This window comes from Dermacentor albipictus, chromosome 1 (assembly GCF_038994185.2).
Source record: "Dermacentor albipictus isolate Rhodes 1998 colony chromosome 1, USDA_Dalb.pri_finalv2, whole genome shotgun sequence".
NCBI classification, from domain to species: Eukaryota; Metazoa; Arthropoda; class Arachnida; order Ixodida; family Ixodidae; genus Dermacentor; species Dermacentor albipictus.
The window spans coordinates 304058674-304130762 of NC_091821.1; the positions used below are offsets into that span (position 1 = coordinate 304058674).

The 72089-nt window shown below is 47.3% G+C and overlaps 1 long non-coding RNA gene across 1 annotated transcript; it reads right to left on the reverse strand.

Annotated features, from left to right (window-relative positions):
* Positions 1–8758: 8758 nt before the first annotated feature.
* Positions 8759–37741, reverse strand: LOC135907228 (uncharacterized). Its single transcript, XR_010565938.1, has 3 exons — positions 37662–37741; positions 29132–29209; positions 8759–8950 (listed from the first exon to the last, which is right to left on the reverse strand). It is a non-coding gene; the product is annotated as an uncharacterized lncRNA (long non-coding RNA).
* Between the last annotated feature and the right edge of the window lie 34348 nt (positions 37742–72089).

Genomic DNA, 72089 nt, shown 5'->3' on the forward strand with positions numbered 1-72089 from the left:
GCACAAGAAGCACGCCATATTGCTCGACGTCGACTTGTGGAGTCGCAGGACAATCAGCGGCGCTTATATGACGCCCGCCATCGTGACGTTCATTACACACCGGGCGCCCAGGTTCTCCTTTGGTCGCCGTCGCGACGCGTTGGCCTCTCGGAGAAGTTACTTTCAGCTACTCCGGCCCTTACCATGTCTTGCGTCAACTAACTGACGTCACGTACGAAATCGCCCTTCTTGAGCCAGCCGTGGCTCAGCATCGCTCCGACGTGGTCCACGTCGCGCGTCTTAAGTTCTATCACTCGCCCGCCTCCTATCCAGCACCGAGCCTGTGCTTCAGCCGCCGGGGGTCATGTGACACGCTGACGAAGAAGATGTTTTAATCATCGTCGGAAGAAGACGATGTTCTGGGCTTCGCGCGCTGGCTACCATCTTGTCAGCTGATATAATTGTTGTAAATATTCTGTAAATACACGTCTGACTGTTTTTAACCTCGTAACAATATGCTTGAATACAAACGCTGTGTCAGCAAAACAGGAGAGCCAGTCAACGTTATATTAAGCAAAAACTGTGCGGCCACTGCCAAGAAACTTCCGAAAGCAGCCGCACAGCATTTTAACCTGCCAGGTCACAATTTAATTACATTACACTTCATATTTCACAGTCACACTTTCGAGCGACAGAAAATGTAGGAACTCATATCTCGTCCACAAGCTTCATATATGACAACCAACACGTATAAAAAGGTGTTCTTGAATCCATGTGTTATACGAATGGCACAAACACAACTCGCCGCCCTTAACTTTTTTCGTTAGGGTGGGCTAATACCAAATAGAAGATTTAGAATTGAATATCCAATCAAACGAAGAAAAAATGAGCTGGATATCTCATAAAATATTGAATATAGCAGAGAATTCATTACAAAACATAATTCTTACAAATTTTGTGCAAGAGGGTGCTACACAAGCTCAGTATAAACAGTATGGTCTACTGCTAATAATGAAGGGCGCTCCAAATTTGTATTCCGGCAGGTGTCACACCTCTGTTTTAGTATATGAAGGTCTAGAATATACTTCTTTTATTAGCAGATTGTCTGTTGAATAGAATGAAGTGCTCCTTCCCCTCTGAAACTGAAGAATTAGTGACAGTGTGTTGTACTGCCTACACGGGTTAAACAGACGCCTGTTGAAACGGCGTAAAGTATCGTCACCGCGTATCCAATATATGATCTGCGTGCCTCCGGCGGCTAATCAGCCCGATCTTCGCCTATGCTTTCGCACTTTCCGGAGCACACCCTGCTCTCGTCGTTCCCTCCGTTTGCGTACGTAACGTTATCGTTTCGATCGGTGCTATCATCCTGAACGGACCTTGTACCGACGACGCGGTGACATTCTGTGAAATGTGGCGTTCGCGCGCTGGGAGTACGATCCCCGCATTACTATTTTAACCGTTTCACTTATGTCTCGTATTATGTGCGCACTTAAAAACGCTGATAAGCAATTGCTGTCTCGAAGAAGACAAGTCCCCATGTCCAAACACTGGCTCCTAGTTCTACCACTGTAGAGATCATCGAAAGGAAAGAAGTTATTCACAGCCGCAAAGTCCTCCTTCACGCTGTTTAAGGACGGGCCGGACCCACCAACGTCGCTGCAGACGCTTTCTGCGTTCCCACCGTCTTTGCAAGAGCAGCAGCAGCGAAAGCTTCTCTCTCATTCCAAAACGGCAGTTAGGGCTTTTCAGAAGGGTTGCATCGCCAAGCAAGCTGCTCGTCTTCTTAGCAACTCGAATCGATATGCTCTCACGCATCATTCAATCCACTGGTTTCCAGCTCACGTAGGGTCGGTCGAGGGTGCTCCCCAGAACCTGAATGAGTCTGCTCACGAGGCTGCGCGTGACCTCACCGACCGCGCTTCCACTGCAGGAAGCACCGACTCCCCTCCTCCCTACGGCCACAGGGACGCTCCCGCTACTCATAACGAGATTATTAAATTCTTCTACATGTCTAGAAGGGTCTTTCCACCCCCTCACCCCAGGTTGAATAGGGCGCAAGCCGTTTCTCTTAGGCTTCTGCAGACTAGTACGTATCCGTGTCTGTCCGTTCTCCACGAGGCTTACCCGGACGTGTATCGCGACGACGCCTGCCCCTCCTGCGGGCAGACCTCTACTCTAGCGCACATGCTGTGGGAGTGCGGGTCGACATACCCTAAGTTCATCAAGGAGGAGTGGGACTCGCTTCTGCGTAGCCCCGCTCTGGAAAAGCAAATCCTGGCTGTCCGGCGTGCCCGCGACCGGGCCGGTGGGCTAGACCTGCCGGTCCCGACGTGGGACTAGCCGGGTGCGCGACGAGTTCGCGTCCTCGCCGGACTTACAATAAATGTTTCTTCTTCACTCTCTCATGTGGTACATTGCGGGCAGAGAACGCTGAAGCCGGCGAAGCAAACGGCTAAGCAAAAGCTCGACCGTAGTGTCGTGCGAGGTCGCGCACAGTTGTCAACTGCAGTCGTGGGCAAGCAGACGCTATCGCCCGTGATGTTGGCCATTGATGTAGCTTTACTTACATAAGGATGTGTAGATACAAACGGCGCACATTTCCCAACCTAAAAGAATATACTAGCTCTAACATTGATAAACTAAATAGAAAAGGCTAGCCATAATGAAATTAAGAATAAACTTTTCTCAAAGCCAAAGAAGAACGTTTCCGCCATCGCTGGTCTGTCAGCCCTGTGCTACGCGCAGCGAAGCGCGCACGTGTGCGCGTATCGTGTGGCTGGCCCCCTTCCCTTCGTCACCCGCGTACGCGTTCGCAGACGCGTACGCTTACGTGTACGCGTAGCGAGACGCGTATCCTGTGCTGCGTGTGGTTGGGCCTTAACAAAACATCAAAGCACATCGTGAGGCTTATAGCGCATGAAAATACGAGGACGAACGGAAGACGTGACACACACATGCGCTAACTTGCAACAATCGCCTGTGTTTGTGACGTCTTCCTTTCGTCCTCGTCATTTCCCGCGCTATAAGCCTCACGATGTCATACCAACAAGTCCAAAATACTGCATTACAGCATCAAATCACGAATTAACTGTTAGGTATCCTATTACAGATGTGAACGCGCTTTGCATCTAGTCCGTCGTTTCGCTACGACAAAAGAGAAAGCATAGAAAACCACGAGTCACCTGCAAATGCACACACATATACGTACATCCATTTGTACGCACGCATGCCGTACAACACACATGTTGTACAAACAACCTCACATTGCACAGTAAATACAAAGGTGTTTGCAGCAGCACAGGCAATTCTCTGAAATACAACACCAATACTTAGCCTTTGCTTCGACAAACAGCCGTTCCGTAACGATAGGATAAGCGCTTACTCGTTCCAGGCGCTTGTCGTAGCCAATCCCTCGAAGAAAATGCAACTACAGTCACATATACAGACACACGAGCACACTCTTCGAGCACGTCGGCCGTTTCGCTGATATATTCAAGAAGAATCATAAAATACCAAAAATCGAGAGCGAAGCTGATGAACCCGTCAGTGCTAAACCATATCACGGCCGGGCTAGAGGGGCGACGAGATGCGCCCGACCGTGACCATATGTGGTGAACGGCGCGCGCTGCCACCCCAGATCGGAAGGAGGATCGCAATTTTGTACTTTCCCCCACGCCCGACGGCCCAGGCGGCATCTCGACGCTTCGAACTATCACGTGACCGAAAGCCTTGAGAGATAGGCGTTCGTTAAACTCGCCCTCGCTCCGCCTTTAAGTTTTCTCTCCCAACCTTCCCTTCGAATCTTTCTCCCTTTCATTCAGCCGGTTGACCGGTGGAGTCAGTTTATTCGGGTTTGCGCTTATGTGGGTAGGCGCCTTTGCTTGTTTATATTTAGAACACTCGCAGAGCAAGCGCCCCGTTTTGTGGTTTCGACGGGTTGACCAACGACCGTTGTTGACCCTTGGAGTACGCGGCATGCCTTGATTTGGAAAGCGTATCGCCGACAAAAAAAAAAGAAAAAGATAGTACAACATGAAAGCGCCTAATTCGTGATAATCGTCACCGCGAAATCGCCTTTGCATGGAGATGTCACGTTGGCGCGCTGCGCTCGAAGGGTATACTCTGAGCTTGCCGTGGTGTCCGAACTAACCTTAAGACATAATTTCACATAGAAATGAGTGCTTTTTTTCCACATTGTGATCGACTATTTCTCGCGTTTTCATGTTTTTCTCCGTGAGCCTGACACGGTTGCAAGATGTAGAGCTAGGAGACAAGCTTCAATTGCAGCCATCCATGGTCCGCGGAATGCGTGCTGGAGAGTTAGTACCCCTGTATATACAGGGACATTAGGGAGAGTTATTTATGATGGCCTTTTCATAGCGGGTGCTGTACGCATCCCGAAACTACAAGGATTCAACCAATGTCGGTCGTTTCGCAACATAAAACTGCGTTGCTGGCACTTCCACTGGTCCACCATTCGCGCATTTAGTATCACGTACGCGACCAGGCAAACTCGCATAGTCGAAATAATTTGTTTGGCACGTTTATTACTCATCACTATCTTGGTGGCGAAGCAGCGCCGTTCAGAAATATTACCACCTCTAATGTAATTCCCCTTTGTGTTCGCGCCAATTCGCACGCTTGCTGTTACGGCAACGTGTTTCGTTTCAACTTGTGCTGGTTGCGTGTGACACACCTGTGTTGTATTGCCTGTGTACTACGCATTCGGTCGACCTACAGTCACGCTTCGAATCGTATGACTGCTGGTCGGCATTACTGAAATATTTCAATCTTCGCGGCCGACTGCTTATGGTTGCATTCTCGGGAGCAAGATGGGAGCACGCCACTTTGCGCATGATTTTCTTTGGCGCCAGCTATTTGACCCACTAATTGTGGTTGGCGTCGGCGTTCGTACGGCAAGTCATGAATCTAAATCTGCTCAATCTCGCGGGCTCATGATAACGAAACTTTAGGCGAATTCATAGTTAATGAAAATCTGGGGTTTTACTCGCCAGGATCACGATATATGTTTTTAAGGTACGCATTAGTGGGGGACATTTTGACCACCTGGGGCGCAGTGCGCAGCACACGGGAGTCTTTGCACATAGCCCCCCAATAGAATGCGGTTGCCGTGGTCGGGATTGGTACCTGCGTCTTCTAGGCGACCTCGTAGTATAGATCAGTTGCAGGGCTGGTGTTCTGTACAGCGGCTTCTTCCGACGAAATGCGTGGTAATAGGGCCGTGCCAACGTTCGAGCTCTCGTACGTAATATGGGGCGTGCTGTTCTATTTTTTTAATCACTTGTGGAATGTAGCACAATTCTATTTCTTGACCTCACGCCATGTGTAAAGAGTCGAGATAGGCATCAATCGAAAGTTTATTCGGACTACATACACTGTAGCGGCCATTATGATAGCGGCCGTAGTTTTATCACAGGTGCCGTTTTTGTCTCGAAAATTGAGTATAAATTTTGGTCGTTTCCATAGGCTTCCATACAGAATCTTTAACCCCTCTAGGAATAAAATTGCAGCTTGCCACAGCGTGATCACCAAATTTGTCTCGTGTGGGTTGTCTTTTAGAACATGTGTGTCAGCTGCCTTTTTGAATAATCGACCTACAGCTTTAATTATTTGCCCCAGAACACTTATTCCATTGTAACCGCGCTAGCTTCGTTCCGCGGCCGCTTGGAGCGCTAGTTGGCACGTGTCCAAAAAAGCAGGATATGTGTGCGATAAGTGATGTACAGAAGTACCTAGTGAGAATTGCAGAAGTAGCTAATGCTACTTTTTGCCTTCCCTTGAGCAGCTGAAGTTTTTAAATGAGTTCGCCAAGGAAGTTCCCACTGAAGCTTCTCAACGATGCTTCTTGGGACTCGCACTCGTATTGGCAAGACCTGACAAGCACATTTAAGAGAGCCGCTCTTGCAATCACGCACTTCAGGCTTTTGGGGCCACCAAGATGAATGGCAGTAGTTTTTTGAGATTTCGGGGTATTGCTCCTTCAAAAACAGGACCTTTAAATCAAGAAAGTGCAGTTGCTGCTTCTCTGGAAAATTGTGTGTCAGCACCTTGTCCGACATGGCGGCTAGAACGGGTGCCTGAAATTCTCTGAATTTGAGTTGTCAGCCTGCGTCCCTTTGCTTGCACTTGAGAACTACCAAGTTGTTATCGAGTTATCCAAACACCTTGGCCATTCGCTAGTCATGAAGTGCATATTCCAACCACCCGTCGATGGTGACCAACACAAGATCACTGAAGGAGCCAAATATGAGCCACTGCCGAGTCCGCTCTTCTAGACAAGAGTTTGGTACTAAAAGTTAATTGTCGTGAAGCGTACTGAAAATCCAGGAGTTTAAGAAAGGCATCCGCAGTTAGTCCAAAATTGTTCTGAAAGTTCACACTGCGTGCTGCGTCAATGGAGTCGCTGACAGCTTCAAGCATTCGGCCATGAGGTGAGGAACGTCGACGAAAAAGGCCGATAGATTACCGATATCCTGTCTCTCGGAGAACTGTGACACTAGTGGTGCCCTGCGAACCAGAAAATGGTCATCAACTGCTGGCATAACAACTATTTCTTGAAGAAATGGCCGAGTGCCACTTGCCAGGTTCCCCGTTCAGATACGATCCGCCATAGCTGGCAACCCCACTTGTGTGTCCTTGCTGAGAAGAACGCACCCAGGCTGAGACTGCAGCTATTGTTTTTGTTCTTGAGATTCGGAAGGTTCAGCTTGTCAGGCAGCTATTCTGGAGGTTTCATTTTTTGTCCTCCCAGGTTGTGCCTCCTTCACGAGGCGAACGTTCTGAGCAATCGCATCTTGCTTTTTTGTGTCGCACACCTGTGGCGCAATGGCAACGAATATGCCTTTTTTGTTAGAAAGAAGCAGACGCTGATCACGCTACCACAGCTATGACATCTAACCATCCATCTTCTTCGCTCAGCCGTTCGTAGATAGCGGAAGAACATCTACACCTTCTGTGAAACGCAAGTCTTACCCTTCCTCCTTTGACCTGAACACCGGGGTCCTGAGCAGTTCCAACGTACCGCGTCGTTCGAGCTGCTGAGGAAGGCAGAATTTTCAATTTCAGTTCCAGCTGCAAGGTATTCATTGCTTACTCAGGAATGGTAGATCGCCTATGAAGCAAACTTTGTGCTTTTGAGGGCAGACTTTTTTTCCTCGGTATGGTAGCCACACTCTTAGGGCGAAGGAATCCTGCTACCTCTGTTGCGGCGCTGGTTGTTGGTTGAGGCGGTAGCTGTAGTTTGCCAAGCGGAACAACGGGAGTCGAAGCTATGGCAATGTAATTGCGGAAGAATCGAACTTGCCTCCAGGCATCACACCGTCAAACTCTGAAGATGCCTTGTCTGTGACCAGGTGACGGTACCAAAATATCAAGTACGCAAAAGATGTGCGTATGTATGTAGTTCTAAATGCCGAAGGCATGAAGACGAGTTGGCAAGTCGCTGAAACCGGAAGGTATACGCAAGGAGTGGAAGGAAGAAGAGAAAAAAGTTTGCTGTCAATGAAACATATTCCAAACAGGGTGATATTGATCTAATTGCTTTCTCTTAGCGTGGAATCAATGCAAGAAATGAAATTGACACAGAGTCAGTTCAGAAACTGAACATACCACACGAGCGCTGACTAACAAGTGGCTTTGTTCATTGCGTCGCACAATCAGTAAGTCACGTGGCAACGCATAGTTTGCCGCCCGCCGTCAGGTTATCGAGCACGCTCGGGAAAGAAAGGCCGATAACCTCACCCGTGACCACGTGCTCAGCTGGAGTTCTGATTAGCGAAAACGTGATTATGTTCGTTTTGTTTCATAGCCTCTGATATTGCCTTCAAGAGAAGTAACAAATATTACAAAAAAGTCTCTGAGCCACATTGTGCACTATACACTCCACTCGTGGTGGCTTTACCCATTTACTATTACTATTTTTATATTATGTTACTAGTTACATGTTTATTTAACCTTTCATATGTAGCGAGTCAAGCAGTATGTGTTATTCTACATTTTATAAGCGAGCACGCGCCTAGCGCTTCAGGCGATGTAAGCAACCTGTAAGCGAAACGATACCCGAAGAACGTAGCTGTTGATGCACGGTGTGAAGGCATGTGTAGGAACACAGATTGTCACATGCGGCCTTGCAGCGCATGGTTGAAGTCGTAGCGACAACCGCAGCTCACACCGAGCATCGGAGTGCGAGAGGCTTTGCCGCTTGCGATGTGGAAGCACTTCGCAACTTCCATCACCGAGAGCTGTTGACGACAGGCGCTCGCTCGTCAATTCGCGCTCTTCCGGTTCGTAAAAAAGTAAGCGCGTCCGAGAATAACACGTAAAATCTGAGCAAGCGTCACTGTGGCGCGGCGGCGGGAGTAAATGTCGTGGAGGCCCTCTAGCGTGTCACACCCTTCAATCACTCCGCCGGGTCTATAGCTCCTAGCTGACTTGTCAGAAGGGCTGGCTCATTTGCGAGCATGTTCCTGGCATACTAAAGCAGAAGAAAGAAGGCAATAAGGTGAATAGCAGAACAGTGCACTTGGCGTGTTCTGGATTTGTAGCTGAAGGACAGCGGATCGTATGTGCATCCTATCGTGCCATACTTTCTGTATAAGCTAGGTGAAACATTGCGGGAGGAACACTGAAATGCACCGTCATTCCGTAAACATCCTGAAATAAACTCGGAATGCTAGGAGACACAGAGCTTGGCAGTACATGCGTGGGGTTGATGATGATGATATAAGCTTTATTAAAAAGAAGGAGATGGCGATTTTGCATATGACAGCCTCAGATGGGTAGCTTCCTTAGTACGGGATGCTATGGCCCTCGGCTGTCCGCCTCGTTCGGTCCGCCAGTCGTCACTGGTCAGCTGGCACCTCAGTGACACCATTGCACTCCCAAGCCATATGACAGAGCATATTGGGTATTCCGCAGAACTGATCGTTGTATTCGTATAGTGCACCTTCTGCAAGGTGTAAAAAATATAATTGTGGTGTTGACATTCACCGCCCGCCGCGGCGGAGAGCGCACGCAGACGTTGTTCGTTGCAGCACATGCGCCAGCCGCAGCTGCGTGGAAGGCGCTGCTTCTCAGGGGCCGATAGGGCCGAGCGCGGCGAGGCACATGTTAGATCGCAGGTATTAAAGGGACATTAAAGTGAAAAATGATTTCTTCTGCATCAGTACGTTACCTTTCTACAACACCAAAAACACCACGCTTACAACGATAAGACGTTTGGTAAGCCAGAAAAAGCGCAAGAACGAAATGCGGGTGGCGACGCGTAGTTGAAGTTCCCGCGCCTGGTGCTGTGACGTCTTGGATTTTGATGGCATCTTCTAGGGCCTACTAATTATACACAGCGCTACTGATCGACTACATTGTGTTCTAAAGGAACCAAATATTAAACATGGCAAGTTTCGAGAACCTTTACTCAGCCAACGTGGCCCAAATGCGAAAACATACTTTAGAGTCCCTGACGTCACGCTGACGTACTGGCGCTGCGGTTTCCGCGCGAAATGCAAATACCGATACTCGAACCTTCATTTTCTCATCAAATAATCGAACTATTTTTCTGAAATGTCTGCCTGCAGGGTTCTTAAACAATGCTTCATTAGTCTAAACTGATTTATTGTTTCGCTTTAGTGTCCCTATAAGCGCCCGTTCCCGCGTCGAGCTACGGCGTCGTAACCAAGCGAAGGATGGAAGAGCGAAAGCGTAGTGCAGCCGGCGATGAAAAGCGAATAGAGCGCGAGGAGGAAAGTGGAGGAGGATGGCGCGGCGAACGCGTGACAAGAAAAGCGTAGTGCCGCTCTGCGGCGACGATGGTTAAAAACTAGAGCAGCGCGCGTCGTCTGTTCGCCGATGGCGTGCAGCGAGCGTGTCCAACGATGCCATATATGAAAACAAAGCTCTGCATTAGCGGAGGTCTGTCTGCAGTGGCGGCTCTGAATCGCGCCCGCGCGTCACCCACGCGCTGCGTGTCGCGATCTCCTGATTAACGAGGCAGTCACGTCACACTTTGCTCCGTTTCCAACGTGCCGCGCGAAACAGATTGTCCGCGGCAACCATATATCACAAAATAGTAAAAAAAAGACGCATTGGGCTGCGCTTTCGCATTAGGGAGTATGGTAATTGTCGGTGAATTTTTTTCAGCGCCCGCGTCTCTCAGAGCGCGCGTCCCAGTCGTAACTTCTTAGTGCTGGCTCGTGACATCTAGTTGCATTATTCTCCTGCCAAAAGAAAAGCATCGACCGGATGCTTACTAAGCTAGAAAGAACATAACAACAGAAGAGTGCGCGCGCAGTAAGCTCCGGACAACACAGGACGTTCCGCAAAGTGAAAGTATGTTCACTAGATGGTGGCGGTGAAATTATCCGAAAATGTATAGCTTAGTATGGTGGCAGAAAGGTCGGAAGGAATTGGAACACCAGAAGAGTCGGTTAAAAAATACTGTTGTCAGTCGAAGGAATACTTGCACGCCAAAATTTTTCAACATTGGTGGTACGCATTGAAGGCAGAACATGTCAATGGAAGTGCTTTTTGGCGTCTTTGACCGCTTGCACACATATGCGTTTGACGTTTGACGCCGCTGTATGCGGTTCCTAGCGTTCGCTTGTGGATGAAAGCTTTGCAGTGCGGTAGAGCCGCTTATTTTTATTTGATAAGCGCCTAATGTTATTATTGTACCAGGGAGGGTTTGTGTGAGTCGTAATGGTAATTTGCAAGGCCGTGGGAGGCGGGACTCACTCGGCAGGACCTGGGAATTCATTGTAAGGTTCGTTACATCGCAGTACGAGGCACGGACAAAGGAAAAGTATGAAACGACAACATGGCGCTGTGCCGTCGTTTTATACCTTCGTTTTGTACGTGTCTTGCGTTGCGCTGTAGCGAACGTTACAATGAATCCTAACCAACCCGCCTAACTTGCCGTCTTGAGAACCTGGGAAGCCAGCAAGCAACCTTCGACCAGGCCGAACGAGCCGCTAGAGCCAGTGGGGCCCTGGAATAGGGGCTTCACCCGCACGAACCTCAGTCCGCTATGTAAATAAAATGTTCATTCATCCTTCTCGGCAGCACGACGCCGCTCATCAACAGGATGCCGCGCACGAAGAAAACCTGTAACGCAGTCGCTGACCCGCGAATCTTGCGCCTACTGCTACAGCGGACCGTGAGCGAACATGCAATAGCTTCTGTGAAGACACATTTCACTTTCGTATTCTACCAAATCCTAGAAAGAAGGATCAACCATATTTGTTTTTATTTTTGATTCCTCTCTTTTCGAATGTAAATGTTCGAAGCAAGAAGCAATAAACTAGTACGATAGTTAGTCTAGAACTGCACCACCCAGCCCAGGTTTCTGCCCTACGGAAGCACGATTTATGTGAACGTATACTTATGCACGCACTGGTAAGAAGAAAGCGACCATGCTGTATTGCGCAGATTTAAAAAAGACATCATTATGCATAGGAAATGGTTCTTTCACTAGAGAAAAATTCTAGCGCAGAGAACCGAATTCGTGGGTGCTGGTGCCAAGCGCATCGCACGTCGAGGAGAGGCAACAGAGAGTGGCGCACCAACGCCGGCCACCGGCGCGGAAAGCGTAACGAGGAGGGCACGGCGCCGGCTGCCGCGACAACGGCGACGGTCGCGCTCGCACCGCGACACAGGCCGCTGCAGGCTGGCGCATTTGCACACGCGCCTCGTGCGTGTGTGTACGCCCACGGGAAGCACAATCGTCTTCGCTCACGGGAGGCAGCCAACCGCACGATTCGAGCCAAAGCTGCCCTGACGCGCGCCTCTCCCTCTTTGCGCGAAAAACGTATGCACGGCACACGTAAAGCAGCCCTTTCTCCTCATTTTCCCTGGTCGTGGTGGCATGGAAGCAACGTTCTGCCCAGGCTGGGCCAACTAGCAAGAGAGGAACGATAAAGTCTGGTGTGTGCGTCCTTGTTTGTGCTTGCACGTGGGTCTTTTGTAGTGAGGATGGACGGCAAAAAGGAAAGGAATAGGAAAGGGTGTGGGGAATATATCGAGCCGGCGAAAGGAGCAGCCCGCAGGTTCTCGCGTTCACTTCTGAAGGGGAAACAGGCTCTTCTTCCTTTGCGCTGCTACACGCGCTAGACGGGGGCTCGTTGTGCGAAATCTGTGGCGCGATTAGCGCTAATTCCCGTCCCCGAGAGACGACGCGCGAGCACAAAGAGCTCTGGAAAGGGCGCTCCTGCGAGAGAGATGACAAGAGAAACAAAAAGCGAGACGGAAACAAAATACCAAGATGTGGGTCCGCAAAAAGTATATGTAATGAGCGACAGGCAAGGGTTCCCAGGAGAAGAAGGGAAATGAGCGCTCCTGGTCGATTGTTTGTTCCTTCCGGCCATCCTAATTTAGGCCATGGAAACAACGACCTTTCATCTACGCGAAGAGGAAAAGTGAAGGAAGAGCCCTCATTTCCAGAGAAAGAGCTGAAGGCGCCTGCGACGGCACCTTTATCTCCGCGATCACACCACGGCTCTGGTGAAATTTTATAAGAATAGAAACCGGTTGGGGTGCTAAAAAAGGCAAGGAGAGGCATCGGGAAGACTGTGTGCGGTGGTGGGAGAAGGAGGGGAGTGTGTCATAACGAATACGATAATATGATAGATAGATAGATAGATAGATAGATAGATAGATAGATAGATAGATAGATAGATAGATAGATAGATAGATAGATAGATAGATAGATAGATAGATAGATAGATAGATAGATAGATAGATAGATAGATAGATAGATAGATAGATAGATAGATAGATAGATTCAAAACGACTGAAGTAGGCAAAGAAGGCTACTCGCATTAATATTTCCTCTATGCTTTCCTAAATTTCGTTACATGTTGGCTTCATATGTTTGTTACTAAAAAAAATAGGGCTTCTCGGTTCCTCTTCTTCGTCCCCAGAAAAGGTTAGTGTACCTTCTGGTATGTTGATGAGGGTACTACACTCGCGTAAGAAAGTGCATACCTATCATTACACCTTTGCAGCAGTCGGGGAGAATAACAAAGTTTGCGACGAATGACGAATCTTCTATGTTGACCCTTGCAGTGCACTTGCCAGTCGGTGTCAGTAGCTCGCTTCCAGCACCTCTAATGTGCGGCCCTGACCATTCCGTTTTCACTTTGCCAAGCCTGTCCGCCAATTTTCCAGTTACGATCGAAAAGTCCGCGCCAGTGTCTGCTAGCGCCGTCACGTCGCGGCCGTCAGTTGATACAGTAACATCGACGCTAACAATGTCGTCTGTCGTCAAATCATCTGGCTATATCGGGTGCTCGTTTGACGGCAAAGTGGGATTTTCGGGACTTCCACGTGTGACAAGCTTCCCACTTGAGGTTGCGGCCTTCAGTTTCCCTGGCGTGGGCTGGGAGATCGGGCCAAGTCGGTGGAACAGTCTTGCAGGTGGAAAATGAGGTCCCGGAGAGGGGGAGCGCGACCGGTAACCGGGAGAATCGGCTCGCCAGCCCGTCGAATTCGCGTTGATGTTCGCTCCGCTGCCATTGAAAGCACGACGAGAAGCAGTGGATGGGACTGCTTGGTACCTTGCGACGCGATAAGTGCAGTGACGGCAGATGTGGCCTGCTTCCCTACAGTGGAAGCGCAAAGGCCTATATATAGTCAGCTGTGCGCCTAATGTCGGTTTTGCGAAGTGGTGGTCGCGTCGCTTGTTCCCTACGGCACTAAGGCGATGCCGGTGCGCGCTGGTGATACTGCGGCGTCGGCATCGGAGGTGGCGGTCGACGGACGACGTCTGCGTAGCTGGACTGCCACGTCTGGGGATGTGGCTCGGGAGCCGAAAACGCTTGCCTTATTTCTTGGCGCACAGTTTCAGCCATTGACACAGCTGTGCATTCACTTGGCGTGGCAGTGAGCTTTTTGATCTCTTCCTGAACTATTTCGCGCATCGGCCGGCGCAAGGAACCCTAGTCCGTAACCGTCACTGCTGCGGTGCTTGCCGGTTCACTGCTGGTCAGGTGATCATACTGGCGGCGGCGTAAATGTAAGGCGTGCTCTATGGCTGTCGATTCTTTAATAAATTCATCGACACTTTCGGCGGGTTCTGCACAAGACCATCAAGCAGCTGCTCCTTTACGCCGCTCATGAGGTGGCTGAGTTTTTTTGCTTCAGGGATATCGGGGTCTGCACGACAACAAAGACGAGGCATGTCCTCAGCGAACATTGCCACAGTTTCATTCGGCTTTTGAATCTACGATTCGAGAAGACGCTGACCACGATAGCGGCAAGGGTAACCGCGATTACTACGGTACAAGGATGAGGGCGAGTATCGATTAGGTGCAAGAACACATTTTGGTGCAAGTAGTTTATGTATCGGTGAGAAAAGATTACGAAAATAACGAAGAAGCTGTAGCGACCTCTATAGAAAAAGTGCCCGACATCGAGGAAGTAGCCGAGGAACTCGAGGCATTATCAAAACTCACGCTCTCGAAGCACAGCGTCCTGCATTGCAGACAAACTGCGCAGCGACCCCTGACGTTCATTTTAGTTGCGAATAAGAACGTCAGTACTGCTGTAATCGTCCTTTTGGACGACACTCCTAGAGTTTCTTCGGGCAGGAATAGCATGCTGACGGCTACTAATGCGTCGTCTTCCTCAAGGAGCAAAACAGTGAAGTAGACCTCCTACGGCAATGAGGTTAATTTCACGCTTCGCCTAACTCTACAAAATAACTATCTAGCTATAGAATAATAATATAGTAACTATATAATAAGCCTCGGACAAAATGATGTATTACACTTTTACGAAGATATTCCTTAGGCTCGAAGCATCTAGGAAACCAGTTAGCGGCAGACGAGGTGCTAAAGGCTTTGAATTAAACGGCAATTGAAGCTACCACGTTCGGTACAGGCGCTTGCCAGGCAAAGTGTATGCAAATACAATGTTTCCAAGTAGACTTGTGAAGTTTAGAACTATTATTTCGCTTCCTTTCTGCTTTGCCCATAGAAAGATTATCCTTACTGATATTTCGCGTTTGCCTCGTGGTATGGCGGAATCGTCAGCACTCGCTTAATTTATATTCGCTTCGGGAAGCAACACTACTCGCATTATATCGATTGAGGCATCACTTTTTACGAAGGCCCCATTTCACCCCTATAAGAATTGCGCACGTTTTCTGCATAGCAAACATCCTCGATTCGCGATAGTCGAGATGAATAATCGTTAAACTTTTTAATTTCGCACGCATACTATACTTTTTATTCTCACAAGAACGTCCGTGGAGGAGTCTGCAGAGACAATGGCAAAACAGGCGAAAGAGTACAGGCGCTGGTTGTTTGTGTACGGGTACTAAGACGCAGTTATTTTTTCTGAGTATTCTGGAATGGTTTCAAAAGTTGTTTGTGTAGTTTTTAATGTTTGTGTGTATTCAAGTGAGCTCTTGTATGTAGTCAGCCAGCCGCCTTTTCTACTGCCTGCACAATCGAAAAGACTGAAAAACAAAGAAACAAGAACTTTAAGCTTCGGGAGGCCACCGCATTGCGGGAGTATACTACATGCAGGCATCATAATCTCAGCAGTCATGGAGGCATTAAGGAATCAGGGTGTAGACGAGCCGTATGTAAAAATACTGAAAGCTATCTATAGCGGTTCCATAGCCACCGTTGTCCTACATTAAGAAAGCAACAAAATCCCAATAAAGAAAGACATCAGGCAGGGAGATATGATCTCTTCAATGCTATTCACAGCGTGTTTACAGGAGGTATTCAGAGACCTGGAGTGGGAAGAAGTGGATATAAGAATTAATGGAGAATACCTTAGTAACTTGCGATTCGCTGATGATATTGCCTTGCCTAGTAACTCAGGGGACCAACTGCAATGCATGCTCACTGACTGAGAGACAAAGCCGAAGGGTGGGTCTAAAAATTAATCTGCAGAAAACTAATGTGTAACAGTCTCGGAAGAGAACAGCAGTTTACGATAGGTACCGAGGCGCTGGAAGTGGTAAGGGAATACATCTACTTAGGGCAGGCAGTGACCGCGGATCCGGTTCATGAGACTGAAATATTCAGAAAAATAAGAATGGGCTGGGGTGCGTTTGGCAGTCATTCCCAGATCATGAACAGCCAGTTGCCATTATCATTCAAGAGAAAAGTGTATAACAGCTGTGCCTTACCAGTACTCACGTACGTTGCAGAAACCTGGAGGCCTACGAAAAGGGTTCTACTTGATGATGATGATGATGATAGGAACTTTATTGTACCGCCGGATAAGGAGGCCCCTACTCCCCGTCCCCGGCACACAGGCCTTGGGGACGGGGGCCGGAACCTCCGCGATTAGAAGCAAGCAAAGAGGTCTTGACTCTTCGCGGCTTCTTCCGCCAGGCGGATGGCGTGTTGCTGTGGAGTAGGGTCCTCGCTCCGCAGCAGGGCTTCCCAGGCCTCTCTACAATTTATGTTTGCTTTAGCCCCTGGTGAGCTAGCGCATTCCCAGATTATGTGATCGAGGGTCCCTCTCGCCCCACAGTGTTTGCACTTATCGGTTTCTCTGTCATGCATAACATGGTATGCCCAGACCGGGTTTACGAAGTTCCCAGCTTGCAGGCGCCGCCATGCGACTGCCTCTCTATTGTTTAGACTTTTATCCGGTGGTGGCACCAGTCTCCTGCGTAGCCGATAATTTTCGACAATCTCCGTATAATTTTGCACACGCTCGTCCATGTTCCGGCAGTCGGGCGGTTCCACAGCCACCCGGAAGTAGAGAGCTCGGGCTAACTCGTGGGCCGCCTCGTTGCCAGGAACGGACGTGTGTGCAGGGGTCCAAATTAGGCTAATTTTTCTGTTCAGCCGTCTACTGGCCAGAACCCTTGCCGCTTCGGGCGAAATCCTGCCCTTTCCAAAATTCCAGATGGCCGTTTTGCTATCGCTAATTATGAAATTTGCTTCCGTTCCCACGCAAGCGAGCGCTATCGCAACTTCTTCAGCCGTTTCCGAGTTGCGGCTTCTAATGGTGGCGGCCGATACGGGGGCACCTCGGCCGTCGACCACCGAGGCGACCGCTGCACCCGACATGCCACTTGCCGCGTCCACGTACGCAACTGACTTGCTGTTCATTGAATCAAAGCGTTTGATTAGTGCTTCTGCTCTTTTTTCCCTCTTCTCCGTGTGGAATATGGGATGCATGTTACGAGGGAGGGGAGGAATGATTATATTTTCTCGGCAGTCCAGCGGGATGTTTGTCTTGCCTCGTAGTCCCCTGTCTGTTTGCAGGCCTACCATATCGAGAATAGCTCTGCCCGTCGTCGTTCGGCTTAATCTTTCAAGCTGCGAAATTCTGACAGCCTCCGCTATTTCGTCCCAGGTATTGTGCACTCCCATAGAGAGGAGCTTTTCTGTGGAGGTGGTAATTGGTAAGCCTAAGGCCCTCTTTATGCACCGTCGAATGAGCGAGTCGAGTTTCCTCCTCTCCTCTGACCTGATGTTTAAGAAAGGCGTGGCATAGCACACGCGGCTTATTACGTATGCTTGGGTTAGTTTAAGCAAGCTTCTTTCCTTCAGGCCTCGTCCTTTCAGCGCGACCCTTCTAAATATGCCAAGTGCTTGCGTGGCAAAGCCCTCTAGATTTTTGATTGTCCCATCATTATATCCGTTTTCCTGTATGAAAAGTCCTAGGATTCTGATTTGGTTAACCTTTGGGACTGGTTTCCCCTCTATTTTAATGTCAAATTCCCAGCTACGCTTGCACCGGAGCGACTTTGGGTTGTAGACGAATAACTCCGATTTTTGCGGTGAGCACGACAGACCCCTACCGGCAGCATAGTGCACGACAGTATCCGCCGCCGCCTGCAGGCGCTCCTCGATGCTAGCATCGCTCCCCTGATTGGTCCAGAGGGTGATGTCATCCGCATAAATACTGAAATTTAGTCCCTGTATGTTTCTCAGAGCTTCGGGGAGGCCCCTCATCGCCACATTGAAGAGGAACGGGGAAAGAACTGAGCCTTGCGGCGTGCCCCTGCTTCCTAATTTCAGTGTTGGAGATTCAATATCTTGGAACTTCATGCAGGCAGTTCTGTCTGACAGAAAGTCCTTTACATAGTCGAATGTTCGCGCGCCTACCCCGATTTCTTGGAGACCGCGGAGTATCGCTTCGTGTTTAACATTATCAAAAGCCTTTGTCAAGTCCAGGCCGAGGATTACCTTGGCGTCTCTAGAACGTGAGTCAATGATGTCATGTTTTAGTCGGAGCATCACGTCCTGCGTACACAAGCCCGGTCGGAAGCCGATGATCTCGTGCGGCCACAGATCGTTCTGCTCCATAAAGTGCGTCAGTCTGGTCTGGATTACGCGCTCCATCAATTTCCCCATGCATGAGGTTAGGGAAATGGGTCTTAGATTTTCTAGTTTAGGGGGTTTGCCCGGCTTTGGAATTAGGATCACGTTTGCCATCTTCCATTGGCGTGGCAAGTGGCCTTTAGTCCAAATTTCTTGCATGTACTCCGTCAGAGCGCTGATGGAGGCATCGTCCAGATTTCTTAGAATTTTGTTTGTTATCCCGTCAGGGCCCGGGGCTGATTTGGTTTTTAGTCCCAATATTACTGCCCTGACCTCCGCCTCCGTGATGGGTGCGTCGAGCTCCTCATTGGGGGCTCCGTCATATTCCGGGAGGGGGGTGCTAAGCGTATCGCCAATGTACATGGTGATCAGTTTGTCCATAAATTCCGCGTCTGTACCCTCATACGCGTGCCTGGCTTTTGATAATCTAATTCCCGATAGGGTTTTCGAATTGGTCGGATCTAATAGGTGTCTCAGCAGACCCCACGTTTTGGAAAGGCTCATGCCCCTCTCCATCTCGTCGCATCTGCTGCACCAATTCTGTTCGCATAATTTAATCGCGTAATTTTCAATTTCTTTGTTATGTCTAGCAATCCGCCTTCTAAGATTACGGTTCCATTTTTGCTTCTTTAGTCTGCGCTCCATACCGCGTTTTGCCTCCCACATGTGAAGCAGTTTGCTATCCATTATTTCCGGGGCATCGTCCCCTTCAATCGTCTTGGTTGCCTCTTCAACGTGACGCGCGATGACCTCCGTCCATTTCTCTATGTTTGTGATTTTCCCTATGGCAGCTTTCTCTCGTTTCTCCCTAAATAATCCCCATTCGGTGATCCTCGGTTGACGCACACGACGCGTCTTCACCCCTTTTTTAAGGATCGAGGCCAGAATGAAATGATCACTTCCGAAATTGAGCTCCGAGTTTTTCCAATTCAGATCTGTCATATTTTTTGAGAAGGTCAGGTCAGGGGAGGTGTCTGCGCACACGCTGTTACCCACCCTGGTCGGACAGCTAGGGTCCGTGTGTAGGGTGAGTCCTAGCTCGTGCGCATCCTCCCATAGCTGCCTGCCTTTTGGATCTTGTTTAGCGTAACCCCATTCCGGATGCGCTGCATTAAAGTCACCTACTATTAGTAAGGGATTTATCCCGGCTGCCTGAATAGCTTTGCGGAAGAGGGCCCTGAATCGCACCTTTCTCTGCTGTGGAGTGCTGTACAAGTTTAATAGGAACACGCTCGGTTCCTCTTTTCGTCCCGTAATAATTTCTAGGAGCACTGCCTCAATGTCTCTCGAGCTGATTTCGTGCACGATTGCCGCAATATTCCTCTTAATGAACGTAGTGACGCGAGATTTCTCACCCCTGTCACTTGAAAAAGCTTGGTATCCCGAAAGTTGTGCTGCTTTGCCCGTCTCCTGCAGGGCTATAGCTAGCGGTTTCTCATCTAATAGCGTCAAGTACTGTTGCACTAACGCTCGCTTGCGTTGGAAGCCGCGACAGTTACACTGCCAGATTAAAGACTCATTTTGTGCGCCTCTGGCCATGTTGGAGGTGGTCGAGTTGTTCCTCTGCTTTTAGTTGCCATTCTCCGATGGTTACTAATTCTGCCCTTTGCTTTTGTACTTCACCCGTAAGGGCTTGGATCTGGCTTTGAGTCTGCTGTATTGCTCCCATAATTTGGGCCATGAAAGAATCAAATTTAGCTTCGATTTTAGCTTCTAATCTTTTCTCTAGTGCCACCAACGGATCAACGTCTTCCCCTTTGCGTTTCATTGGGGGTGGTCTAGCCGATTCAATAATCATATTTTCCTCCTCCGGTGCCGCAGGCTGCATGGGAGTCGCGGCCATAGGAACCGGGCGGGTTGGTTTCGATACCAATTTTGGCTGCGTGTTGTGGGTAGAGGGGGACCCCGTACACGGTTGTGATTTTGGTCTATGCAACTCTTGAGTGAGCTTATTAATGATCTCTTTAAGCTCCCCAACCTCTTTCCGTAATTTATCGATCTCCTCATCTTTTTTATCTTTTGCCTGGGAAACCCCACTGCCAAAGCTTACATTGTTTCGGTCCCTGCTCTGCTTCCGCTTCTTAGTCCATGGGTTCGCCGGGTCCCTGGAGCTCGATCTCCCCCTTTGTCTGGATCCGGAGCGGCCCCTGGTGCGGGACCGCGAACGGCCACGCTGCTGGTGCCCTCCGGTGGTCTCCTCCAGCCTCGGAAAGGAGTCGGTTCTGGCACGAAAGTCCTCGTTTCCGCGCCTGACCTTGGAACGATCCCTGGGATTCACCTCTGCAGTCGCTTCGGCTTGCTGCTGCTTTTGAAGTTGCCGCTGCTGTAGCATGTTGGTCTTCCGTTCCCACTGCCTCTTCTTCACCTCGTAAGGAACACGGTAGAGTTCTCTACATTTTCTGTCACCGAGCGGGTGTCCTTTCCCACACAGTTGGCACTTGGGCTCACATAAATGGTCTTGTGGTGGTTGCTCCATGCCACAGCCACGACACTTCACATTCGCGGGGTCCGGGCAGACGTCCTCGCGGTGTCCGAGCCGTCCGCAGGCGTTACAAACTTCGTACTTCTTGCGGTAGATTACGCAGCGTTGCGCCACGGGCGTAAGTCTCACCCACCGCGGCACCTCTTTGTCTTCGAACAGTATTAGAACTGTCCTCGACGTTCTTCCGAGTCGTCGTACTCCCAAGACCGGGGGATTCCCGTAGATTTGCAGCCTTTTCAAGATCTCTGCGTCGGAGAAGGACAAAGGGACTTCATGCACGACGCCTTTTCCGCAGTCCTCCGGCATAGCGACGTACGTGGTCATTTCAATTTTTTCCCCTTCGAACACGAGGAGCTTCAAGTCCGCGTATTTTCGCTTCCTTTCCGCGCTGACGGTGGCAACGAGAATGGAATGTTGCTTCACATTCATCAAGATGACGTCCTCTCCGGCGGCGTCCGGACTGACGCCAGCCGCCTTAAGTATTACGTCTGCCAAATACGCACTTCCGTATTTCATTAGACGTACGAGACCACCGTGCGGCCTCATGACTACTTTCTCGGCGCCGTCCGGAAGTCGGGCAAATTGCCTTTCAACCGACTTAGCCGCCATCTTCCTTCCTGCGAGCTTCTCGGCGGCTCGCTGCCGTTCCATATGGAGTGCCTCGTTGTTCACTAGGGGGGCCGCTTTTCCTTTCTTCTTTCTAATGTACCATTGCCCCGGCACGTTCAATTCTTCCGGATCGATCTCCGTACCTTCTACGGTCTCCATCATAGTCTTCGAGCTGCGCCTCCACCGCCGCCGCCGCCGCCGCCGCCGCCAGTGGCTTCTCGTCGCTATGTCGAGCCTTAGGCTTAGCTCGCCATGCAGCGCGTAGAACGCTTCAGTCTCGATATCGTGGGAAAACGAGGGCCCACCTTGGAAAAATTGATATCCTCGGTGTCCGTTCGTCGAGTGCTGTTGATTCCAGCTAGAAACCAAGACCGTCGAATCCAACTTGTGCTCGAGCGGCCGTTGTCGACGGAGCCCATCGAACGCACCAGGGTTCTACTTAAATCGAGGATGACGAAACGAGCTATGGAAAGAAGAATGATAGGTGTAACGTTAAGGGAAAAGCAAAGAGCAGATTGGGTGAGGGAACAAACGCGAGAGAATGAAATCTTAGTTGAAATCAAGAAAAAGAAATGGTATGGGCAGGACATGTAATGAGGAATGATAACCGATGGTCATTAAGGGTTACGGAATGGATTCCAAGGGAAGGGAAGCGTAGCAGGGGACGGCAGAAAGTTAGGTGGGCGGAAGAGATTAGGAAGTTTGCAGGGAGAACACGGCCACAATTAGTACATGACCGTTGTAGTTGGAGAACTATGGGAGAGGCCTTTGCCCTGCAGTGGGCGTAACCAGGCTGATGATGATGATGATCTCACTGGTCAATTGTATCATGATCTACTCATACTGAAAGCCGCAATTATTGTTAAAGAATAAGAGTTATTTGTCATTGCATACTCTTTATGTCGCGAATAGCTTCTACTCAAAGTCAGTTTTGGCTTTACATCAGGTCACGCTGTATTATGTGTATCAGAACTACTGATACGCCAGTATCGGCACGATGTAGAAGCAAAATATTTGGTAGAATTACTTGTATGTAGTAGTGATTGCTTTTTTACTGAATGCGCATATAAATATCTTTTTTTGGAGGGTGATCTGCAAGAGTTACGAAATGTGTAAGCGTGTGCCGCGTCTTCAAGGGAGCATTCAGGATGATTAACCGCTAAGCACAAGCTGCAAGTGTTCCAATAAATGTTAAGACTCAACACTAACTGCTTCGGCTGCATAATGTTCACTGAACCGGCTGGTTCTTTGCGATATGCGATGGCAACCAGAAAGATGCATACAAACTATGACCAGCTTCAATCCCATCTGTATGTAAACGTTTACCTGCGGTTCCGGCTGGCCTTGGCTCACTATCCCTATTGCACAATCGATACCAGTTGCAATAGGACCTAGGGTGGTTGCTTGGGCTAGTTGGTAATTCATGATCAAAAATAACGTACAGCGCAAAGGACAAGGACAGTGATAGACGACATACACAGCGCTGACTTCCAACAAGATTTTATTGCGTCGTCACATCGTGTGTATATATACAAGAAGAGGCATGCGCAGAAAATATACGACAATCACAGGGGGTGTCCTAACAGCAAGTCATTGAACTAAGAACATGGTCACCAAAAAAATTAAGCATTACGATTACTATCTGTTTAGAAACGCGATTTCACCAGGGGTCAGCGCAATTAAGGGCGCACTAACGCACATACTGCCAAGTTTTCTGATGAAATCTGCTTCCACAATTTCCCTGGTGAGCTGTGAGCAGTGTCTCGCTAAAACTTGCGTATCTTCAAAGAATGGCACGCAGCCGCAGTCCCGGCAATGAATGCCCAAGTGGCCTTGTACAGTGTTGCGGACGTTGTTACAATGCTCTCTTAGTAGGTCGTTTAAGCACCTGCCCGTCTGTCCTACATATTTACTGCCGCAAGACAGGGGAATTTGGTAGACTACATTAGTTGTGCACGTCACAAACCGTTTTCTGTGCCCGACAGAACAACAACTCTGATGCGATTTAGGCGCGTTTACACGCTTACAGAGCTTTGCCAATTTTTCCGGGGCTGAGAAAACGACTGTGATCCCTGCACGCTGCCCTATTTTCTTCAGCCTATGGGATACATCATGCACATATGGCAGCACTGCAAACCTGCGTCTTTCAGCCCGCTGGTTCCCTGATTGAGCGGGATCATCACGTTTTGTGCGCCTCAGAAGCTCTTCCGCTATGGCTGAAATTAAGGCCATTGGATAACCAGCCCAAGAAAGACGATCAACCTGAGCAGCAAGACTATGTTGCATCTGGTGCGGGCACGATTTATTGAGGCTGTTAATGAGACATAGCTTTATAATACCTCGTTTAGCGAGTTTTGAGTGTGCGGAGTTAAAGGGCAAGAGTGGCTTCTTACTTCTCGGTTCGAAGCACCAGCACACATGTTTGTTAGCAAGGCTCATCCTGAGATCTAGAAAGCGCAAGGTATCATCGATGGGGACCTCATGCGTAAGTTCTAGAGGCTCCAGCTCTTTCTTAAAGATATCCAAGACTTCAGAAACAGCAGGCTCAAAAGCGGGATTAGTGCAATCAATAAATATCAGGTAGTCGTCCACAAACCTGCACACCTTGACAACAGAGGACGCGGCTAGGTGACCATGAATATTGCGATCATGATGAGCTCATGATGTGCCATTACTCCTAAGAAGAAACCCCTGCCGAGGAACCATGTGCACCGTATTGGAGATGTGACGCTTCCAGAAAAGGTGCAGCATGTGTTAGCCCTTGGGCCGAAGTTTGCCGTGGAACCTCGAAAATCGCCACATGAACTTCTCACCCTTGTTAGGCAAGTTGCTGGACGTGCCCCGGACACCGAATCTGAAAGGTGTGTTGCGGAAGGCGTTGATGTTTTAACGCGCTGCAATCCTTCCACAAAGGTTCTCCCGATCGGATATGTTACATCGTTTCTGAAAGCGAACTCGTTATCACTTTTACCCTCTGACAAAGAAGGTGGTTTCGCTGTCCTGCCGTTGGGTGACTTCAATGCGAAGGCTACCGTTGCCATTGATTCAGTTTTTAAACGTGATGACAGTGTTTCCCTTGCTAACGTGAAATTGAAAGCAAAAAAAACTATGCAAATCCCTTAGCCTTGACAAGCTAGCAAAAGTGATAGAAAAAACTAAAAAGCTAAGCCTAGACATTTTCTTCTCAGCTAAGGCGCATAAGAATGACTGCCCTCTGCGGGTTATCGTAACTGAAGCAGCGACTTGGCAGAAATCTGTTGGCTTGTTTTTGCAAGATAAACTAAACCTTCTAACCATTCACGATCCTTTTCTCATTAGACATTCTGGTGAAGTTATTAGTTTTTTAAAAGAGAATGAAAAGGGACTCAAGATGTTCTCGATCGACGTTAAAGATCTTTACTATTCACTTCCGCATGACAAGTTGCTTCTGGTTGTTGAAGAATGCATTGATGACTTTGGAGCAGTTGGCTTTCAGAATGCCACAGGTGTTTCTGTTAGCGGCTTTCTTGAATTGCTCGCCTTCTACTTGACATCAACTTACATCTCATGGAATGAACAAAATTACATACAAAAGAAAGGCGTTTGTATAGGATCATGTCTTGCGCCCGTACTAAGTGATATTTACCTAGCTCATCATGATAGCAATATTCATGGTCACCTAGCCGCGTCCTCTGTTGTCAAGGTGTGCAGGTTTGTGGACGACTACCTGATATTTATTGATTGCACTAATCCCGCTTTTGAGCCTGCTGTTTCTGAAGTCTTGGATATCTTTAAGAAAGAGCTGGAGCCTCTAGAACTTACGCATGAGGTCCCCATCGATGATACCTTGCGCTTTCTAGATCTCAGGATGAGCCTTGCTAACAAACATGTGTGCTGGTGCTTCGAACCGAGAAGTAAGAAGCCACTCTTGCCCTTTAACTCCGCACACTCAAAACTCGTTAAACGAGGTATTATAAAGCTATGTCTCATTAACAGCCTCAATAAATCGTGCCCGCACCAGATGCAACATAGTCTTGCTGCTCAGGTTGATCGTCTTTCTTGGGCTGGTTACCCAATGGCCTTAATTTCAGCCATAGCGGAAGAGCTTCTGAGGTGCACAAAACGTGATGATCCCGCTCAATCAGGGAACCAGCGGGCTGAAAGACGCAGGTTTGCAGTGCTGCCATATGTGCATGATGTATCCCATAGGCTGAAGAAAATAGGGCAGCGTGCAGGGATCACAGTCGTTTTCTCAGCCCCGGAAAAATTGGCAAAACTCTGTAAGCGTGTAAACGCGCCTAAATCGCATCAGAGTTGTTCTGTCGGGCACAGAAAACGGTTTGTGACGTGCACAACTAATGTATTCTACCAAATTCCCCTGTCTTGCGGCAGTAAATATGTAGGACAGACGGGCAGGTGCTTAAACGACCGACTAAGAGGGCATTGTAACAACGTCCGCAACACTGTACAAGGCCACTTGGGCATTCATTGCCGGGACTGCGGCTGCGTGCCATTCTTTGAAGATACGCAAGTTTTAGCGAGACACTGCTCACAGCTCACCAGGGAAATTGTGGAAGCTGATTTCATCAGAAAACTTGGCAGTATGTGCGTTAGTGCGCCCTCAATTGCGCTGACCCCTGGTGAAATCGCGTTTCTAAACAGATAGTAATCGTAATGCTTAATTTTTTTGGTGACCATGTTCTTAGTTCAATGACTTGCTGTTAGGACACCCCCTGTGACTGTCGTATATTTTCTGCGCATGCCTCTGCTTTTATATATACACACGATGTGGTGACGCAATAAAATCTTGTTGGAAGTCAGCGCTGTGTATGTCGTCTATCACTGTCCTTGTCCTTTGCGCTGTACGTTATTTTTGAGCAATAGGACCATTCCGGTGGGGACCAACTGGAACCAGTTGCGATGGGGACCTTAGAACGACAGAAAGCTGAGCTAGTTGGTGAGGATTCATAATGCAAAATAGAAGTGAGGCGTGCAGAGAGGACACAAGAGTAGAGAAGTGGACAACACGAACGCCGACTATCAACTGAAAGGAGCACTGAGGCTAAAAATTAAAGACACAAAACTCATCTGCGCATGCTCAGGAATGGTAACACCACGTGTCAATCGGGTACACGTGCTGGTCTACGTGAGAGAAATGTTAAGGCACTTAATCTCTTCCTTATGTAAAGTAATCGAAGGCTGACTCACGCACGCACTTCCACCATTATAGATATGCCATGCCTCTACCATAAGACGCGTATCTTCATTCTTATGCCTGTACAGTATCGCGCATTCATCTAACTCTGGCTTGCAGTTACAATCTCGGCAATGTAGCGAAAGATTAGAAGGCGCTACATTGCCGAGATTGTAACTGCAAGCCAGAGTTAGATGAATGCGCGATACTGTACAGGCATAAGAATGAAGATATGCGTCTTATGGTAGAGGCATGGCATATCTATAATGGTGGAAGTGCATGCGTGAGTCAGCCTTTGATTACTTTACATAAGGAAGAGATTAAGTGCCTTAACAGTTATCTCTCACGTAGACCAGCACGTGTACCCGATTGACACGTGGTGTTACCATTCCTGAGCATGCGCAGATGAGTTTTGTGTCTCATTTTTCGCCTCTGCGCTCCCTTCAGTTGATAGTCGACGTTCGTGTTGTCCACTTCTCTACTCCTGTGTCCTGTCTGCACGCCTCACTTCTATTTTGCGATGGGGACCAACTGGGACCAGTTACAATGGGGACTAACTGGGAATTGTCCCATAAACCGGTTTAACTGGAACCAGTTGCCAATTTCACCTGGGTTGCCTCTGAAGGTTACAAGGTACATCGCCGTAAGGCGCGAGAAAAGTTTGTTCGGGCATGACTGGCTTAGCACGAGCGCTGCAAATGCGAGACAGTCTGTCCGATACAACGGTCGCCTAATGGGGTGTCAGTGCTCGCCGCTTCACCTATCTTACCGCACCGGCAGCCAGCGTCCGAGCGTAAACAAACTCGCTCCGCAATGCCGGAACGCCTAGGGACAAATGCCTACAACACGTGCTCAGAAACGTCCTCCGTAGTGCCTAGGCAGAGTCATATATTCAAGGAGAAAAAGCACCCAGATTTTCTCTCTCGCGCCGGCTCATACTCGCGCCTGCGCAAACGGCTGGCGATCCCTCAAATGAACGTCTCGTGTAAACCATTCTGAAGTCGAATACGATCTGAATGGCAAATACCATTTGATTATACTATATGTTTCTACTTCATTTCGCATGCTGGCCCGTTGAAGGCGATCGCCAGAGAAGCCAGGGAGGTTACTTTGGTAAAGACTTCCCAGTCTTCGCGATCCAGTCTGAGTACACAGGCAATATCTTGTCCCTAACACTGTTGTTCATATTAAAGTCCCACGAATTGCCTTCATTCATTTTCTCGGAAAGTCGATTGGTTCACGAATTGGTTCAAAAGAAACACGCTTACATCGGTCAGGATTTCTCACTTTTTCAATCAGTTAGTTAGAATATTCGGTAATTGTTCTCTTAAATATATGTCGTAGATATGTACGTCTACGTATCCTTACGTTTACCCAGAATGCATTAGATGCATTGGTCACCTGCATCTCTTCGCGCCACGTAGTTAATGAACCTGGTTTATTTCACTATAATATTGTTATCTTTGAGCATTGTCCCTGATCAATATTCCATCAACAAGCGCGCGTAAAATGACGCGATGTCAATAAAATTTCTTACGTAGCTTCATGTTGCAGATAGGCGCCATTACAAAACGTTTTATAGAAAGTCCATAGACAGTCTATAGACATTTGTCTATAAAGTCTATAGACTGTCTATAGACATTTCTTTAGACTAGTCTATAGACAATGTATAGAATTATGGCCATACACTTTATATAGACTAGTCTATAAAAAGTCAGTCTGTAGACTGTCTATAGACAGTCTATAGACTTATGACCATACTTCTTATAGAGTAGTCTATAAACGTCTGAGTCTATTGATTGTCTATAGACTGTCTATAGACTTATGGCCATACACTTTATATAGACTAGTCTATAAAAAGTGTGAGTCTATAGAGTGTCCATGGATTAATTAAAATTCATGTTTGTAGACAGTTGTCTGCAGAACGTCTATGGACAAGTGTACAGGCTTACCGTTCTACTTTTGCAGACTGAAGTCGATAGCATGTCTATAGATGATATTTGTCTGTAGAGATTTTATACAATTCTGTCTACAAAAGTAGAACTATATATACAGCTCAACTTTTGTAGACTATGGAATGTCTATAGACAAATGTATATACATAGTCTATAGACATTCTATAGACTTCAGTCTACAAAAACAAAACTTTATAATCCGATACATTTTTTTCTATGACATTCTGCAGACATTTCTCAAGAAACATGAATTTTCATTAAACTATAGACACAGACATTCTATAGACAAGTCTACAAAGAGTGTATAAGGGCATAACTCCATAGCGGCTATCTACAAGTTAGTCTACATTTTTATTTACATGCGGTAGCAAAACGTTTTGAATGTATTTATGCATGTGCACCTGTTCCTTTTCATCTGCACTTATGCATTGCTCCTGAACCAGCTGTATTTTCATATATGTTGCATAAACACGAAGAATTTACGTGGTGCTGAATCATGCAGTGCAAAAAATAAAACAAATGCACCGGCAATGCATTAACCGTTCTTATTGCTGGATATAATAGATGAATTCCTTAAATTCATGTCTTATGCTCTCATGCAAACAGATTAAATATTTACACTACTCCTTGGCAAGCATGGTCGCCAGGCTGGCCTTGACCTTTGTGTCATTAGTTCCAAAGGTGCTGCAGGTGTATGCTGCAAATAAGTAGATGCAGCAATATGAGGCAAAAATAACAAGTGTGTATTCTTTGTATGTTCATTAAGCAGCTTAATATATTTGTTCAACCCATCTAAGTCAATACTTAATGCGGTTTAACTATGGCTAATGGCAGCTTGTCAATACAAATCAGTACCTTTATACAATGTTTTATTGCATGGTATGGTGAACAATTAAACTGTCACAACTGCTGGTCGTGCCAGCAACAGTATGCTCCCTTTTATGACAAGTTCATATATGATGCATTAATGTACTACTTATCCCAAATGGTCTCTATATTTATTGCTGAAATGTTACCCAGTTGGGCTGTCTGTACATTTTTTTTGGCTGGTAATTAAGTATGCCCGTGCAGAGGGATATTTTCAGAAGACGTGACTGGAACATTCACAGTATCATGCCTAAGATTGTAATTTATTTTGCCTAATACACATTTAAATGTCTTTCTCATACTTTTAAACGAATGGGTCATTGACCATCACTTCAATAGAAAGCAGATGGGTTGTTGTATTGATATGGTCACTTAATTTCTTACAGGTAATGAGGCCTCTTGGGCATGCTAACAGGTTTCCAAGTTAGGTATACCACATAAGCACCCGAAATACTACACGAGCACTTTCTGTCATGGCACGACAGATATGCACCTCCTAGGAAACTGAACAGATAGTATAGTTCGAATGAATTCTATCAAAGTAAATTATTTAAGGTGCTTTGAAAGATGAAAATTTTTTCTAGGCTATCGATTTTTCGTCAGAAGGAAGACGAAGAAGGAAGACGAAGTGCTTCTCTTGCGGAACACATCTCGCCCGTCTCTGTGTTTTTCTGGACTTCTTACTGCACCTGTGGGGTCTACCGCCCCCTCCATCGCGGTGATGGATGTACAACACCCCGAGGATCCTCCCGGTTCCCGTTCACCCGCGGACATCGGTTCGAGGAAGCGAGGAAGTACGTCAAGTGGTAGCGAGGACACAGAGCTGTACTGCGCATCAGGTGACGAGTCCTCGGAGGACAGCTTTCGACTTGCCAGTACCGCAAGGCCAAACGAAAAATTATCAACTCATCTTCGGCGTCCAGCTCGAACACTGTGAAAACAGCTCCTCAGCGATGGCCTCACTCCATCCTGTTTGTGCCACAGAACGCTACCGACAACCTGCGCGTCCTCAACAGGCAAGCACTCTCCGTGTATCTAGAGAACACCGTGCCAAATGAGATCAAGGATGTTAGGATAAATACTAGACGAAACATCCTGGCAATCGATGTCATGAACCCGAGTGCACTGACCATACTACAACATGTAACGCAGCTGGGAAACATCAAGGTCCGATCCATCGTGCCAACGAATGGTGCCACAATAACTGGAGTCATCTATGACATTGACAATGAAATATCCAATGCAGACCTCCCAATTCTCATAAAACCAGCAAGCGAACACAACGTGATTGTGCATGTTGGTCGCCTCGGCAACACACGTTGTGTGAAGATAACCTTCAAAGGCGACTGCCTTCCACCCTACGTGAAGGTCGGCCACTTTCGCCACCAGGTTCGACCATTTATTCCAAGACCAATGCAATGCTTCAATTGTCAGAAGATCGGACATGTGAAGGGTGTTTGCAGAAATTCGGCCGTGTGCCCTCGCTGTGCCGAACCCCACTCAGAAGACAACTGCAGCGCAACCACATTGAAGTGTCCTAACTGTCAGGGTGGTCACTGCGCCTCTTCCAAAGACTGTTCCCAGATCAAGAAAGAGATCACCATTCTTAAACAAATTGTGAGAGACAATTCTACCCACAAAGAGGCCGCTGTGAAAGTACGGCGAAGACGACGTCACCGTCGAAGGTCTTCACGACGGAAAACGTCAAGCTTCCAGGAAAAGTCAATGCGTCAAGCATCATCATCAGCGGACGTTTCCAGCACTCCGATCACCAATGTTGGAAGGGAGCAAACTGCCAGATCTCTCTCCACAAAGGAATGGCCGCCACTTCCGCGTACACGACCGCCAGAAGAGCCGCAGAAGAAGCCGCCCCCAGTACAGCAAGGTGCTGTATCCGAGGAGTCGCGGAAAACAGATGAGCAAGTGATAGCACTTATTAGGCCTTTAATGAATGCCATTCGCGTGCTGCTAAGCAACATGCACACACCGTCTGCCAGAAGTGCGCTTCAAGTACTGGACGCTCTGAGTCCGGTGCTTGCAACCCTTGAGTAGATCATGGCTCCACAGCCACGGTCTTTTAGGGAAGAGGTCCGACAAGCAGCTATTTTTCAGTGGAATGCCCGCGGACTCAGAGCGCGCCTTTCGGATTTCCGTCGCTTCGTGTTCGCCAATATGTTTCCCATTATCGTCATTTGCGAGCCGAACTTATTGAACAAAATCAGGCTTTCTGGATATGAATCATTTATGTCGTCAGCTGTTTATGAAGACAGTAAGGTTTTGGTGTTCATTCGCCGTGACCTCACCTACACTCATCAGCCTGTACCACCTAATGACAGTAATCAATATATATGCCTAAACGTAAGGAAAAAGAATCTGGCCTTCACTTTTGTAGGCGCCTACCTATCTCCGTCAAGTCGATTTGATTACAAAAGACTACAAGACATCCTTTCCTCAACTTCCAATCCCTGGGTCATCACTGGAGATTTCAACGCCCATCATACACTCTGGGGAAGTCCGATTATCAACGCAAGAGGCAGAGCTCTGGTATCTTTCGCCTCCAGTAATGAACTTTGGCTGCTGAATGATGGAAGTCCTACGTTCTTACGTGGCTCCACGTACAGCAGCTGTCTTGACTTGGCTTTCGTATCACGAAGCCTAGTCAGACATGCAGGGTGGTTTGCGGACATAGAGACGCACGGAAGCGACCATATCCCCACGTACATCAAGATCAGAGGATTGACCGCTTCCAAAATACGGGATACGATCCAAAGAGTGGACTGGCCTAAATTTCAGTCTATTATGGAAGAACACTGCGACGCCAATCCATCTTTCGACTTGGAAGAGGCAATCAAGAGCGTGGTGCAAGACACTATGCGTACTCTAACATGCTCCTCGAAACTTAATGATTATGATGTGGAACTAGAACGACTTCGAGCAATCCGACGACGTGCTGAACGAAGATACCGACGTACGAAAACAATGGACGACCTACGCACCGCCAGGCGCACGCAAAAGAAGATACAGCGCCGGTTAGACAAGCTCGAATCGCAACGTTGGGCTGCCTTCTGTGAGTCGCTAGATCCACGCAAGCCTTTATCGCAACTATGGAGAACGGTGCGCGGACTGCGGACACTTCCCGTACAGCGATTCCCATTCAAGGCACTTGCCCTCTCTCAAAAGAGATCGGAGATTGACGTGGCAGAGGATTTCTGCGCCAGATTATCCGGCCAACTCACAGCTACCAACATTCCATCGCCTTCGAGCAGCTGTCCGCCAGCACGTGATCACCGGTTGGATCTACCATTCTCGATCCACGAACTTAAGGCAGCATTAGCTTTGTGTAGCCGCACATCAGCGCCAGGACCTGACGGAATTTCCTACCGAGCTTTGTGTCACCTGGGGGAGCGAGCGAGAGGGGTTCTTCTTGAGGTGTACAATGAATCTTGGAGAAATGGCACGCTACCAACAACCTGGAAGACAAGTCGCCTTGTTCCACTGCTGAAGCCTGGCAAGTCGCCGTTGGAGCTCTCCTCATATCGCCCGATCGCTTTGGCGAGCTGTGTGGGCAAAGTAATGGAGAGGATGATCCTAGGACGCCTGGAGTGGTACTTGGAGTACCACAACACCTACCCAGATACCATGGCGGGCTTCCGACGCGGTCGATCATCGATCGATAACGTCGTCGACCTGGTCACCTACATTCAACATGAGAAACGCCGTAAGCGTCTCTGCGCATCCTTATTCCTCGACGTTAAAGGGGCGTATGACAACGTTACGCATGAAGCCATCCTCTCTGCTCTCACAGAGGTAGGAGTGGGTGGTCGGATGTTTCAATGGATACGGAGCTATCTATCCATGCGATCCTTCTTTGTAAGCACCGAGGAAGGCCATACTTCTCTACATTATAGCTACCGCGGCGTCCCCCAGGGCGGTGTACTTAGCCCCGTGTTATTTAATTTAACACTAATTGCTCTCCTTGAGCACGTACCAACCACAGTCAGGCTATCAATGTACGCGGATGACATCTGCATATGGACATCTGCAGTAACACGCCTACAGCTGCGAGCGAGAATTCAGAAAGCCGCGACACAAACTGCTGTCTACCTCCGTAATCGAGGCCTCGAAATTTCCTCCGAGAAATGCGCACTAGTACCATTTACGCGCAAACCCATGGCAAACTACAGTGTAACGATAAATGGCCAAGTAATACGACGGGTCCGATCGTACAAGTTTCTAGGTGTCATAATCGACAGGGACTTGTCATGGAGCCCACACATATCTTGCGTGAAAAAACGGTTGACAGGCATATGCCACCTGTTAAAATTTTTCGTTGGCAAGACCTGGGGAATGTCGCCTAGTGCCATGTTACAACTGTACAGGGTGCTTTTTCTGGGATTTCTGCGATACAGCTTGCCAGCAATAAGCAACACAGGCAAAACGAATCTACGCACTATACAAAGTCTTCAGGGTCAAGTGCTCCGGATCTGTCTAGGCCTGCCTCAGAGTGCTTCAACAGTGGCTACGATAGCAATCGCTAGAGACCACCTTGTCAAGACCCACATTGAAATTGAAGTACTCAGGACCCATATAAGGCATCTAGCCAGGACTCCTCGTCACCATTTAGCCTCTCTACCAGCGGACAGGCCACACACATCTTTCAGCCAAACGATAACTGCATATGATGAATCATTGCCAGCTTGTTTCACTCCGGCTGCGAGACCTTCGATCCCTCCATGGTGCCTCGCTCAGCCGAAAATCAACCTCGCAATACCTGGTATCCCGAAAAAAGCTGATCTGTCATCACCAGCCCTTAGACAGCTCACGCTACTATATTTGTACGAGAATTACCGTGACTCTACGCATATTTACACTGATGGATCTGTCCTTCCAAGCAGCTCCGCGGCGGCAATCGTCATACCAGCGAAAGCTACAACAATCAAATTTAAGACGACCCACGCGACAACATCGACAGCAGCAGAGCTCGCAGCGCTCTTTACTGCTCTTCATCACATTGGTGATGAACCGCCACACAAATGGACAATATTCTGTGACTCGAAGGCGGCACTGCAGTCTCTACTGTCACCTTTACGACGCGGACCGCACGAACAACTAATATTCCATATTACAGAGACATTACACCATATAAGTGATGCAGGCCACGACATAACCTTTCAGTGGCTTCCAAGTCACTGCGGGATTGTCGGCAATGAACGGGCGGATCACGCTGCCCGCTCAGCCCATACTGAGGAGCGCCACGTCCCCATTCCTCTTTCTAGAACTGACGCTGCACGGAAGCTCCGCCTACTTGCTCGGCAGTGCACCGCGTCGCAATGGAATGAGCCACATTTAAGAAATCCGCGACTGCACTCACTTGATCCAACATTAAGTCTTCGAGCGCCATCACAGCTTCGCCGTAGAGACGCCACGCTTTTATATCGACTTTGGTTGGGCGTTGCCTTTACTAAAGCCTATGCCTTCCGCATAGGGATGACCGACACCCCAACCTGTGACCACTGCGGCCATGAAGAATCAATTGGCCATATTTTGTGCACCTGCCCGCAGTACAGTCCACAGAGGGCATGCCTCAGCCAGGAACTAGACCAACTGGACGACCAACCGCTATCCGAAAAAAGAATTCTGCAACATCGAAAGGACCTACCGTCACAGAAGGCCGTGCAAGCGCTTTTGCGCTTCTTGCGATCTACCGGCCTGTGTGAACGACTTTAACTGGAACGCCTTTTGTGTGTGTGTCTCCATGTGTTCGCGTTCGTTTTTTTTTTGCGTTTCCCTCTCTGTCATCTTTCTAACCCCTATCCCCCATCCCCAGTGTAGGGTAGCAAACCGGAGACTCATATCTGGTTAACCTCCCTGCCTTTCCTCTTCATTCTCTCTCTCTCTCTTTTCTAGGCTATCGAGGTTCAGGACGTTTAGGTAACGCAAAAAAAAACATATTGAGTAAGAAATACCTTGTCAGTATGCTTGACTTTTTTTTTGCAATAAATTGAACCAATTTCCCTCATACTTAACACGGAAATTCTCTGGAAACTTTGTATGACATGTAACAAGACAGCATACCTACGTGGCCATTTTAAAGTTTCCCGATCTTTTTCCAAGCCTTCCTTAGCTGTTTTCACGAAAATTTTCTGGCAATCTATGACGCCTGCAGCGTAAGTGCAATAAAAAGATATTGTGGTTTAATGCTTGCCAAGTACTGCCAGTCCATAATATTTAAATAAAACGAATAACATGTCAGTCACTTGACATGCACTATTAGATGCAACTGACTTGAATACCTTGTTTAATAAAGCTGACAAGGGCTTCGCCAAGTTCGTAATTGATGGCCACACGAGTACAGCACGGAAAACACAGAGACACACGTAAAACAAATGCAACAACATGAGGGAAAACTATACAATGAATAATTTTCACGGTTCAATAGTAGTTTTCTATATAATTTGCTGTCATCACTTATGCCTCTAGTTAACTTTGTTTACCTCTGACTAAAGACTACATGGCAATATTAATCAGTAGCATTATGATTACAAGAACGGCGCCGAATAAAACAACACACGAAGAAGGGAAACACGAGTTTTATTCGGCGCCGTTCTTGTAATCATGCTTAACCAACGAGCCCACCAACACATGCTCAGCATTATGATGTTTCGTTATATTACAGTATGATAAGCAGTTAGACAACCGTAATGGTCGCCGGTGCCAGCAACGGTACGTTTCGTTTCAAGACAGGTTCATGTGACACACAGTGTACTTATACGAATAAAATAAATGCGAGTATCCCAAACGATTCCTATAATAATTGTTGAAACAAAGATACCCAGGTGGACTGTGCACATTTTTCAGGTATTAATGCAATATGCCCGTGCCGAACGAACATGCTCAGCATACTGACTGCAGTTTTGAACAATCGCGTTAATATTTGCAATTTATTTCCGCTTAGAACAGCCTGCAATGTCTCTTTTCTCATACTTCGAGATGAATACATTTGCCACACTTTCAGTAGAATGCACATGAATAGGGGCGTACTGATCAGGTTACTTACCAACTAAAACATGTTACGATCTCTTAGGTGTGCTGATAAGGGTAGAACAAATGCAATGTCCACTGAATTATTTGAATAATCCGTGCGTTATCTACTAAGAGAAGACCACCAAATTGATTATCTGGCTCTTTTTTCTTTTGTACAGCGCATATAGTATGCAATCTGTCCAAGACGACGGCACTACATGCAACAGTAATGAAAACCGCAACACTTAGTACGCACGACAAGGGCTTCATATCATGCACGACTGGCATAATGCGAATCTGCGCCAGCAGCTGCCTAGTGATTAAGAGCACGTAAACTGCATAACGCCGAAGCGTCGGAAGGCGCTTAACGCTTTTCATATAGCTCGAAAGATAACTTCTGCTGCTAAACTGTTTAAAAAAGAGACAAAAAATAAATCTTCCAACTACCGTCAAACGCAATGCCTTCAGTTTGAAACGTGTAAAGGTGCTTCCCTGAGCGACTAATTTATTGTTCTCTAATTTTTTCGGCTAAGTTGCGAAGCTGCGAGTGACTGAGCTTATCGTAGGTTTCATGCTCCAAAAGCGTTTGTGGTTGCATATAAATAGATTGGGTGAATCTAGAGATTTCTGCTAGATATATATATTTCTTCAAGTGTCGCGTTTTGCTTGCGGTAACTTCCCAAAATTATTTAAATTGGTTGCCAGGAACTGTAATAATACTGCTAGCTACTTTTAAACTATGCGAAAACGGCAGCGCACACACTGCTGACGCATGCCCCGCAAACACGGCCTTTCTTACGAGTACGCTAGCAGTTATTCAACTATACGTGTCTGTCTGAACATTCTTGATGCTAACACAATTTCGAGATATATACGTAAAGCGTGTCGCGAGAATTTCACTACACATGCGGCGCAGCATTCATCGCGGCCGGATCAAGCGCCACGAAATGATGTCTACCACACTGGCTGCCCAACATACACAATCCGCTTAGTGGTAGCTCAGTATCAAGTTAAAACATGGTGCACTTCCTTCTCTACGCACCTAAACTATAATGCTAAAATCAACAAGCCCGAGCGATCGCTCGCCGTAAAACATTCCGTATAGTAGAAGCGAGAACAAAGAGCGCGTTATCAAACCATTTCAACGACAAACCAACACTATACCCGAGTCGCCTGCGCTATATGCAGCCGCTTCGCGCTACAAAATGCGCTTACATAATTATGAGCTATTGACGCAAAACATCTTTGCTAAAGCTTACCGTTCAGTGTAGTTGACGTGTGATGCCGCAAAGACACGCATACACAGACACCAACGTTCAGGCAGGCACCGCACACCGGTACAACCGTTTACGTGCCTGGAGCACTCGTTGAGACGGCGCACCGCCGCGCATGCGCAAGATCTCCGAGCATGCGCACGAGCATGCGCAGTAGCGCCTTTCCCTCCTTCATTCTTTTTTGGTCTCTTTCTCTCTCTCTCTGCGCGCCATGCGCGCTGAAACGGGTGGCTTTTTCTTTTCCATTATTCATCTTTTTTCATGGACGAAGGAAATGCGCTGGCAGGTTGTATGACAAATGCTGTGGGCTATCGTATGAGACTGGAACGCTAACATGAATGCGCTGTTTGTAAAAGCCGTTACAGGGCCCTTCAGATGTTTGAGACGCATTATTGCCAGCGTCGATGAGTAATACAGTGTATTTGTAGCATATCTTCCAGCGTACCGCCAAATGTGATGCCCGCACGTATGTTAGTGCTAATTTTCTGTTCCGATGATAGGTCAAAGCAATCAGTACAGCATTGAGCTACTCATATGCGTGGCTGCGCAGGCATACCACCGGCGAAATACTTGGTGGGCTCAGAGAATTTCGCACCTATTTTAAGTGAATGGGAAACTTTGATGGGTTTATAGTGCAGGATATCTGTCAACAAAAAACCGCCCGATGTTAGTGACGCAGCCGAGATATGAAGACAATGTGAAGAGTATCCGAGAATCGGACGACACACAACGCGAACACCACATGCGCGACATCGGTTCATCGTACATTCACAAGATCCGCGTTGTCAGCTACAAACATTAGGAGCGTCTTTGCTGTTAGCTTGATGCCTGTTTGGAATCCACTTGTAGGTGAAGCTGGCGTTCATAACATCTATTATAACAATTGGATCGGCGTTTTGCTTTCTTTATTCTACTGCCGCAAAAGTGATGCGACAACTGTGAAGACTGTCTTGGGATTGCCGATAGCGACTACGTAGATCATATCATGTGGTCAACAAATGCGGAGGCAGGCACGTACCCAGGGGGGGGGGGGGGCCCGGGGGGGCCCGGGCCCCCCCCGAAATCAAGTGGCATACCCCCCCCCCCCCCCTCCCCGCCCACGCCACCACTCCTCACACATTCCTAAAGCGCCGCCAGATCAATGTTGAGACTTCGCAGCTGTTCATCGGTCAGCATTATGCTGCCTTTTTCACTCCTTTTAGATGGCGGTAGTTATCGGCATCTCTTGTAATGTGAAGGACAGTTTTCTCGTAGATTCCGCACCCGCGCGATTAACTCGAGATGCGTTCAGTTGTCACCATCTATTCATCCGTCACGCGCAAAACTGTTGCTTTTGTTAGTTCAACCTTCTTTGTTTAGGCTGATCCTGGGACCATGAGAGGGATGCGGCTGTTACTCAGCTGGTCTGTACTCTCATGGAACGAGTTGCGGCCGGAGAAAACGTCAAATGCGGTTAACTTAGCCCTTTGCTTCTTTGTTTCCTTGAGTTACGGCTCGCCCCGACGCTGGCAGATGCCCGGAACCATATACACGTGATATGGGTTAGATAAGGTGGGAAATAAAATATTGTGAAAGAGCGTCCATAATGAAATTTTGCAATAACCCTTAAACACATAAGCAAGATAACTGTCACCCGTTACCTCGTCTGTTTTTCCCTAACTGTATAGCACTTTTCGTGCAAAATTGGCAACTGGAAACAAAAATCGCAAGGAGTTGAGAAATTAAGCGATCTACTAAGGGAGAGCCAAGGCAACAACCAAACTGCAAGCAAAAGGGAATAATAAAAAAGTTAACCGTTGTTTATGAGAATATTTATGGATCAACATCTTTTTATTTAAAAAGGAAGTAGAGAAAAGGCCGCCGGAAGTGGAGAATGATTACTTGTTTTGAATGACGATTCTACAGTTATCGGTCGAACCACCTCACGTAGCCACTTCTCTGCTGTGCTTATGTGGGTGTTTTTCTAACCTTTCGCAGTGAGCGCAGTACGTCTAGAATCGCAGAGTCCTGCGCTCTACGCGGTTGTATGGGACTGGCGGCCGCACAGCGTTACGCAATTCACGGAACTGTCAAAACTGATCAACAAGGCGAAAATAACTGATATTCGAAACTATAACATGAGAAAGACTGAAGAAGCCGTAAAAAATGAACGCAGCCTGAAATCAGTAAAAAAGAAACCTGGAATAGGACAAACCATGATGTATGCACTTTAAGATAAGAAGGATAATATCATCAGCAATCTCGAAGATATAGTAAAAGCAGCGGAAAAATTCTAAGCTGACCTGTATACAGTACCCAGAGGAGTCACGATAGTTCATTTAGAAACAGTAATGAACAGGATACAGAAACTCTCCTATAACCAGCGATGAGGTCAGAAGGGCCCTGCAAGACATGAAACGATGAAGAGCGGCAGGATAAGGAGGAACAACAGTCGATTTAATCAAAGATGGAGGAGACATTATGCTTGGAAAACTGGCGGCTCTTTACACGAAGTGTCTATCGACTGCAAGGGTCCCAGAAAACTGGAAGAATGCAGACATTATACTAATCCACAAAAAAAGGAGACGTTAAAGAATTGAACAATTATGGGACCATTACCTTGCTCCCAGTATTATATAAAATATTTACCGAAATAATCTCCAATAGAATAAGGTTAACGCTGGATTTTGTCAACCAAGGGAACAGGCTGGCTTCAGGAAGAGATACTTTACAATGTATCACATCCATGTCATCAACCAGGTTATCGCGAAATCTGCAGAGTACAATAAGCCTCTCTATGTGGCTTATATAGATTACGAAAAGGCATTTGATTCAGTAGAGATACCAGCAATCATAGAGACACTACGCAATCAAGGAGTACAGAACGCTTACGTAAAAAGCTTGGAAAATATTGCTACATGCGTGAGGTATCTGTTTGTTTGAACGAGGCGCGTAGGCGCCATCACTCCAGAGAAGAGAAGAAAGAACGAACTGGGCTCGCGCTGTGAATCTAACCGGTCAGCGCTGCAACCGTTGTTGTAAATATAATCTGTAAATGGTTTCTCGTCTTACTGACTTGTCTTTCGCGTTAGAATATCTACGAGGTTCTACAGCTACCTTAATTCTACACAAGAAAAGCAGGGACATACCCATAGAGAAAGGGGTCAGACAGGGAGACACAATTTCTCCAAAGCTATTTTCTGCGTGCTTAGAAGAATTCAAGTTATTAAACTGGGAAGGCTTAGGAGTAAAGATCGACGGCAAATATCTGAGCAACCTTCGGTTTACCGATGACATTGTTCTATTCAACAACAATGCAGACGAGTTACAACAAATGATTGGAGACCTTAACAGAGAGAGTGTAAGAGTGGGGTTGAATATTATTATGCAGAAGATGAAGATAATGACAAATAGCCGGGCAAAGGAACAAGAGATCAGGATGGCCAGTCCGCCACTAGAGACTGTGAAGGAGTACGTTTACCTAGGTCAATTAGAGGGAACCCTGATCATGAAAAGGAAATACACAGAAGAATAAAAATAGGTTGGATCGCATACGGCAGACATTTCCAGCTCCTGACTGAAAGCTTACCATTATTATTGAAAAGTGAGGTGTGCAATCAGTGCATTTTACCAGTGCAATATGTCCAGTGCAAATGCATTTGCCAGTGCATATGGGGCAGAGAGTTGAGAGCAAGTTAAGGACCACGCAAAGAGCGATCGAACGAAGATTGCTAGGCATAACGTTAAGAGAGCAAGAGAGTGGTTTGGATCAGAGATCGAACGGCTATAGACGATATTCTAATTGACACCAAGAGGAAAAAATGTAGCTGGGCAGGTCATGTAATGCGCCGGTTAGATAACCGTTGGATCATTAGGGTTACAGAATAGGTACCAAGAGTTGGGAAACGCAATCGAGGGCTACAAAACACTAGGTAGAGCGATGAAATTAGGAAATTCGCGGGCGCTAGTTGGAATTGGTTGGCGCAGGACAGGGGTAATTGGAGATCGCAGGGAGAGGCCTTCGTCCTGCAGTGGACATAAAACAGGCTGATGATGATGATGATGATGATGATGGAAATGATGGAAATGGTGGCCCCCCCCCCCCCCCCCCGAAAAAAAATTCTGGGTACGTGCCTGTGCGGAGGTATACTCTATGTGTATACTAAAGTCTACAAATAGGCTCTACAGAAATCTCAGCAGTGCACAACTTCAGTGGCTTATATCAAACGCAGCTACGTATTATCCACCGGTACTTGCGCTTGATTACAGCGTACACGGGTTGGGCCCAGATTAACGATGTTTGTCTATTGTTAATCTATAGACACGCAAGACCTCGACAACTCCGAAGCAGACCAGGTGGTGAATTCACCACCTGGTCTGCCGGCTTTTGCCACTTATTCACCACCTTTGCCACATCATCACCATCTGACCTTCACCACCTGGTCTTCGCGAAGTGTACGTCCGGGAAGCAGCCAGGTTTAGGGGCCTTCGGGTGCCTGGAAGACCTCGGTGACTCGGAGGGTGCCTGCTCCGCCGCGATCCTCGTTCGGGGCAGCTGCACCGAACGCAGACTAGCAGTCTGCGCGGTTGGCCCGCCGCGCCGCGGTATAGTGGTGCCGTCGTGCATGAACCAGTGCCATATCATCGCGTTCGCAGAGGGCGGGGGCTATGGGAACTCGGAATTCCATATTATTGACTTTCTTCTATAGACATTCAATACACCGGGAGTAGAGAAATAGAAATAGAAACCTTGTCGACTATTGTCCATAATATAGAGAGTTTATAGACAAAGTATGGAGAAAAATAAATGGAAACTGTATCGGCTTTCGTCTACAGGTAGTCCATATAGAGGGGAAGTAGACAAAGAAGAAACAAACACCTTATCGAATTTTTTTCTATAGAGCGTCTACAGACTGCGAGTAGACAAAAAGAAATTGAAATCTTATCGACTTTCGTCTAAAAGTAGTCCATAGAAGGGAAATAGACAAAAAGAAACAAACACCTTACCGACTTTTTTCTATAGACCGTGTATAGACAGCGAGTAGACAAAAATAAATAGAAACCTTATCGACTTTCGTCTATAGAAAGTCTCTAGACAAAGTATGGACATAATGGATAGAAACTGTATCGACTTTCGTCGATAGGTATTCCACAGAGGGGAAGTAGACAAAAAAGAAACAAACACCTTATCGACTTTTTTCTATAGACCGTATATAGACTGCGAGTAGACAAAAAGAAATAGACACCCTATCGACTTTCGTCTATAGAAAGTCTATGGACAAAGTATGGACAAAAATAGATAGAGACTGGGTCGACTTTCATCTGTAGGTATTCTATAGAGGAGAAGTAGACAAAAAAGAAACAAATACCTTAGCAACTTTTTTCTATAGACCGTCTATAGACAAAAAGGAATAGAAACTTTATACACTTTCGTCTATAGACAGTCTACAGACTTTGTATCAACAAAAGTCCAAATCTATAGAAAGGAAAGATCGTCTATGAAAAGCCTATAGACTTTCTATCGACAGTCTAGACACATTTTCGTAAGGGCGGCTTCTGTGGAAAAATTTGCTTGTTACTTTTAGGAAACAGTGTTAAACATAGCAGTTCACCTGGCTAAAACTTCAATTGATACCGGCCTACAGGAGCCGAGGGCGCACCCAAACAAGTAAAATCATGAAAAAATTGGCTGTGGCTTAGCTCGGCTATGCCAGGATATACGTAGCGAAAGCTAAGGCATAGCATGCATGGTTAACCTTGGTTAATCTTGATTGCAAATTAGTCTGGTTGTTGAGCTAAGTTGCGGCGTTTAGCCAGTAGTTCGGCGCGCTGTTCGTCTGTTTCCTGGGCGATTCGTTTCCACTTCATCTCGTTCCGATGTCGATTCCAGGCCTCCTCCTGCTTATTAGAATTGTCGCCGTCCATACTGCCGCCTCAACTGTGGTTCCGGTGAACGCGAGCTCTCTTTTTCAATCCTCCGACATGTTATCAGGCATGCGACGCAGCTGGCGAAGCGAGTGGAGGCGAACGCAACGAAGAGGAACGGGGTGTGACGTTGTGTGCCTCCTCAGACCATGGCCACGGGGAAATCGCAAGTTCGTGGCCAGTAAAGCCTTCGCTTTAAAATTTATTGTACACACTTTTTGCGAGAAAAACTGGGCGTCCGCCAGCGTCAACAACGCGCGCGCGCTCGTTAACATACGACGCGTTGACAACGACAACAAAATTGAAGACTAGAATGACAGAAAGCTGAGCTAGTTGGTAAGGATTCATTATGCAAAATAGAAGTGAGGCGTGCAGACAGGACACAAGAGTAGAGATCTTGATCTTCGAACAAAATCATGTTTGTTGGCAGTACTCCCCAAGATCTTCGAAGCCGTTGCTAAACTTTCAATCCAAGCATTCTAAATTAGTAAAAAACGGAATTGCCATGTCGTGCCTTAAGTCTTCCCTCACAAGATCTTGCATGCACAAAATGAGCGCCAGTTTTAATGCGCAGGTCCGGCGCCTTTTAGAAGCAGGATATCCTAATGTAGCGGTGGCCACTGTAGTTGAGCGCCTAAAGCAGTCGGTTTCGAGGGAGACGGACGTAATTTCAGAAAGCAGTAATCGCAAAAAAGGAGTATTGGCTATTCCGTATATTCATTCAGTGTCGCACAGGCTTAAAAAAGTTGCTAGTAGATATGATGTTAATGTTGCTTTCACTGCTCCCAATAAGCTAGGTAAGATATGCGCTGCCGTACAGAATAAAAAGGAGCGGGTTAAAGGCAAAAAACGAACAGATATTTGTCCAGTGAAGCACAATAAGAACAACAGTTTTACAGAATGTCGTATGGGTGTGGTATATCAAATTCCCCTTAGCTGTGGCCAGTTCTACGTAGGGCAAACGGGACGGTGTATCAATCAGAGGCTAATGGAGCATAAAAGGTCGTTAACCGGTGGATCGCCTTCTAATCTTTCGCTACATTGCCGAGATTGTAACTGCAAGCCAAAGTTAGATGAATGCGCGATACTGTACAGGCATAAGAATGAAGATACGCGTCTTATGGTAGAGGCATGGCATATCTATAATGGTGGAAGTGCGTGCGTGAGTCAGCCTTCGATTACTTTACATAAGGAAGAGATTAAGTGCCTTAAGAGTTATCTCTCACGCAGACCAGCACGTGTACCCGATTGACACGTGGAGTTACCATTCCTGAGCATGCGCAGATGAGTTTTGTGTCTTCTTTCATTTTTCGCCTCAGTGCTCCCTTCAGTTGATAGTCGAAAATTGAAGACGTCGTGTTGTATAGTCCATGCCTCAAATATGTCTCCATAGCGAAAAAGGTGTCAGTATAAATTTGCAGTGGAAATAAAGCACTATTATAAGAGCGTACGCGCGCAATCGGCGTCGGGTCCCGCAGCGAAATTAGGTTTAAAAAATTATGGGGTTTTACGTGCGAAAACCACTTTCTGATTATGAGGCATGCCGTAGTGGGGGACTCCGGAAATTTGGACCACCTGGGGCTCTTTAACGTGCACCTAAATCTAAGTACACTGATGTTTTCGCATTTCGCTCCCATCAAAATGCAGCCGCCGTGGCCGGGATTCGATCCTGCGACCTCGTGCTCAGCAGCGTAACACCATAGCCACTGAGCAACCACGGCGGGTGAAATTAGGCTAAATGTGCCGCGATGCGGGTCTCCGCCCCAAATCAGCCCTCCGCAGTGCCCTCGCGAAATTTTTACGCACGCGGCGCCTCAGCGAAAGAGCGCCATTCGGCTCACTCGACCATAGTCTAGTACACTCTACTCTGTGGCTAGCAGACGTGCGAGGACTTGTTGGCAGCGGGCAGACCATGGGGTAGAAAATGGGGCTAGTTTTGGTACTGCCAATAAAGCGTCGCCATGACACTGATAGCCAAACGAAAATTCAATAACTTTTGTATATGTGGCTCTATCTTTGAAACTTACACAGCAGTCAATTAAAGTGATGCAATCATGGGTAGAAATAAAATGCGCTTTTGGATATTTTCGTTTTCGGCGTCTTATATACGTATTTATTTAGTCACTTCATTTGTTGTGCCAGTGAGCGGCGCTCTCACTCTTATCACTTCGGCTGCCATTCTGTTCCTCTGCTGCTGCCACTTTTTATGCGCGCGCACCTTTTTCGTATGTTCTCAAGAAAAGAATTCTCTTTGTGCGCCTGCGAACGTTCCGGCAATGTCGGAAAAAAACTGAGGAAAGGACAAAAGGCGTGCTGCGATGGTGTGTGGCATGGCGACTCGGGGAGGACAAGCAGGGCGAAAATTTTCCGTTTCCCAGCGGACGAAAGGTAAGAACACTTTTTCTGCAGTTGTTATGAAGAAACAAGCGCTATCCTCATAAAAAAAAGCTATAAGACGAAAGGAACGACCTTGCGAGGTTGTTTTCAAGCGAATATCTTTTGCGGTTTCGCGCGGTGCATTTTTCTCCGGCGTTGTAAGAAACTGAAGCAACTTGTTCACATTCTCACTGAGGCAGATTAATGCTAGCTGACGCGCAGACGGAAATGTCGCTTCGGTGTATGTTATCGGTTGCTCCTCATTTTTTACACAAGTAGGAAACTTGCAATTATGTTTCTCGAACGTATTTCAATGCTTGCTGCATTAACTGGTTATGCTGGAGAGCATTCAGAAGACCAGTTTTATTTCACAACACCCTGAACGAAGTCGTAGAAGCACCAGAAAACGGCACAGATTGTTCGCCTGTCTACCACCAAGGCCGGCGACCGAATACCAGAGATGGCGGGTCTGACAGCCTTGGCCGCGGAGTCGTGCGCCGTCCCGCTCTGCCAGGGTGAAACGGACGCCTTTCGAGTCTCCCCCCTCCCGAGGAACGTTCACCCACAGCTCAACGAGGCCCGGCGCGCCGCCAAGAGCCTAGCACTCATCAAGACTGCCCTGCAGAACCCAGAGTTCGCATCCTTGGTCGACGCGGCGTAGTATCCCGGAGCAAACTCGTACGCGGCCACGGTGGTTGGCCCCCAGGGCAAGATCCTGAATGCAGCGCATATCCAACACTCGGCGGCGTCCGTCGCAGAGCAAGTCGCAGTGGCACTGGCTCTGTGTGAATCCGGGCACACCCAGGTCTTCCTGGACTCCAGGTCGGCGGCATTGGCCTTTCTGGCCGACTCGGTGTCGGCCGAGGCTGCGGTGGTGCTTACGACCCGCAAGCCAGGCGTGGGTCTGGGCCAGGCGCATCGAGACTGGCGACGAGGAAGCAGCAGGGCGTTCTCTATCTTATAGGCAGCGCTTGGCCAACAGCATGCATTTTCGCCGTGATCCGATGGGAGCCGACCTTGTTCACCGAATGCACGCTTGAGAGCAGCACGATAGCACTGCGCAAGCGCTCTGTCATATGGCCTTTTCCATATTTTTGCGGGCTTTCTTTGGAACCCGGAAGAAATGACTACGTGAGACGTATCGTAAAGGAAACAACTCGATCGGTGGTTTCTCTGAAAGTGCTCTACAAATCTGCGTATCATACTTGGGGTCCGCAGGCAATAAATAAATTTTGGTAATTAAACCTAGTTAATTAGTGAGCTATGGGGAAAACAAGAATTATCTGAGTTAGAATAGGCTATTGCGAATAGTAAGCGTTCGGTTCGATTCGTTTCCGATGCGCCTTTCATTTTGAAGTTCTTGGCCCAAGTTCTCTCCTCTCTCTTCCCCTTCTTCGTTCCCCCAGCGTAGGATAGCCAACCAGACCCTGGACTGGATAACATCCCTGCCTTCCTATATTCCTCTCTCTCTTGACCCAAGTTATGTGGGACACCGTGTATAGCAGCACTAAAACTTGCAACTTTGCTGACTGAATTTTATATCCCAATTTTCCATATTTCTACTTGAAATCCTGCAACCAAATATAATCGGAATTTACCTGCATCTATTCAAAGCGCGATTGGACGAGGACGTAGAAAGAAACAGATACACAGAAGCGCTGTGTCTGTGTATCTGTTTCTACGTCCTCGTCCAGTCGCGCTTATACACTCTACCATGGATTCTAACCAACTAGCCCGCCAACGTGTTTTAACCATGTATTCAAAGTACTGTTTTACGGAAACAGTTCTGTTTTTTATCATATGCAGTAGAAATGTGATAAAGAACAGGCTTTTCATATTGTAACGCAGTAGTGCCGGTGAAGAAAACAGCCGAACTGTGAGTGACGAAACCATTTTTATTGGGCGAGCCTGTGCCCTCAAAAACAGGCTTCACTCAAAGAACAACGACAGCGGCGAACACAATCGGCGATCGTCCACATTCTTATCAGCGGGTCAAGCGCATCAGCTTTTATACATGAGTCATCGAATGTAACAGAGTGTAATCGCTGGTGGCTGCGTGTCTTCGAGCAAGTTCGCGTCGCGCATGCAATCAGGCTACCCAAGGCCCGGTGACAACAATCATCGGATAGAACCATCGATAATAGTCTAGAAACCCTATATATGCGGGTGCGTCCTGCGCTGAGTGATAACATTTGTCAGACGGCGAAACGCGGTTATTCGATAAAAAGGTGCACGTTTCAATATCGTTTTTCCATATATGTGAAGCGATGTAATATGACACGCATTTTTTGCCAATGGAATTCGCTTTGAAGTGCAACATGAAACTCAAGCATAGTCAGGACGTTGCGCTTGTCCTTCATGCCTGTGTGTAGTGTTCCTTTGAGGCTCACTCACAATAGGCTGACCCCCCCCCCCCCCCTCCCCGATTTTGTTCTGCCGACTGTCGGCGACAGAGTTTTTAGAGCGCAGCTCTTTGGCGTCCGTTCCTGGGTTTCGCGTCGGCGTCGTCGTTGTCGTCGGCGTTGTCGTCGGCCTCGTAACCAGCTCCGCCCCCCTTCGCTGGAGTGGGAGACGAAGGACGCGAGCCGCGAATGGCGGAGACCAATGAGAGCGGCCCCTTCAGTGAGTGCGCGCGCGATGCTGGTGTCATGCGGACCCTCCTTACGGCTCGATGCGCACTCGTGTCTGGTCTCAGCCGATCCGCTCGTTTCGTACTATCGTCTGCTCGCGCCACAGCTCTCGCCCGCGCCTGTTTGCTTCTGTTGGGTCGGTCTCGTTCGCGCTTGTTTTGGTTGTTATTTCGACAACAAACGGTTACAAATATCCCTCGAGGCCAGCGCACCTTCCACAACTTAATGCGGTGAGTGTAAGACTCGTATCTCCGCGAATCCCATTCATGCAAGTGCGACGACTGATGCACGGCGGAGGCCAATATGGCATTAAGGGCCCAGTTGTGAACGTCTTTGTGAACGTCTTTGAGAATCAAGCATTGGTGTACCAAGTCGAACATATATCAGTCTATTTCTCCGACCACAAAGCTTCCTTCATGACTGTCAAGAACTGTTAGTGGAGTCTTTGTTAAAGGAATACGTGTGAAAAATAAAAAAAAAATTCTGTGATAGCGCATACATGTGTTGCTCGATTTCTTTGCCTCAATCTATCGAAAAGGTGAAACAGCTTATTTGCTGCGCTCAAATTTCGCATTAGGAAGTAACGTAATCGTCGGTAATTTTTTTTTCCTTCGGGTCGGCAGCTCTGTCACACTGTACCGACGCCGAACAACCGAACAAACTGCCGACCGTCGGCAGATTGTTCAACGTCGGTACAGTGCACAATAGAACAATTGTATATATAAATTGGAAATGTATAAATATAGATCGTAAAAGCAGTTCTTCGTCGTCTTTGTTTTTTTGGGTCACAACAGTCTCCTTAGCTGTGTTTTGTCCCTCCGCTGGATATAAAGAGTAATATTCCTGATGGTTGCTACTAGCATGAAACCATCTTGCGTCATGTAACCGATTGTCTTGAATATTCCGTTTTTTCTAGCCGTTTTCGTCATTTTAAATGGTCCCGCAAGTATTGTGTTAGGGCCGCCACAGCCTTTCCGTACTAAAATCAGAATACCTAAAGTATTAGCGGGAATGTTGTTGTTATGGCGGTCGTCAGATGCTCCCTTAAGCGACTCCCTGTGTTTTTCGCGCTTCTCAATAGTTTTCTTGATCTTTATCAAAGTGAATGCTTCCTGTGCCACCCAGTATGTCACCTGCCAGTAGGTATGCTGGCTCACCGAATGCGGCATACTGAGAAGTGCATCCCAAAGCACTTGTACGAGATCTGTTGTGATGCTACAGTGCTGCTTGTAGACAACACTTCCACCCTCCTGCGAATCCCGGCAATATAAGTTAGATATTGTTTCATGCCACGTATGGCCTGTTTTGCGAGCCCGTTTTCATGAAGCAACTTAAAGAAACGAAATTGCCTTTAGACTTCTTCAGCGAGCAGTTCGATGCCATGACCACGCGCTGCAGCCAAACTGAAAAAGAAAACATTGTACCGAAGTAAGAAAATTCCGCACTTGCTTCTCGATGTGAATCGCTCCCACAGCTCGCACATAGCTCAGAACAGAGGATAACAAACCTCGCACAGTGTTCTAGAAACAAGAATATCGAGCTGAAAGGCATATCGTCCATGCGTTACAAATTTGGTAAAGGAAATCAGGGATGCCTGCGAAAAAGGTACCAGGGAAAATGACATTGACATTTGTCACCCCGTGCCCAGGAAAAATGGAGGGTGCCAAAACATAGTTGTGCAGTTCCGGGCACGTGCCAACGCGATGCACTTCATCCAATAGAGCGCACAAAGGAAATCGTTACCTTTGACGCTCGTGTTTCGGGTAATGTCAATGAGCACTTGTGTCCAGTCCTCAGAAAACCTTCTTTTACAGGCCGTTCCCAAGAAGAAGAAAAAGAAATTGAAGTACGCATGGTCAAAGAAGGCTAAATACTCTCGAGCGATACTGACACATCGAACGTGCTCTGCGTGACTTTCTCTGAGGACTTAACTAAAATATAATACTCAACATTTCGGATTCTAGCTGTCGCCGTTATCGTCAAACAAGAATTTGTGTGACGTTGCTCTGGCACCGTCCGCTGTAACAGATCTTCACTCGGCTAAGTGCAAACCCTCAACGTTCTCTCACCTGAACACCCAGTCCGCCAGAAACAAAAGCAGGATGAACTGGGCGTGTTATTGTCTTGCTTTGGTTTTTCATATGACGTCTTCATGCTTACAGAACCTGCTACCAGGACGTATACTACATAATTAGTCCTTCCGGCTATGGTACCTATTATCTGAACTGCTCTGAAAAGCAAGGTGTTGGTGTATTACTGTTGATGAAAGATTCAGTTGATGGTGACGTATATCAACCATACCTACAAAGTAAGACTTAATTTAAAAGCTTAACCGTTGTATCCAACCGTAGTTTTCACCGTTTTGTACCATCCGCCAAATGGTTGCAAATGGACCTTTACTGATATCCTAGATGAGCTTTTGAACGGGGCAAATGAAATACATGGAACATAGTGCCAAGTGGCGATATAAAAATTAACATGTTTCAAGAATCAGTAACCCAGTGCGAGTTCGTAACGCTGCCGGAGTTAATTGGCTGTTATAATCGCTGCATCCACGCGAATTCAACTGGCTCTGCTACATTGTTGATGTTTTCATCACTTCTCTGAACACTCATAATACTGTCTCAGGGACCATCGGTATACAAATAAGTGACCATTTACTAATTTCCCCTTTTTACTGAACCAAGTGCTGAAAAAAATATTTCATAGACAGATAGTCTGTCATAATTGAAGATATAAACCCAATAACGATAGAAAAATTTCAGATAAAATTGCTGCAAACAAAGTGGCAAAGCAGTTTACGAACAATCCAACCCTGATCATGCCTATTCCGCTGTTCTAACGCCGACCGACCGAACAGACAGTTCAGTTCGGTCGGTCGGTCATAACGAATTTCAGAGCGATGTTCTTTTCTTGTGCCCACTGTGCAAGTTGCCTGGCTCTTGAACACAGTCCCATTGTCAGACACTACGCTTTTCAATCCCTGAAACACGTCCCTATTTCTAGTTTGTGCATTCCCCCTTCCCGGCTTGGCAGCTACCGTCCTTGAGCTTTCATCAATGCAGACTACAAAACACCCCGGTTTCTGCACAGGTTCGCTTTTTTTTAACAACGGAGCTTGTTAAGCTTTCGTTCTGCCTGGAGCGTTACCAAAAAACTCAGCTCAGCTGTGCGCCGCCTGCGAGAGCACCGAGCGAGAGCACCGAGCCGCATAACGTCTTCGCACCCCACGCGTGTAAGGTGGAGTCATGATGTCACAGGCTCGCAGCTGCGCGGTGGCACACCTCTCAAGTTTCAGCGTCAAGCCCGCCGAGGCACGGAGGGTGCGAATAGCGGACTCCAGCGTGAATTTCTGGGCATAGAGTTTGGGCACTGCTGTGTCGCGTGTGTGAGCTACAAGGGAGCTCGGCACGTGTCTCAGCGGGAGTACGATCGACGAAGGAGAGCTGATCCTGCCCATCGCTCCGGGGCCGCCGCCGACAAACGCCGTCGCCGAGCCGAGGATCCCGAGTTTTGGGCTAGAGACAACGAACGCTGCCGACTGAATGCTCGGCGCCGCCGGCAATCGGTTCCGGGCCTGCGCGTCACCGAGAACTTCAAACGCCAAGCCCGCGAATCAGTATGAGGTGCGAACGGCTGCTTCCAGCGCGAATTCCTCGGCGTGGAGTCCGTGCATACCCGCCGCGCGTGTGACCGGCTCTGGTTCGACGTCAATCTCTCTGCGGTGATTTCGGTGCGGAACATTGAACAGAAGAACCCTGCCTTGAAAGTGTTTCGCGAAGCCTTCCCCGACGCCACCAACCACGACGAAGATCACGACAATGGTCGGATGTCGACGACAAGGACCGGATCGACGATGACTCGAAGCAAAGGCAAGAGTTACCGACCGGATTGACTCGAAGCAAAGGCAAGAGTTAGACATAATAGTTCTGCGGAAACCCGCAAGGGGGAGAGAAGTAATTATTGAAGGGAAAATCAGACATGGAGTGCGCCACAACTGAGACAATTTAAAGATCAGCAGACTTTTTGGCAGCCAAATTTGAAGAGCTACAGACAAAAGTCGAGGATCACGAAAGACAAATTGCTCAGTTGCAGGAAACCCCAGAAGAACTGGAACAAAATATAAAAGAGAAAGGCAACGAAATCTCAAAGCTTAACGAATGTGTTGGAAGTGCTGAGCAGTACTCAAGAAAGAAAAATATCGAAATACACGGTGTCCTACATGCGGAAGGTCAGGATCTGTACCAGGTCTTGGTGGATCTTCGCAGCAGGCTTGATGTCCCCTTGCCTGGGGTACACAGGGGTACACAGATTGAAGAAACAGAAGGAAAAAATCGCTCCTATAATCGTTAGGTTTACAGAACAAGCAACCCGAGACTTGTGGCTGTCAAAGAAAAACGTCCTTCGAAAAAACAAAATTTTTATCAATGAAAACTTTATGAGAACGCAAGAAGATTTTAGAAATGCTGAGAACTTGCCAAAGAGCTCGACTATAGGTTTGTCTCCTGACGAAATGGCAAGGTTCTAGTTCGAAGGCGGAAGGCGCAAATGTGATTAGCATTACCACTGAGAATCATATTGCAAAATTGTCGTAGGTGGCCTCGTTCAGATGTTTCATGATTGGGACCTTCATGTTACAAATACCTTAGCTGATAACAAAATAAAACAAGAACTTGGCCTAGTACACATAAATGTGCGCAGCATAAAGAAGAATTGGGATCAATTATGCGCACATATATACACTAGACTCTTTTTTAACATCGATGTAATAGTGATCACCCAGATTAATCTGAATGCAAGCGAACAACGTAAATACGGGCTCAGGGGTTACTCCCAGTTTGCTTTATGCTGAGAAAATTGAAGACGAGGAGGAGTTCTTGTATTTGTGAAAGATAACTGGGTTTTTAATAGGATGGAAGTAGCCTTTGACTATGCAGAAGTTGTCACCCTAAGTAGAAGTGACCTACACCTTATGTGCGATATACAGGCCTCCCAACGTGGACACAGATTTCTTCCTAGATGAGTTAAACTCTCTGTTGAAGAAGTATATGAATGAGCAGCAGCTTATACTGGTAGGGGATTTGAATACTGATATAACGCAAGTGTCGAGGAAAGCGGGGACAGATTGTCATAATTTACTAGCAGAATACGGACTTGTAAATATAATTAATGAATATACCAGAGAGGAATATTTCGGCTCAAGAAGTATGAAAAGCTATATTGATCATATAGTCATTTGGCTCAGACAGCAGCCCTGTGCAAGCGGCGTAACTAAAGTAAAACTAGCATATAATTACTTTATATCACTTTTAAGTCATGTCCGATAATGACGCAGACGATCACGATGTAAGAACAAAAACAAATTATACACAACGCAAAAGTTGACGTGTACATAAAGGACACAGATTGGATTTCACATTTAAACCAAGACAGTTTATATGCCAAACTCGTTGAAACTATCACGATGATATACGTGAAGTCTCCGAAATCATACCAATTAAGCAGAGAACTCCTAATACGAAATGAATAACGGGCGATATTATTGAGTTGTGCTTTGAAAAACACAAAGCATAACAATTAATACAGGGAAAATGAAGCATCCACCCAAACGTAGCTGACTACTCCAAAGGTAACCCATACGGGTTCCTCGAAAGAAAAGCTTCGTAGTTGAAGAAAAATTCGGCCTGGTCCGTGACTCGAACCCGGTATCACCGCCTTTCCGGGGCAGCCACTCTACCATCTGAGCTAACCAGGCGGCTAGCAGATGGCCGGCGAAGTCGAATTTATCAACAACTCAGAAGCAAAGGCAAGAGTTTGACGTAATGGCTCAAGTGCGCGGCGTACAATCCGCGTTAGCTGATCCAGTGAAACTGATGTCTGTGCTGCCGTGTGGTCTTCGCAAAAGGATGTTGCTCCCTTGTTTGAAATACGGGCAAACGCGTTACCAATGCGCTGGCACGCTTTTATAGTAGCGTCGACTGTAGAGAAATTTTTGCACACTAAAAGATTGAAGACGACGTCGGCGATTTCTTTGAAGATATGCCCAGCCTTGTTGTGCTCCGGCATCTCGGCATCGGCCTTCCGGCAGAGCGATAACACGTCTTCTGTATACGAGACATAATATTTTGTCGACGTCTGCGCACGTGACTCAAGCATCTCTTTCTCGGCGACCGTCCGGCCAACAGACTTCCCAAACAAGTCTCGCAGTGTTTCTTTGCAGCCGTCCCAGCTTCAGCTTCTCAGCATTTCAACTTCGTGGTTATCGAACCAGACTTTTGCAGTCGCTTTGAGGTGTAAAATAATAGTTGCCAACATCAGACTAGGGTCCCATCGGTTGTTAGCACTCACGCGTTCGTACTCCGCCAGCCGGTCTTCAATGTACGCTTCACCGGAATCGCAGAACGTGTCGGGATCCCGGGGTTGCACCAGCACGACCGTTGAGTAGTGGGCGCTGCTGTAGGCGCCGTGTCGTCCGCTATTGCAGACAGATGTTTAAAACGACGGCCGCTGAGGAGTTTCGTTGCGAGGCCTGACGCACCTTCTTCAAAGTGTGACGGAGATGGGATGTAGGCGAAGGATATATTTACAGAATATTTACAAAGAAAGCTGGGGCAATTGATGTCTGATGCGGCCTACGTGCAAGCATCCTCATAGTCGTCTTCATCGCTCGGTCAAGTCCCGCGTTCATCCATGTATGGATCGCCCCGTAACATCATGAATGCACCGGTGTCTCATCGAACGGGTGTTCTTGCACATTGTGTTCACCATGATGACGTTGCTACTGCCGCTTATAGAACTATAGATCTGATTTTTAACTACAGAATTGCAAACCAGCGAGTGAGAAAGTACGGCGTCGAGAAGAGAAAAATTGGACGTTGTTCAATTTCTGATGATAAAGCGCACGAAATACTAGAGGCTTCCATTTATTTTCCTTATGTTCCCCATATAGATATTTTTGTAAGCGTTTCAAAACAGGTTTTTGTTCGTTTTTTTTTTCTTGGCGAAATGAACTAAGCCTGAGGTATTGAGTCTGCGCACATAACGCCCGTTGAAAGCTAACCCCTGATTCATGTAAAATAGTGCGCAATGTCATGGCCATGAGTCTCTGAAAGAAATCTCGTGCACGCGCTAAGCACCATCCTTAATGCGCCCGAGATAGCATTGTTGCGGGTCATGCCGCTCGTTAATCGAAAAAGCGACAATACACGCTAACGTGGATGACGGCAAGAAACCAGCAAAAAGTAGGCGGAAATTCAACTACCGCCGGCGCGCAACAGCGCATAACAGCGCATAACAGCGTAGTTGCATTCAGCAGGCTAAACACGGTCTGCTGGCGGAGATCGTTCGCAGGCAGGGTGGCAGCACATTTATACTTTTTTTACATTATATTTTGAATCTAATCACAACTTTGTTTATACAGAAGTGCGTGCGGAACGGCTTACAGCGGTTACCTTCCACTGAGCAATGTGACAGAACGATTGCGAAGTTGTAGAGAAAGAGAGACTAAGCCGAATCTAATCTTTCCTTTCGGTAAATGTTGTTTACTTCGTACCTTTGTCGCTGATTTATTTATGCGGAAAACACTAGTACGAATCTACGAATTTTCAAAGTTGCCAATTTGACAAATCACTGAATGCACTGAGTTGTCTTCCGCGCTCACATAACAAGTGATAGCAACTAGAAAATCGTTCGATAAAAGCTTTCTACTGAAGATCCTGACTATCAGAGAAACTTTCGGGACAGAAAACCTCCTATGTAGAAGCAGTGAATCTATTTCGCTCGTGCAAGAATAAAGGTACGCAAGCGAAACAGAAAATTGGCTGAGTTGGTATAAGTTGACCATTTTGAACTTTAGCGGAAAAAGCGGAGCACGAGAGAGAAGGAATGGGACACGATCGCTCTGTAAAGTTTCATGAAGGTTGTACGGTGTCAGCTAGAACGCTTCCGTTTTTTCTGACATTAATCGCGCTTCAAATTGTGAATTTTATTATCTACATTCATACACAATGGTCATTTATATCATTAATAGGCTGCAATTATGCGATGTCAACATCAAGTAAATAGAAGCGACGCCTGCATACTACCTAAAACATTTTTCAAGTTTTATCAAAATCTGCAACTTACCTCCTGTGTATGCAAAGAAAACGGCTCTATAGTCCCGCTTCAGCCCGCATTCAAAGGGCCTCATTAGCGCGAATGCTACAAACAGCTTCTTTTCCTCCTCTCACTTCGCTAATGTCGTCCTCATTAGCATAGCTGAACTCGACACATAGCGGTGCAGTCATTGTGACCTCGACCGCAGGCACTACAACCGACATTGGTGCAGAAGAATTGCAATTATGCTCGTTTAATCGGGCGCGAATTAGTCATTACGAGGATCACGCTCCGCGCAGTCGAGGTATTAATTAAGTTAATGGAGATGAACTATTCGCCTTTGAGTGATTCGCTGCAGTGCCCGCCGCTGGTCTCGTTCACTTCAACCCAGCTGTCTGGATTCATTGGTGCGACCTCGTTTCACCGGTGCCATGAGCGAGCTGTTCTGTGAAGATAAGGAAATATATTTCGAACCAACCTGAAGCCGAGGTTGACGACAAGCACCTAATCATCACATGACATTAAAGTTGTGACCGGTGCAATGCTAACAAATTAACACAATATGAGGTTACACGCTGCCCATAATATGACAATGAACACACATACGTGCACACACACACGCACACGCGCCACACACACACGCACACAAACACACAAACATTCACACATTTTTATAAGTTTCGTAAGACCCGGTATAAGCCCACTGCATGGCGTCCCTGCTGAGCGGCTGTGTGTATGCACTGCACTGAGTGTAACGGACATTAGACGTCAAGCTGAGGTTATTAGGTATTTCAGTTGGTGCAGGCCACGGCTTAAGACGAAACAGGAGCGCCGACTCCGCTCGTCTCGAAGGCACAGGTTCTGAAACACCGGTTGCCGGTTCACAGAGTGTTTGCCAGACGACGCTACTCATTGGAGAAAATGTTTGACTGCTGTTTTGACGTACATTGTGAGGATGGAAAAGGCGCTAGAGGAAAGTAATATCGGGTTTAATATCTCATACACGCACGCGGTACAGTAGTAGAGCAGCAGCTTCCAGATTTGTTTTATGCAGACGACATTATGTTGCTACCTTACAAGCAAACTGATATGCAACGTCTGGCACCCGCCGTGGTTGCTCAGTGGCTATGGTGTGAGGCTGCTGAGCACGAGGTCGCGGGATCTAATCCCGGCCACGGCGGCCGCATTCCGATGGGGGTGAAATGCGAAAATACCCGTGTACTTAGATTTAGGTGCACTTTAAAGAATCCCAGGTGGTCGAAATTTCCGGAGCCCTCCAGTACGGCGTGCCTCATAATAAGAAAGTGGTTTTGGCACGTAACCCCCCCCCCCCCCATTTTATTTTTTAAATACAATGTCTGGCTAATATTTGTGGACAGGAAGGCCAGAATTTAGATCTGAAATTTAGCGTTAAAACTCACGTGTTGTGATATTCAATGAGAACACTGGACAGTGTCCATTCAGGGCCAGGAAACACATCACGTAAAAGAATATAAATGGCTCGGTATATGGGAAACAGAAGGCAATAGATTTATGGAAACAGGAAAATATAACAGCAAAGGCGAAGAGAAATACTGCCATAATGAAGCACAGAGCGCTATGGGTATACAATACGTACGAGGTGCTCCAGGTTATGTGGAAAGGTGTAATAGTTCCAAGACTTCCCTTTGGAGATGCGGTTGTTGGCTTGAAATGAGGGGTACAATCAGGGCTCGCTGGTAACCAAAGTTCAGTGGGACGCCTCGCATTAGGCGCTCACAGGAAGACTACAAATGAAGCTGTGCAGGGTGATATGGGATCGTCAAGCTTTGAAGTGAGAGAAACTCGCAGTAAAATTGATTATGAAGCGCTACTGAGGAATATGGAAGAACGTAAATGTTTTCAGGTATTCGTACAGGAAAAACATTGGTTCACAGCGGAGGAATAGAACTAGGAAGCTCACCAGCAAGTATGCGACCTGTATGGCGAGCAACATGACAACAAAGAACGTCAAGCGGTAAGTCAGAGACCCTGAGATAATCTCATGGGTGGTGGCAGTGGAAAAGAAGCCTGCTAGGAGTAAATACTTAAAAGGAAGAAAATGAAATCAGGAAAGAATCCATTTATGTTAACTCAAAGGGAAGCTCATTACTTTTCGAAGTGAGATCTGGACGCCTTAGAGCACGCACTTGTAAAGCGAGATATAAAAAAGAAGAAGAAGCATGTGCTTGCTGCGGTAAATCTAGGAAAACGATTAAGCATGTTGAATTAGAATGTGAAGATATCTGACAAGCGGTTGATTTAGGAATAATTGGCCTCCTTGAAGCCCTTGGGTTCAGTGAAAGTGGGGGAAAAGTAAACATGTCCGAAGTAGAGATTAGTAAGGGTCGATTGGAAGATTGGTGGAAGAAAAGTAGGGTAAAGGCAAACGAGAGAAGGGTACTGCAGTAAAACACGTTGTGGGGCTAGTTGGTGCATAGCTTTCAATAGGTGAAGCGCCAATAGTGACGGCACACAAGAAGAAATACAAACAGGGCAAGGCGCCTTGTCCTGTCTGTATTTCTTCTTGTGTGCCGTCACTATTGGCGCTTCACCTATTGAAAGAGAGAAGGGTGCCAAAACAATGTTCGCAGTAGGAATTCAGAAAACCCTCAACCCTGCTGGCGCTGAGCCGTGCTCCCGCATGGGTTGCAGAAAATAGCGCTAGCCTTTTCTCCTTCCCCTCAAGAACCACTTCTCTCTGAAATTTAATTATGGGAATTCATCCTGCTTTTTTTTCCGTTTCTTCTTTAACCTGGGTAGGGCATTAAACAATATAATAACAAGAGCTTGGTGGCGCAACCCAGCGCCCCGTTCCGAAGGGGACGCTCATAGCATCAGTCTATTTATCCAAGTGGAGGGTGGGGGCTGGCTTCTCCAAGCTCGTATCAATAGTGTGCCTATGACAACGGCGCACGGCCGTGCTTGGCCATGCTGCTGCAGCAGCTCCTCACACGTTGGTTGGGTCATCTGCTCGGCGCCTGCCCTGACGCTAGTAGCGCGCATAGCGGACGAAACATGTCTTTATTTCCAATAATTTATCCATATGATACATTACAGGCCCCATGTTGCGTCTTTATTAAGGGAGGTTACATGGAATTGCGCAGGAACAAACAGCACATAGAAAATAAACGACATAGGAGGACTGTGGAAGAAATAGTAAACTGGGGAGGGAAGGTTACAATGTCAGTCTGTGTGGTGTCGAGCTATGTCATAAGAGAAAAAAGAAAGTTTTTATGCCAAGAGTGCCTTTTATTACAGCTTCGACCTGAGCGTCGTTGAACAGACGCTTCACTTCATTTCTCGCGACGTTTGTCGTGTCGCCCGGTTCTCTCCGCACCTTGCGGAAGTTCCATGAAGGCGGAAGCTTGACTCTTTCTGGACGCAGAAATTGCTCTGGCCATTGCTCAGGCAGAAGCACTCGTAGAGTTTTTTGCTGTGATTTCTTGCTGTGGAGCTACTTGCGCCGCTTTCTTCAGCAAAAGCCTCGTTGCAAGGCACATAAAAATATTCTCATCTCTGAACGGATCTCTGTAGCCTGCAAATCCGGGCTGCGAATCGTGGGCGTCATTATCTTTTTGAAGGCGAAGTTGAAAGTTCCCTTTAAGGCACGTGCCGGAACAAGGGAACACACCTACGGTGTGTGCAGTTGTCGGCCAATAGTTACCCTTCTGTTTCTCTGAATCGGCAACTTGTTGTTGCTCCTGGTATTCAACATAGTGAGTTGAATCCGCGTTCCCTCGAAAATCATAGAAACGGTTCCCGGTAAAATTTGATCAGACGACTTTCTTTTAGTCTAGTACGAAATGCCCTTCATGTTCTCTGCAGTACATGTGAAGAATTAGGTGCTACTCGAAATGTCTCGCACAGATTTTGTCTTTTGCTTTAAGCAATCGCTTGCTTCCAGCAATTTTCTATCACCACTGCTGCAGCAACTGCGGATCGGACGGTGTTGCGAAGATATTAAACTTTTGCCGTCCTGTGCCATACCCGGATTTATAGCTGGCCACACAAAACGCTTCATCAATTAGTGCTCTGTTCCGCCTTTTCAAGCTCGAGTACCAACACTTGTTTCTTTCGGACATGATTAAAGATACTGCATACATACTAAAAAAAAAAAGCGCTGAACACCGAAAGTACGTAGCACATACCGTCACTTCCGCGCAGACGTTCGGACGTGAAAAATGTGCTTCTGCTGTGCCTTTTCGTCTGCTTTCTCTAGGAATATGTACAGATACTTTGCATAAATGTAGAAAAAGCAGGGGTTTGTGTTGACTTGTGTTTCTTTTTGCTTGTGTGCAAAAAAATTGCATTTTATCGCTGTCGAATTGAGACCCCGAGAGCCCGTGTTTCTAGCAGACGACAAGCGCGACATGTGCTGCCCCGCCAGCTCGGCTACGGTGGCTAGATGGGTAGGTGCGCTTTAGCTCGGGCCCAACTCCGACGCGGCCTATTCAAATACATGTAAAACGCAAAAACGTTTTTATGAGATAACCCCTGGACCGATTTTGATGAAATTTGTTGCATTTGAAAGAGAAAGGTAAATTCTAGTGACTGTTGGAAGCGGAATTTCGATTTAGGGCTTGAATTTGCTTAAATTGATTTTCAAATATTTGACCATACGAAAAAAATAGAAGCACGAAGTTTGCAAATTCATAGCTCTGCATCAAGAACTGATATCGCGGTTCTGTAAACGGCATCCATTAGAACATTCAAAGCGGACAAATTCAATTTGTCATTTTACATCTTATGTGAATTTGTTACGTTGTTTACAACGGTTTTGCAAAAGTTGCATTTCACTATGATTAATTTTTTTATGTTGATGTTTAAAATATCAATTTTGTCCGCTTTAGATATACTATTAGATGCGATTCACAGACTTGTATTATCATTTTTAGTGGTTGAGTTACAGAGTTGTAAACTTCATAGTTTCGTTTTTTGAAAATTTTAGATTTTTCTCAATTTTTAACAAAATATTGACGACCTAACTCAGAAATTCGAAACCAACAGTCACTAGATTTTAAGTTTGTCTTTTAAATGCAACAAACTTCGTCAAATTTGGTGCAGTGGTTGCCGAGAAAAACGAATTCTCCTTTTACATGTATTTAGATAGGAGCACTCGAGCTAAAGCTTCCTCTTAAGAGGAAGCTTCAGCTCGGGCTCAACTCCGGCGTGGCCTATTCAAATACATGTAAAAACGCAAAAACGTTTTTCTGGGATAACTCCTGGACCGATTTTGATGAAATTTGTTGCATTTGAGAGAGTAAGATGAATTCTAGTGACTCTTGGAAGCAGAATTTTGATTTAGGGCTTGAATTGTGTTCGAAAGATTTTCAAAAATTCAGGAGTATGAAAAAAATAGAAGCATGAAGTTTACAAACTAATAGCTCTGCATCAAGAACAGATATCGCGGTTCTGTAGACGGTATCCGTTAGATCATTCAAAGCGGACAAATATTATATGTCATTTTACATCTTACGTGAATTTGTTACATCGTTTACGAGGGTTCTGCAAAAGTTGTAATTACATATTAATACATTTTTGAGGTTCATGTGTAACATATCAATTTTGTCCGCTTTAGACGTGCTGTCAGATACAATTCACAGAATTGCGATATCATTTTTTCTTGTTGAGTTACAGAGTTGTAAACTTGATAGTTTCGTTTGCTGAAAATTTGCAATTTTCGTCAATTTTTTATAAAACATTAACAACCTAACTCGAAAATTCGAGACCAACAGTCACTAGATTCTAAGTTTTTCTTTTAAATGCAGCAAACCCAGTCAAATTTGGTGCAGTGGTTGCCGAGAAAAACGAATTCTCCTTTTACATGTATTTAGATAGGAGCACCCGAGCTAAAGCTTCCTCTTAGAGGGACCCTGAAACGATTTTGGCGATTTTCTACAAACGTACTGAGTCGTTAGAGTAGGTCCTTCTGATCATTAATTGACACATCTAAGTGCTCCGCGTAAAGCGTGTAATTTATTATAAGGTTTTAAAAATGCACATCGCTGTCGATCGCAGCGCACTGCTCGGCGGAATTTTAAGCCGCCCCTACCCATATGATGCAAATAACCCATATGACGTCACATGGGCGAGCTATCTGATTGGCTGACCAGGGCGCGTGGTCGATAATTTTTCCAACTTTATGGTGAACAAATGATGCTCGTAATAGTTGGAATGTTAGTTACTTTGTTTTTGTAAAAAGAAAATAAAAAAACTTAAAGAGAATACACAAGAATAGTTTTTTAGTACACTTGAGCACTTCCGGCACACAGCAAGTGTCGTCTGCTTGTGTTACAACGTGCGCAGTCTTTGACGAGAGCTCCGCCGTCAGTGTCGATCAGTCTTTTCGTGAGCACGATGAATCACCCTTGTTGTGTTGTGCGCTGCAGACGTAGCGACTGGAAAGATGTGAAGTTGCGAAATCGTGTCTCTCTGCAAGGCAGCATACGAGCGAACTGGCTGCTGCGCATCGGACTGCGGCTATCCGATAGGCGCCAGGATTTGCGCGTTTGTGGCCGTCACTTTACAGCGGAAGATTACTAACTCAATATCGTTTCGCAAGTCCGGTATTAGGACAAACACAAGCGCATGGGGACAGGGTCCGGCCGCTTGACTGCGCCGGGATGAGCCATGAGATGAGCAGAAAGGTAAATGTGAATGGTCTGCACGGTGCAGCCACCTGGTGGCATAGAGCTCAACCATACACAGTAGCAGCAACGAAGTGCATTCTTCTTTGCTGCTGGTGTGTATTTTTCGCAGGAGTGTAATCATCAACACGTTGTTCTTATAAATGTTTAAAATGTTTTACACTTGGTTAGAGCAATGTTAGCGCTTCGTTTGACTGGTTAAGCGCTGCGCCAACAAGTGTCTGGACAGTGCAGAGCGATCAGACTGCTCACGTACGTCTACTCTGAAGTTCCTTCATCAGCTTGAGTTAAGCCTCCAGTCATTTGCCGAAATGACCAGCTTGCCTGTGGTTACCGGAATACCGGCCACCTTCGGCGCTACGACAGAATGCTCGCAACGCACGCTGCTTCGATGGCTCTCGGTCGACGGCCAAGCGGCCAGCGGAGAGGTTTCGCGCGGGAGGAGGCTTGCTCCAACAACCGGAAGTGGACGATGTGACGTCGCATCGTGACGCAGGACCAGTGAAGGCGGAGCTTAGCGCCGCTCGCTTGGCGAGCGAGTTGAGGAGGAAAGGCATGGCTAGGGAGGAGGGTAACTTCTAATCGCTTGTAACTCCATTAATACGTAACGCTTCACATAAATTGTGGTGCGAATGTTCTACTTAAGCTGTACCCTATGCGCCTACAAAATTTGTCCGAACCGTTTCAGGGGCCCTTTAAGGTCCCTCTTTAGGTGCGCTGACCGGCGTAGTTCACTGCTTCGCCGCATCATGACCGCAGGAGTGGCGCTGCGGACAGAGGCCTGTCTGCAGCACATTCTAATGCAATGGAACGCGAAGGGATTCACCCAGAGGCACCAGTGCGTAACGTGCAACTTCCAGAAGCGCTTGGATTCAAAGTATACGGAAGTATCAACCAGTCAGCAGTCCAGATAAGCAAGATACTTTTAGAGTATTGGAGAAAAAAGCGGGGAAGAGACTGCTACGACCGGATCCATTACAGGCACAGACAGCGGCACAAGGTATATAAAGAAGATAAAGCGCTGTATACAAGAATGCTAGAAGGGAAATCAGTCATAGCGTACCTGAGTAACTTAAGCAGGCTCGGAGACGATTTGTTCCTGACCAGTTTCAAAGCGGATGCCAATAGATCATCGTCATCTCCATCATCATATTGTGAAGCGCACTTGGTCTGCTAGTGCCACATTTAAATAAATTGATTTTTCACAGTAAAACTTGAAAGAAAAGTGTTGAATTATGTTAAGAAAGTACATAAAACTGTGATATGTTTCGTGCTGCAGTGAGTAATTTTCAGTAATGGTCATTTATATCGTCTGTTACAGGCTGACGGCGTGGTGTATTGCGCTCGCAGTCTTTATAGTTCTCCGAGTTCCTTTAATTTGCTTCGACTTTTCAGGAGCGAAATGAATACTTGGGTTGATGTTAGGGAATAGAAAGCTTTTCAGACTGCGAGACAAAGTAAAAGTGTTCCTACACCTAAGATAACTAGCCGGAGGGGCACTACTTTGCTTTGAATCGTAAGTTCGGCTACAACCATGCAAGCTACGGGCTAAACTATATCCTGATTTTGACGCTCCGACACCCAGTACATTCCGAGAAACGTGAGCTTGCACTTCGCCGCGCTGAGAAAATGTTTCAACGGCATTAATCTTGTGCGAGCGCCACATTGAGGAGCATTGCATTGAAGATATCGTGCAGATTCCGAGGGTGCATCTGCGGCTAATGAGTGGCACTGTTCTTTCGATGCTACGCGACGCTCCAGCTGAAGAAAACGCCCGCAGAAAGAACAAGCCAAGCTTCGACGGGACGCCAGTTGCTAAAATAACCCTGCAGAGACAGTGAGCCAAACTTGCATACGCGCTTCAAGCAAATAGGATGCGAGTGAAGATGACGCGCCTTGAGCTACTGAAGAATGACTATTTGTACACAAGTCAGGATGTTGACCTGTTGAATGAAGGTCAACAAAATTATTCTGTGTGAGAAGCTTGAAGATACGTTTATACGTTTCGGCGTGTAAGACGACCAACATCAGGAGCCCAATGGCAGAACAATATTAAGCTTCAACTGTAGCAGCTGCAGTTCATAAGAAAACGGCTGTTGCATGCACTGCAGCTGGCAGATTTTTCTTCCTTTTTTCTAGCTCAAGCCTTCTGGACTGGTCACTTGTGAGCAGCGCAAACTTAGAAAAATATATAAATTATGTGGTTTTACGTGCCAAAACCACTTTCTGATTATGAGGCACGCCGTAGTGGAGGACTCCGGAAATATCGACCACGTGGGGTTCTTTAACGTGCACCTAAATCTAAGTACACGGGTGTTTTTGCATTTCGCCCCCCTCGAAATGCGGCCGCCGTAAAAGCGCAAACTTGAGCTTACGAACAGCATAAAGTTTAACCATTGTTCGCCTGCACTTCTTTGTGGCGAGCAAGAACTTGGCTCCTGAACGTACTAGAGAAAAGAAAAAAAGCACCGTCATTACGCCACGCTACTCGTACTGTGAGCGCTGTGATGCAGTGCCGTTTCATCTGAAGCTATAATTTGTTGTAGAAGCTTCCCGTTGCAGGTTTAGGCGTGCGACTTAAGAATTACTCTATTACATTCAGATCTACGTATGCCACCACCAAGAGTCCAAACTATTGTTTTGTATTCTACAAGGTGCTATTCTCATCATAGACCATACGGTTAATTATAGATCATCGAACAAGATTCTAAATAAAAGTTCTTTTTCAGAAAGACAGGCTTATTTTTATTCGCAAAAAGGTTATTGATTTATATTACAGGCGTGCACAGCTTGACACAGATTGCCGTGCATAACGTTTATAATAGTGACACGTGTACTTGCTTATCTTTCTCGAGTGACCGCTTTTTCACCGGCTTACGAAGTTTGAACGTTATCCCTCAGCATACGACGCGCCGGCACGTACTGGCAGTTTGTCGAATATTGTCGATGGTTCTATCCGTTGTCTGTTGTCAACAAACCTCTTGTAATCCGACTGTATGCGACGCGAATTGTGCAGTACTTACAGGATAGGATAGCATACACTTTATTGGTCTAATTTACAGAGTCATTCAGCGGTCAGACCGAGTGCTTCCATCTTCTTGCTGATGGTGACTCCCGTCTCGCAGGGTTGGCACCCCTATTCCATGGCATCACTGAGTGTGGCTGCTCGTCGCGCATGGTGTACCAGCCTTCGTTGGAGGCATGGGTTGCCGCTGGAGAGCACACTCTCCCACTGCCCCGCACTCGGATTTTCTATATTGTGGAATGTTTTGTTTTCGCTGCATTGCCATATGATATGATAAAGGGTGGTTACTGGAAGACATGCGCGCCCCAGCGATTATTCTGGAAACCGCGCGCTTGACCGGCAGATCAGATTTCGACGATCGCCAACTTTTTTCACCGCTGTTGTTGTGCTTTGAGTGTAATTCGCTTTTGTGGGCACATGTTCGCCCCCTAAAATATTAATCTTGTCATTCACAGTTTCGTGACACTTTATCGTCACTACGACGTGACATATGATGTAGGTTAGCTTTCATGTACGGGATGCCCCCGTCAACCCCAGACACCGAAGGCAGCACCAGTGTCACCCCTGACCATGGAGCAAGCCGCAGACTACAAAACCTGCCTTCGGAGCATGCATTTCTACATAAGACAACCGGAAAGATCGTGACCAAGTCAACAACCACTATGTTAGCCCCAGCGCCGCCCTTCGTGCTGCAACAGCCCAAGGAGCAACCGACTTTACACGGGTTATCGTTTGAAGACCCAGAAAACTGGCTGGAAACGTATGAAAGCGTCACTACATTTAGCGACTAGAACAGCGACGACAAGCTGCGCCTCGTCGTCTTCTCACTGGAAGACGCTGCCAGGACGTGGTTCGAGAAGCGAGAAACCACATTAACAATGCGGGACCTATTTCACCGCGACTTCCTACAGACCTTCATGAGCGTCCTGCGCAAAGAGCGAGCTCAAGTTGTGCTGAAATCCTGAGGGCAACTGCTCAATAAGACAATCGCCATCTTCAAGGAAGAAATTACCCGTCTTTTCCGACGCGCTGACCCGGTAATGACCGAAGAGAAAAAAGTCCGCTTGCTCATGCGGGGCTTAAAGCAAAAACTTTTCGTCGGACAGCTCCGCAACCCGCAGAAGATCGTAACTGAGTTCTTGACATAGGCAAGGACGATTGAGAAGACACTGGAAATGCGCACCCGCCAATAGAAGCGCCAAGTGCTTTCGCGGAGGAGCAAAATTTTATCACTAGGCTTCCACGAGTTCCGAGAGACCATTACAACTGTCATATGCGAACTGCGCATGATGTTCCCTTCGACGCAGCCTCAAGTAGCATACATTGCCGACATCGTCCGAGAGGAAGTTCAGCCGTGACATGGAGTCTTCGAAACGCCGCGACCTCAGCAGGAGGCGATGAGCTACGCCGCCGTCACGCACCCGTTCCGCGCCCGGTAACGCCGTACTGCCGTCGTTCGCCGCCGCCAGCTCGCCCTTCCGTCGCCCATCGCAGTTGAGGCAGATGAATGGCGCGCTCCAGGCCACCGCCCGGTGTGCTATATAACTGCTCGGCTTCCAACTATACGGACGAAGAAATAAAGCCAGGAAGTTTACTTCTGCGGCTATCAATATTTATTCAATTGTATTTTACATTCCTTCCGACCAAGTCTTTTTCATTACTCATTTCGTGGTACAAGAATACGGTCTGCGCGAATGCAGCACCTACATACTGATTCGTGAAACAAATTTTGGCTCTATCTTTTCGTTTAGAAGAACTCAAGGGCTATTTCGTCCGTGCAGAACTTGTGCTTGCTCTTCATAAACTCAATTTTAACGCGTTTACCGTGCAAAACAGCGTTAGGAGCTCTGTATATTTTGCCTCTCAAACCAGAAAACGAACAGCTGACGGACAAGGCTAGTACGCTACCTTAACAAGTGACAGAGCTCCGCTGCCTTCAGAAATCCGTAACTTTGTATGGTGTCAATGTGAAGACGTTTTGCGCTCCAAATACAGTGATAAATATACCGCATTTCCACTGCAAGGACGCAGCCGCATACGAGGTGCGCCGGTTGTGACAGGCCTCTGACGGCAGTGCCACGCTTTCCGTCATGAAGCGTGCACATTCGGGTTCTCACAAGCCGCCTTTGAGCGCAAGGCTTCGGCTTGACAGGCAACTCCCTTTTGCTCGCCTTGTATGGCTGGGCCTACGGGCTTACGCGGTGCCAGGCGAAGCAGACAACACGACAACACACTGCAGAATAACAAGTACAACAGTGTTTATTCCTCCAGCGGAATCTCTTTGTAGCGGGCGAGTTGCGACCGCGACCTTTGCCAGGGTCGATCGCGAGGCGAAACAATGGCAGGGTGGGACGAAGGATTGAACGAGATGTTTGCTTGGATCCTACCTTCTCCGCGGCTTACAGTCAACTCAGATAATAAGGAACGAACTTTAGAGAAGGGAAGCTGTACCTTACACAGTGGTACGAAAATAAGAAGCGGCAGCGCATGGAACTTATCAGGGGGGGGGGGGGGGCGGCGACTGATGGCGCTGCTCATACAGGAAGTGGAAATGCGTTTTGTTAGGGCAAAATTTAATATGGCCGTTTTCTAGTACCAACGTGCCATGTTATCACGTACGCGCCGTGCTAGCCCGCCTGGCTATGCAGCCTACGTCAGTGTCTTGGTTGCCGCGTAGCTGGTGCGTTCTAATTGTCAGGAAACGGACGAGCCTCTACTGACGCCCATACAAACAAGCCACAAGTGAGTAAACAGGACGTGCAACTTTACTGGCAGAAAACAAGGAGTGCACCTTTTCGTAGAAGGGCATCAATAAAATTTGCATATCCAGATACGCTGACACCTCGTTGTTGCAGATGACGCCCTGGTAAAGAGCGCCAACCAGCAGCGCAAGCAGATTGGACAGTGTTCCACCTGTTGACATCGACAGTCGCCGTTGAAGATCAGCAACTTGCATTGCGAAGCAATCGAGTGACTCGGGCATCTGCTGCCGCGGCCAACCACATAGTGACATGGACTACCCTGCATTTTGACGTTACCTCCTTTCGAACCTGCACTTTCTTTTTGTTCTTTCGGGGGCCGCTAATGGTCGCTCACACTTGGTGCCCCACTTTCACTCAATATGGACATGGTCGGTTTAATTCGTGGGCATTACGTTCACGTGGCTGCCAACTTTATAGACTTCGGACCATGTAACAACGCATGCTGGGCTCCGTTCACGTCAAATCACGGCCGATGAAGGCCCACAAGCATAGTTTTCCCACGGCTGCAGCAGGAAAGAAAGAACGGGGAGGACCAATCACGGTGTCTGTATATTGGGGGCATCTGTCGCTTTGTCGACTGCAGGAGCAGATGTTTGCCTCGAGAGGCTGTTGCCCAATGCAGCTGACCAGGCCACCACATCCGAGAAACATAACACGGCGACCATGATCAAGTGAGACTCGGCATTAAATCACTGCATAAGGTTCAGACAATCTGCAATACATTGGCTAAGACCGACATGACAACAACAACAACATCATCATCATCATCAGCCTGTTTTATGTCCACTGCAGGACGAAGCTAGCTAGGCCTCTCCCTGCGTGCACCAACCGACTCCAACTAGCGCCCGCGAATTTCCACAATTCATTGCTCCACTCAGCCTTCTGCCTTCCTCGACTGCGTTTCCCTTCTCTTGGTACCCATTTTGTAACCATAATGGTTCAACGGTTATCTAACCGGCGCAGCTGCATTTATTTTCCCTTAATGTCAACTTGGATATCGGCTACCCCCGTTTGCTATCTGATCCACACAGCCCTATTCCTGTCCTTTAACATTACGCCTAACATATTTTGTTCCACTGCTTTTTGCGTGGTCCTTAACAATTACTGTCGAGTTTTTACATATTTACATACATCCCACTTCATGCCTGGTAAGATGGCGAGCCGAGATTCTACGCCTTTGGCGCGCTCACGTGTCCATCTATGTCGGGGTAATGCTGCAATGCCGCTCATCTCAGCTGGCAGCGTCTGAGCTTTCCAAGCAGTTCTAGAGTCCGCGCCCAACTTCGTGCCGACGGTTTCCGCGCGCCCTCCGACTCCTTTCTGTGGGTCCGTTTCTTCCATGAGGCTGGCGACCAGGTTTTGACAGTTAGCGTCGTCCTTTTGAACCGTGATGAGCTGATCTCTGCTGAACGTAATCTCGAGGGGTGGTGTCACCCCAACGAGATGCACGTGCTTTTGGGGCTGTGCCTGTGGGGATTTCCCTTCCCCCCTACCCGATGAAAGCTGATAGGCCGTCCCCTCCTGCTCCTCATGACAGGCCGGTGGGGTGTCATTCGCCGGCGCACATGGCAGTGCATCGGCGACTAGGTTTGCAGTTCATTTGCGATAGCGGACCTCGAGGTCCAAGCGCTGTAAGGTCAGGGCCAAACGCACAAGCCTTCCGCTTAGGCTTCGGAGGCGGGTCAGCCACGTCAAGGCCATGTGATCGGTCTCGACAGTGAACCTTGTTCCTTCTACGTACAATTCATATTTTGCGACCGCATACATACTTACTATAATTACTTAAAGAATTACTATAAAGAAAACTAAAGTAATGTTTAACAGTCTCGGAAGAGAACAGCAGTTTACGATAGGTAGCGCACCCGGCGTGGTTGCTCAGTGGCTATGGTGTTGGGCTGCTGAGCACGAGGTCGCGGGATCGAATCCCGGCCACGGCGGCCGCATTTCGATGGGGGCGAAATGCGAAAACACCCGTGTGCTTAGATTTAGGTGCACGTTAAAGAACCCCAGGTGGTCAAAATTTCCGGAGTCCTCCACTACGGCGTGCCTCATAATCAGAAAGTGGTTTTGGCACGTAAAACCCCAAATATTATTATTATTATAGGTAGCGAGGCACTGGAAGTGGTAAGGGAACACATCTACTTAGGGCAGGTAGTGACCACGGATCCGGATCATGAGATTGAAATAACCAGAAGAATAAGAATGGGCTGGGGTGCGTTTGGCAGGCATTCTCAAATCATGAACAGCAGGTTGCCACTATCCCTCAAAAGGAAAGTGTATAACAGCTGCGTGTTACCAGTACTCACATATGGGGCAGAAACCTGGAGGCTTACGAAAAGGGTTCTGCTGAAATTGAGGATGACGCAACGAGCTATGGAAAGAATGATCGGTGTAACGTTAAGGGATAAGAAAAGAGCAGATTGGGTGAGGCAACAAACGCGGGTAAATGACATCTTAGTTGAAATCAAGGAAAAGAAATGGGCATGGGCCGGACATGTAATGAGGAGGGAAGATAACCGATGGTCATTAAGGGTTACGGACTGGATTCCAAGGGAAGGGAAGCGTAGCAGGGGGCGGCAGAAAGTTACGTGGGCGGATGACATTAAGACGTTTGCAGGGACAACATGGCCACAATTAGTACATGACCGGGGTAGTTGGAGAAGTATGGGAGAGGCCTTTGCCCTGCAGTGGGCGTAACTAGGCTGATGATGATGATGATGATTAAATTACTGCCAAACATCCCTCCTCCATCACCGTGTAGTTGCGCTCTGGTGGCGTCATCGCGCCGCTCGCGAATGCCACAAGACGAAGCTCAGCCCCTTCCGCCTGAAGGAGTGCTGCGCCAGTTCCGAAATAGCAAGCGTATGTCTGCATAACGAAATGCATGTTTGGTCCGGCAATTTCAGTGAGGCTGAGCTGGCGATGGCCAGAGCGAGATGGCGAAATCTTTCTTG